The sequence below is a fragment of the Cryptomeria japonica genome, chromosome 6, assembly GCF_030272615.1.
Source record: "Cryptomeria japonica chromosome 6, Sugi_1.0, whole genome shotgun sequence".
NCBI classification, from domain to species: Eukaryota; Viridiplantae; Streptophyta; class Pinopsida; order Cupressales; family Cupressaceae; genus Cryptomeria; species Cryptomeria japonica.
Window position 1 is genome coordinate 275,402,508 of NC_081410.1, and position 72,089 is coordinate 275,474,596.

At 35.3% G+C, this 72,089-nt stretch overlaps 1 protein-coding gene across 1 annotated transcript; it reads right to left on the reverse strand.

The window, feature by feature from the left end:
- Positions 1 to 32,593: 32,593 nt before the first annotated feature.
- On the reverse strand, positions 32,594 to 40,482 carry LOC131062622 (serine/threonine-protein kinase AtPK2/AtPK19). The gene is made up of 6 exons (XM_057996328.1): positions 39,244 to 40,482; positions 34,458 to 34,540; positions 34,236 to 34,356; positions 33,576 to 33,749; positions 33,330 to 33,437; positions 32,594 to 33,236 (listed from the first exon to the last, which is right to left on the reverse strand). The coding sequence occupies exons 1-6, from the start codon at positions 39,916 to 39,918 to the stop codon at positions 32,937 to 32,939; spliced, it is 1,461 nt and encodes a 486-aa protein (XP_057852311.1). The 5' UTR covers positions 39,919 to 40,482; the 3' UTR covers positions 32,594 to 32,936.
- Positions 40,483 to 72,089: the final 31,607 nt, after the last annotated feature.

The window sequence follows — 72,089 nt, forward strand, 5'->3', positions numbered from 1 at the left end:
AGTCTTTCTTCTCCAATCCTCGCGGGAAATTCACAAACATTGAAGAACCATTAGAATTAGCTTTAAAAACTCTTCTTGCAAACAAACTGATTGTTTTACCAGAAGCAAGAAGTTATGAACCACCAGTCAAGCCAAATTGGTAGAATGACAATCATTTTTTTAATTACCATAGGAATAAAAGACATCAAACAAATGATTGTCAGAGATTGAAACACCTTATCCAGGATCTAATCGATAATGGAACTATCATAGTGGATAGCCATAAGACAAACGAATCACACCTAGCTTTCAAAACTCCACTCCTAAATTATGACAAAGGTGAACCATCCCAATTAAAAGATGACAAAGGAAAAGCCAAAGTGAACTACACTTATACATATGATGATGTGGTAAATGTCATCATTGTTAAAGATAATTCGCCTTCAGAGCCAATCAGTGTCATTACGAGAAGAAAAGCAAAGGTCACATTTTCGGGTATAATAAAAGACTCAACATCCACTTCACAACAATACAATCTAGTAGAGAAATTACAAAGAATACCTGCTTAAATATCAATTTTGGAACTTCTCAAAGTTTCACCTATGCATAAGGAAATTTTGGAAAAAGCTTTAGTGGAAACAACAGTTCCAAAAGACTTGGATGTAGATCAGTTCCAAAACATGGTGGGAAACCTTATAGCCCCTCATTGCTTATCATTTTTTGAAAATGATGACACGTCCTTGCAACATCCTCACAATTCTCCTTTACATGTTGAAGTCGCCATTATAAAACTCATGTCAAACGCATACTCATAGATGGTTGCGCGGGCTTAAACATTTGTGCATTAAGTTTAATAAAGGCTTTGGGATATTCAAAAAATGCAGTAGATCCAAAGAAGAAAATAACTATTAAAGCTTATGATGAAGCAGAGCGTTCTTCTAAAGGAACTGTGGTGTTGCCAATCAAAATAGGACATGTGGAAAGGAATACATTATGTCAAGTTCTAGATTTGAACCTCTCTTACAACATTCTTCTGGGAAGACCATGGATTCACACCATGAAAGTAGTTCCTTCTACATATCATCATTGTGTAAAATTTCCTCATGAAGGACAAGAGGTCACTATAATTCCAAACTAGCCAATATTGCAATAATCTGAAGCCAACACAAGATACAAGAGTTCCACATAACAGAGAGTCAGTATATCCTACCAAAGAAATTCAAGAAAAGTTATGGGAAACCTTTGAGAAAAAGCTCAAATTGAATGATGAAGGAATGGGAAAATATTCTTTTCATAATTTTCCACTTTCACCTGTCATATGGAAAGCCTACAAATATCCAATCAAAGACCTTAGAGAAATCAAAAGATATATTTAATGAAACATTTGTTAGAGCTGGAACCCTTGAAGAAGAAACCAAAGACAAGGACATTCTTGGTTGGTTGTACAAAGATGAAAATGAAACTATAGTAACAGCTATAGAAGTCAATATTCCCATAGAACAATATGGCAATGGTTATAAAATCATGCAAAAAATGGGATATGAAGGAAAAGGACCAATTGGTAAGCGACATCAAGGTATTTTAGAACCTATTTGTCCCCACTCACAATCTAAAGAATATAAATCAAGGCTTGGATATCTAAAATCCAATCAAAAACAAAAGTGGAGAAAGAAATCAGTCTCTAAAGAAGAACAATGGCAAGAAAAGCTACATCAAGCAGCAGAAATAGTAGCCAATAAGCATAAACAAGAAGAACCTGAGAAATAAGAAGAAGAGATTGCAATCAAAAGAAAAGAAGAATCTTGTCAACAAGTTCAAGGAATACGAGCAAGTGCAAAATCTGAACAAGATATTCCAGAAGCAGTGAAAATCGAGATGGCAGAAATCAAAGAACTTTTTGCACCTTACAACATTCTTGTGTGTTATAGTGGTATACCCCTAGACAATGGTTTAGAGATAGATTCAAAAGAATATGAATGGGGTCCAGATGTCTCATCTAGTATATCAAGTGAAGAAAAAAATGAAGAGTAAGCAGTTATCACAAAGGAAGACTTGTTTATTACAAAACAAAAGATAGAGTTAGAAAGAAGACAAGAAGAACTCAGAATCCAGAGAAAAGAGGCATATACAAGACAACAAAAGAAAGGGGATGACAAAGATAAAGAGATAATGCCACAAGAAGAAAAAACACATATAGATCAAGGATCTAGAAATATCATATTTTTATCAAATAATGAGCAAGATGTACCAAGGTATGGCAGAACCATATAAAAACTAAGAGATAGTCAAGTAGAATTGACTATTAGTCCAGAAGAAGGTGATTTTGAAAGAAGACATAAGCTGGCAAAATAATTCTCTATATCATGTGCACCAGTATGTCAACTTCAAAATACAAATGAATTTATTGAAAATAATCAAGAAGGAACTTGCAGCACTGAAGACGTGTGTGTTGATATAATCCATTCGTTTAAGGGACAAACGTCAGATGAAGATCCATTTGAGTGTGAACCACATGATGCTAATACTAATTTTTTTAGAACTAATTGGAGAATACATGAGAGAGATAATCCTCAAGATCATTCTATCTATGACATTACCTACTCTATGCCAAATTATGACAATTATGTCATGAACTTTGAAGCACTTAATGATGACAATGATTATGACTTACCTCTTCTTCATCCTGAATTAATTGATTGGGATAATCTAGAAAACCCTGAATTAGATGTCTTTTCCAATGATCATGACTTAGCTGTGTATCTTAATGTTGTCGAACCCATAACATCTAAGATATCTTCCATGGTGGAATCAAGTAACATTTCTTGCAGTCAAGAGAATGCCAAACTTTCCAGTCGCAAAATTGAAATAAAACAAGGAAAGAGACCTACTGTTGAAAACCATTTCATGGCAACACTAGATCGATCAAAAGAGAAAATAAAGGACATATCTGATGGTGAAAATCTCTTGGAGGCCCAGAAGATGGAAAGTTTGACATCCTCCCTGCATATTTTCAGGAGAGATCTTCTATTCTAATAGAACCAATAAATTCAATAAACATCAGAACATCAAAGGATCCCAACATACTTCATTCTATTGTCTCATTATCAGATAAAGAGAGGAAAGAATACATGGAATTCTTCAGAAAAAGACAAATAAATTTTGCTTGGTCCTATGCTGACATGTCGGGACTTAATCCGGATCTTATAATGCATCATCTCAATGTGGATTTAAAAGCAAAACCGTTAAGCAAAACCTAAGGAAGATGCATCCACACATTGCTCTTCTTGTAAAAAACAAGCTAAAGAAACTATTAGATGTGGGTTTCATAAGACCTGTTGCCTATCCAGAATGGGTTTCAAGCATTGTACCAGTGTCAAAGCCAAATAAAAGCATAAGACTTTGCACCGATTTCAGAGATTTGAACAAAGCATGTCCCAAAGATGATTTCCCACTACCCAACATTGATATAATTGTGGACTTATCAGTAGGGCATGAGATGTTTTCATTAATGGATGGCTTCTTTGGATACAATAAACTAAGAATCGCCCCTGAAGATCAAGAAAAGAAGCATTCATCTATGCATGGGGTACTTATTGCTGGAATGTTATGCCATTTGGGCTTAAGAATACAGGAGCAATTTATCACAGGGCTATGACGACAATTTTCCATGATATGATGCATACATTTATGGAAGATTATGTAGATTATATACTTCCAAAATCTCATACAAGACAAGAACATTTGAACATCTTAAGCAAGATCTTTGATAGGCTGGAAAGATATCAGTTGAGATTAAATCCAAAGAAATGTGCATTTGGAGTAACCTCTGGAAAACTTCTTGGGTACATTATATTAGCCTGTGGAATTGAAGTAGATCCTGAAAAGGTAAAAGCCATCATGGAGATGGAGCCACTAGGAACATAAGTCAATTGTGATCTTTAAAAGGAAAATTGCAATCAATCAGAAGATTTGTCTCTCAATTAGCAGATAGATGTCATCCATTCACCCATCTTTTACATAAGAATGTTCCATTCAAATGGGATCATAAATGTGAATAAGTTTTTATGCAAATCAAACAATATCTCATGAATCCTCTAGTACTGGTATCACCAATCAAAGAGAAACCATTGTTGCTCTATATCTCGGTGACAAATGTATCATTAGGCGCTCTACTAGCTCAACATGATGAAGAAGGAAAAGAAAGAGAAGTGTATTACATCAGTAGAACACTTGTCAGCTATGAACTAAATTATACATCAATAGAGAAGACATGTCTAGCAGTTGTATTTGCAACTCAGAAGTTGTGACATTATATGTTGACTCATTCTGTGAAGCTAATAGAAAAGATAGATCCACTAAAGTATTTGTTGAACAAGTCAACTTTGACAGGCAAATTAGCCAAATGGGTTATGATACTGAGTGAATTTGATATAGAGTATGTTGATCAAAAAGCTATCAAAGGATAGGTCATTGCTAATCAATTAGCTGAAGCTCCTTTACAAAATAACATACCATTGCACATTGAATTTCCTGATGCAGACATTTTGACAGTAAGTACAAAATTTTGGGAATTGTACTTTGATGGTTCTTATACACAATATGGATCAGGCACAGGAATTTTATTCATCACACCTCAGGGACATACAATTCCAAAATCATATAGACTGTGGTTTCCATGGACAAACAATACTGGAGAATATGAAGCATTGACTATTGAGCTCAAAATGGCTATTGAATGGAATATCAAGGAATTACATGTTTATGGTGATTCATAGCTTATCATCAACCAAATAAATGATAATTATCAAACTAAGCATGACAAGCTCATGCCCTACAAACAGCTGGTAGAAGAGTTTAAAGAACACTTTGCAAAAATATCATTTACTCAAATCCCAATAAATGAGAATAAAGCAATAGATGCAATGGCTACAATAGCATCTCTCTTACAAAATTAGGAAAATCAATAGCGTTACAAATTCCTCGTGGAAGATATCTTAACCCTACCATTCAATCCCAACATACCTACATAATTTGTCATATATCAGTAATCAATCAATCCTTATACGGCCAAACCTATCAGTACTTCAAAGAGAATATCCTTCCCCCCGACCTATCCCACAATAAAAGAGGAAATTTTATCCATCAGTCATCCCACTATACTATTATTGCTGATACCTTATATAGGCAAGGTCTAGATGGTACTTTATTGAGATGTCTTGAACAAGAAGAATTTGAAAAAAGTTCTTAACAAAGTTCACACAGGTATTTGTGGCACACACACTCAAGTGGATTAACACTAGCTAAGAAACTTCTTCGTATGGGTTATTATTGGCCTACTATGGAGAGAGATTCATTCACATATGCCAAAAAATGCAAATGATGTCAGATCCATGGGAATCTCATTCACGCACCAACACAAGAATTGTATCCTATGGTCGGATCATGGCCATTTTCTCAATGGGGCCTTGATTTAGTAGGAAAGATAAATCCTTCATCTTCTAATGGACATATGTTCATTCTGATTGCTACTGAATATTTCACTAAATGGATTGAAGCAGTACCTCTGACAAAAGTGACAGGAAAACAAATATCATCATTCATCTTGAATTATATAATCTGTCGCTATGGAGTTCCTATGACCATTATCACTGACAATGGATGATCATTTAAGAATCAAGATGTGAAGGAACTATGTGAGTAGTTTCATATCCAACATAGGTTTTCTACTTCGTATTATCCACAAGGAAATGGTCAAGTTGAGGCATCAAACAAAACTATCTTGAAAATCTTGAAGAAAACAGTCAATGAAGCTGGAAAAGACTGGCAGATTCAGCTAAATCCTTTTCTTTGGGCATACCGAACCAACATCCGCACACCAACGGGGGCAACTCCATATTGCTTAGTCTATGGATCAAAAGCCATATTACTAGTAGAAGTAGAGATACCTTCTCTACAAGTTTCCTTGAAAGGTATTGTACCAAAAGAAGAACAACGAGTCTCTAGACTCCAAGAACTTGAACTGATCCAGGAACGTCGCCAAAATGCAACAGATCATTTGAAAGTGTATCAATAGAGAATGGAAAGAAGTTATAATCACAGAGTCAAGCCACGCATTTTTCAGATTGGAGATATAGTTCTAAGGGAGAATCCAAGAAATCAGCAAGACCGAGAAAAGAAGGGTAAATTTGAACCAAATTGGCTAGGACCTTTTGTCATAGTAGTAGCATATGGCTCAGGAGCATACAAGTTATCTACCCCTAAAGGTGATTGGTTTGATGAACCTATCAATTCAATCCATCTCAATAAATTCTATGCTTGAGATATAAAGTCTTGGAAAAAATCAATAAAAAGCATATAAAGTCCTGAAGAAATCAGTAAAAATAAAAAAATTAGAAAATCCCTAAAAAGCATAAAACAAAAAGAAAGAAAGAAAGAAAAAAAGAAGAAAAGGGAAAAATGCAATAAATTTAGATGGTGAAAACCTGGTAAATAGGCGCTATCTAAAAAGTGAGTTCCTCCATCTATGAGATCGCTTTGCGCACCTATCCACTCCATCCTATCACCATTATCGCTTCCATCTATCTTAGCTTATCCATTCCATCTTTCACATCCATTGCTTTGAACCATTGAGCAGGAAATATGCAACTTACCAACATTTATCAATCTTTGGCATACTTGTTGTAGTCATTGTCTTAGATCTTATCAGAATCAATCAATCTACATTTGTATCCTGCCGTGGTTTGGATCTTGATCAATTCGTGCATCCATAATAAAGTTTTGTTTCTGCTGGGGGAAAAATCCTAATTCCTTTTGCTAAGGTGACCTTTTGAATCTTTGAAAATCCAAAAACATTCAGAAAACTTAGAAAAAACAAAAACACCTAGGGTTTTGAAACAGTTAATGAGCAACAAAGCAAGGAAGATCAAGGCATCTTATAAAAACTGAATCGTGAAACTCAGAAAATGAAGAATCAACCAGCAAGTAATAAAGGATTATCAAAGATCATTCATCAAGATGATTATATCAGTTAATGACCATGAGAACATGTGAATGACATACAAGATTCAGTGTTTATATCTTGATTTTATTGCTAATCATGTACTCTATGCAACTCAAGGATGTCCATAACTAGAGAAGCTATGATGGGGCATGATTATTTTTTTTTATTGTTGTTTGTGGTTTATCTCTTATTAAGGTATGTACTTGTCTAAGGATATGATCGGAAAAAGATCAAGGAGGAAGTTCTGAGTCATGCATGAAAGGGGATAATCCTTGTTTGTTCTGCAAGCAATACTCGGGTCAACTTGATTCATTATATCAAGTTGCTTGTATTAACTTGCTATATCAAAATCCATGTAAGAAATACTTAGGTCATCTTGGATCATTATGTCAAGTTGCTTGTATTTTCTTACAACATTTTCAAGCTCAATGATGAAATCAAGCACTGTTACAAGATAACATATGAAGAATAGCGGTATCATTTTTAGTTAGATCATTTCATTAGCTCATTATTCATTTGCATTATAAGCATTCAATGTCAGTTGCATTATAAGCATTTCATTTCATTCAAAGATCAACGGTCATGAATAAAGATTGAGTATACTTGGACAAACAAAAACAGTTTGCATTTGATAATTATAGGTGCATTCATTTTTAGAATCATTTTAATCATCATCCATTTCATTTAGTTGCATTTTAATCATTGCATTTGTTTGCATTAAATTAAGTGCATTTCATTAATCATGTAGTGTATCATCATTATTATTTGCATTATCATTTCATTAAAGATCATTTAGTTACATCTTTGCACTTAGATTCATAATCATTATAAGCATTACATATAATTAAAAAAATCAAAAACATTTGGATAATATATTGCATAATCATTCATTTGCATTCCCATATAGATCATTGCATTTGCATCATTTAAGTTAGTAATCATTTTCAGTTGCATCCAAGGTCATCAAAATCAAAAATCAACAACAGTTATCATTGCATCATCATATAAAACATCATCATAATAAAGAGAAAAAAAAGATCATAACATCATCCATCTAATCACTACATCCATATAATCAATGCATATAGATCATCATAAAATAGAGTAACATGCATAATAAAGATCACCATCATATAGAGTCCATGTCTGCATATAGATCATCATAAAACAATAAAAGTCCAAGTATACAATGATATCAGATCAAAAGTACAAATGCATCATCAATACAAAGTCAAGTCAAGGTTGTCCTGTACCACTACCACCTGACTTTGTCTATCTTTGTGGCTGTGGCCGAGAAGATCCTTTAGGTGCCTGTCTCCCATGATCACCACTCCTCTGAGGAGGTCCCATGACTCCACCGCTGCTAGTATCCATCCTCACAGTGGTATGATAACTACTTGCTCTCTGGCTCTCTGCAACTAAATCCTCATATAGTCGTCGTCAACAAGAAGTCTTCTTCCCGGCCCGAACTAGTGCTCTAATAGTATCAGCTAAGAGAGTGCTCAATCTAACCTGCTTAAAGTGATCAAGAGGGCCCCGAGTATCATGTTGTCTCCTAAATAATTGTGTCTCTCTTTGTCATGAGTGTCTGTATTTGTGCTCTAAGCTGATCTATATGTGCTCTGAGACTATCAATAGTCTCCTGCTCTGGCACATCTTGCTGTGGCACATGAACCCCAATACCCTCATCTCCACCTCCTTGTCCCCTGCTGGAATCTCAGTCCAAGTAGCTCTCAGAACCGATCATCTAATAAGTGGAACATGATCCTCTGGATCCTCATCCTCTCCACCATGCGCTGCAATAACCCTAGGGTCTGGCTGAATCTGACCAAAATCAATGCCTCTCCCGCAACCCCCATCCATTCCAATCATCTTGCCTCCTCCTGTCAATGGAAACCCTCTCGGTGATCTCATCCATGTCCAGATAGTATCCCTCCTACTTTGTCCAACCTCTCTCCCACCCATAGGAAATGGTCTCCCAATCCTGCCAACTAGTCCAAATGGTCCTCCAAGGACTCTCAATCGCCCTCCTCTTCGTCTGGGTCTCCTACCACCACCACCTCCATCTCCTCCCTCATCTCCATCCCCTCTGGCCTCCTGAGCAGCTCTAAGCTCTCGTCTCCGTCTGTGTCTCTGGATAGCTAGATCATCTAAATCGTCATCCTCATCTCTTGAGCTAGGAGGAGGATCTGCTGGATTGATAATACGAGGAAACAGGTGTGCCAGTATGTACTAGAGCATAATCTGTAGTAACCCTAGGATCTATAATGTGAAATCTCATATCATAAGCTACCCTAGGAGTAGCCAGAAACTTTGCACATGCTAACTCAAACGACAAAGAAGGTCCCCAATCTCGCTTATCTCTGTACCCTCGTGCATATATCGTGACACTAGTAGGCATAGGTTGAATGATACCAAACTGTCTCAAAATGCGACTAATCAACTGTCTCTCAACAATGAATAGAGTCCGACCAATGAGATATCCACTCTACATAATATATGGTAATGTTTGTGCATCATCCATCCATGGCTCACAATCGATATAAGGTCTCCAAATAACATTGTCCAGTGAATCAAGAACCCAAATCCAATACTCCATCTTACCCATCTTATGTTGAGTAAGGATACCTGCATAAAGATAAACATATGGTTGTCTCTCTCCACGAACTCTATGATGAATAGACCAAGTAATAGCAATGTGCTCCCAGCACTAGATCTGCAAAAGTGTGCATCCTGTCGACAGACTAGCACCCTCATAAAAAAAAACCTGATGAAGATCATGATACAAATGAGCAAGCATACAAACACCCCACGCATATCGAGTCTAACGTTGCATCATGCTCTGAAGAATCTCACCCCAACCAACAGCAAAACCTCAAGATCTCCTATCTGGACAAATGAATCCCCCAATCAAACCTGCAAAAATCACAGGGAGAGTCTCGTAATACATAATCATATCCTTCCATCGGATCTCTCCTCTCGCAATACTCTCATCACCAAATATGGCTTTGCACGCCTTTGTCCCTCCATGATCTTGAAAATCATACTGAACTAACTCATCGGTCACTGGGATATGGAGAATCCTGTAGACATCCTCAAGCGTCACACTAATCTCACCCGTGGGTAGGTGGAAAGTGTTATGCTCACTATGTCATCTCTCGGCTAACGATGTCAACAATCCCCTATTATGGGTAATATCAGGCATGTATAACAAGTGACATAATTTGCAGGCATCTATATGTCTCACCTCTGCTTGTGCAAGCTCTAGCACTAAGTGTCGCATCGTCGGGAATTTCTCATGACACTGGAGAACATCAAGTTTCTCCTGTTTACCAAGAGAATTCGATAATCAATCATCTATCTATCAAATCAAAGAGATCGCTAATCTCTAACAACAACAATTGGTCAATCTTTTCACATGAAGCAAATCAGGCTATCAAATCAATTTAAGCCTATCAATCATGGTTTTCTATAAATCACCGAGTTCAATCAAACTCTGCTATGCTCTTCATCAGAAACTAAATTGGTTTCTTAGAGCTACTCTATCCAATCAAATCAAATCGATCAATCGTTTATCCTATCAAATCAACATTATCAAATCAAACAATCAAGTACCTATTCATCACAATTGCGCATCAAAATGCCTAAATCTAATCATCAAACTGATTTTTTTTACTATGAAATACATCAAACACATTCATCAAAAGCCAAAGTGCTAATCCTTTTAACAAAATCGCTATTCTATTGAACGCAGGTGCTAAATCATACATATGCGTGAACCTTTTTAATAAAAGCGCTAAACTTTCTAGCATATGCGTGAAACGAACAAAAGCGTCGTTTTTAGCATCAAAAGCGCAAACACTCAAAGAAAAAGTCTTGACCAAGAAAATGCGCTAACATACATCACACATGCGCTACCAAAATGAGCATATGCACTAAACTTATCATATGCGCTAACTTTAAATGCAAAAGTGCTAAAACAGAAAGCAAAAACGCTAAACATAATTCCGAAAATTAAAAAAAATAAAAAATAGCCAAAAACGCACTAAACAAATATGAAAAATCAAATGACAAGTTGCGAGAAATTTGGGATAAGATACATACCAAATACCCATACTCAGGAGATCCCTGATATCATCGAACGCGCTCAAATCGATGGATCTCCAACGAGATCACCATTTTGCCACCTCGCCAAGACAATTTCTTCACAAAGCTGACAAGGATGCAAATGAAAATAAAATTAACTTTGATTAATTTTATATTTCCTATTTGGAAGGCTAATTAATGTTTTTCAATAGGGCAATTATATTTTTTTTTCATAAATAAATTTAATTGACGGACCTTTTCAATTATCGTGAGATCAATTGCTTATCCAAATTATTCAACAAATTCACGATCAATCTCCCGAGGGGGCACACGATCAGGATTTTTATCTCTATCAGGCACATTATTGAGACTTGATTTAATCTTTGAAATAGTCTTGACATCATTTCAAAGAGGGGCAAAATGTATACACATAAAAATTGGCTATGAGCAATTAAATAAATATTTTATATTTATTTAATGTTTATTCTTCTATTAAATAGTTAATTTGAAAAGATTAATTTATTTAATTCATTTCGTGTCTTTCTATTAATTAGTTTGGTTGAAATATTTTATTGATTAATTCATCTATCTTATTCCTCTAATTAATTAAATATTTATTTAATTATCCTTCTGATCAATTAATTGAATATCTAAATATTTAATTATTTCCTTCAAGCATTTAAATATCTAATATTTAATGATTATTCTTCTATCCTATAGTCTCAAATATTAAATAATTTCTAAATTATTTAAATCCCTTATCCAACTCATCCTTTCATCTCCACTTCATCTATCCTTTGCCAACTCATCCATCATGTGGCTAAATTAATTCAACAAATTAAAATAAATAAATCATTTATTAGCCACTTATCTTCAACCTCCAAATTTAATGAAATATTGTGTACGTACACATATTTCATAACCTTCTTCTATATTCTCTCCAACATCCCTACATCTTAGGAAGGACTATAAGATCAAGAGTTTGAGTTGAGAGAGAGTTGGTCTTCAAGTGAGTTTTCAAGCTAATCATTTGTGAAAACTTATGCATCTGTGAGTTTTAATCTTGAAGCAAATACCATAATCATTTAGCATAATCATTTAGCATAGTCATTTAGCATTGCATATCATAGTATCAGTTAACTATTGGTTATCACTCCATTCTTCATATGTCATCTTGGAAGCTATCAGTGCTTGTCTAAGAGCACACCATCTACAACCAAGAACAGTGGAGTTAGGACACAATGAGACATAAATCATGAAGGTAAAAATATTGTTTTTATTTTAATATCAATTTCATGTAGTTTCATTGGTTGAGTTTGGATTTCTTGAAGTATTTCCTTTGTATTTTGTGAAACTAACATGTTGCGGGTAGTATTATGATGATGAAATTCAAGTCGACGTATTTTGGCACCCATTTTGTCAATGGAATCACCATTTTGCCACCTCACCAAAACAATTTCTTCACAAAGTTGACAAGGGTGCAAATGAAAATAAAATTAACTTTGGTTAATTTTATATTTCCTATTTGGAAGGATAATTAATGTTTTTCAATGGGGCAATTATATTTTTTTTCATAAATAAATTTAATTGACGGACATTTTTCAATTATCGTGAGATCAATCGCTTATCCAAATTATTCAACAAATTCATGATCAATCTCCCGAGGGGGCACACAATCGGGATTTTTATCTCTATCAGGCACATTATCGAAACTTGATTTAATCTTTGAAACAATGTTATATTGACATCATTTCAAAGAGGAGCAAAATGTATACACATAAAAATTAGCTAAGAGAAATTAAATAAATATTTTATATTTATTTAATGTTTATTCTTCTATTAAATAGTTAATTTGAAAAGATTAATTAATTTAATTCATTTCGTGTCTTTCTATTAATTAATTTAATTCAAATATTTTATTAACTAATTCATTTATCCTATTCTTCTAATTAATCAAATATATAATATTTAATTATCCTTCTGATCAATTAATTGAATATCTAAATATTTAATTATTTCCTTCAATCATTTAAATATCTAATATTTAATGATTATTCTTCTATCCTATAGTCTCAAATATTAAATAATTTCTAAATTATTTAAATCCCTTATCCAACTCATCCTTCCATCTCCATTTCATCTTTCCTTTGCCAACTCATCCATCATGTGGCTAAATTAATTCAACAAATTAAAATAAATAAATCATTTATTAGCCACTTATCTTCAACCTCCAAATTTGATGAAATATTGTGTACGTACACATATTTCATAACCTTCTTCTATATTCTCTCCAACATCCCTACATCTTAGGAAGGAATTGATTCCACTTGTCCTCTCATGCCTAAATCTTCTCTAACCATCCCTAGATTCCCTCAGTTAGCAACCCAGTCAAGGTGAGATGAGTGACACTTGTCTTCTCCTTCCCCCTTTCTCTCAACCTTCACCTTTGGTCTCAACCATCCAAATCTGCAGATCTGATCATGACCGTTGATCTGGCCCACATCATCTTTTCCTCTCAAGCTCTATAAGATCAAGAGTTTGAGTTGAGAGAGAGTTAGTCTTCAAGTGAGTTTTCAAGCTAATCATTTGTGAAAACTTATCCATCCGTGAGTTTTAATCTTGAAGCAAATAGCATAATCATTTAGCATAGTCATTTAGCATTGCATATCATAGTATCAGTTAACTATCAATTATCACTCCATTCTTCATATGTCATCTTGAAAGCTATCAGTGCTTGTCTGAGAGCACACCATTTGCAACCAAGAACAATGGAGCTAGGACACAATGAGATATAAATCATGAAGGTAAAAATAGTGTTTTTATTTTAATATCAATTTCATGTAGTTTCATTGGTTGAGTTTGGATTTCCTGTAGCATTTCCTTTGTATTTTGTGAAACTAACATGTTGCGGATAGTATTATGATGATGAAATTCAAGTCGACATATTTTGGCGCTCATTTTGTCAATGGGATCACCATTTTGCCACCTCACCAAGACAATTTCTTCACAAAGTTGACAAGTGTGCAAATGAAAATAAAATTAACTTTGGCTAATTTTATATTTCCTATTTGGAAGGATAATTAATGTTTTTCAATGGGGCAATTATATTTAATTTTCATAAATAAATTTAATTGATAGACTTTTTCAATTATCGTGAGATCAATCGCTTATCCAAATTATTCAACAAATTCACGATCAATCTCCCAAGGGGGCACACAATCATGATTTTTATCTCTATCAGGCACATTATCGAGACTTGATTTAATCTTTGAAACAAAGTTGTCTTGACATCATTTCAAAGAGGGACAAAATGTATGCACATAAAAATTGGCTATGAGTAATTAAATAATTTTTTATATTTATTTAATGTTTATTCTTCTATTAAATAGTTAATTTGAAAAGATTAATTAATTTAATTCATTTCGTGTCTTTCTATTAATTAATTTAATTCAAATATTTTATTAATTAATTCATCTATCTTATTCCTCTAATTAATTAAATATCTAATATTTAATTATCCTTTTGATCAATTAATTGAATATCTAAATATTTAATTATTTCCTTCAATCATTTAAATATCTAATATTTAATGATTATTCTTCTATCCTATAGTCTCAAATATTAAATTATTTCTAAATTATTTAAATCCCTTATCCAACTCATCCTTCCATCTCCACTTCATCTTTCCTTTGCCAACTCATCCATCATGTGGCTAAATTAATTCAACAAATTAAAATAAATAAATCATTTATTAGCCACTTATCTTCAACCTCCAAATTTAATGAAATATTGTGTACGTACACATATTTCATAACCTTCTTCTATATTCTCTCCAAAATCCCTACATCTTAGGAAGGACTTGAGTCCACTTGTCTTTTTATGCCTAAACCTTCTCTAATCATCCCTAGATTCCTTCAGTCAGCAATCCAGTAAAGGTGAGATGAGTGACACGTGTCTTCTCCTTCCCCCTTTCTCTCAACCTTCACCTTTGCTCACAGCCATCCAAATCTGCAGATTTGATCATGACCGTTGATCTGAGCCACATCATCTTATCCTCTCAAGGTCTATAAGATCAAGAGTTTGAGTTGAGAGAGAGTTAGTATTCAAGTGATTTTTCAAACCTAATCATTTGTGAAAACTTATGCATCCATGAGTTTTTAATCTTGAAGCAAATAGCATAATCATTTAGCATAATCATTTTAGCGTAGTCATTTAGCATTGCATATCATAGTATTAGTTAACTATCAGTTATCAGTCCATTCTTCATATGCCATCTTGGAAGTTATCAGTGCTTGTCTAAGAGCACACCATCTGCAACCAGGAACAATGGAGTTAGGACACAATGAGACATAAATCATGAAGGTAAAAATAGTGTTTTTATTTTGATATTCATTTCATGTAGTTTCATTTGTTGAGTTTGGATTTCCTGTAGCATTTCCTTTGTATTTTGTGAAACTAACATGTTGCAGGTAGTATTTTGATAATGAAATTCAAGTCGACACATATGTTATGGTATATGTTGTTGTACGTGTGTTGGTGGTGACAGGTTTGCACGTACTAGACATCGACTCTACCTAGCTTCACAAATTTGAGTGTGTCTTCATCCCAATGGCAACTTGATCGAAGGTGACATGAAATCCCATTCTAGACTCTACGTTTAAGTTGGTACCATGTCAGACTTAGTTTTGTGGTTAGAGTCATCTTGTGGTATTTTGTGTTACCCTATGTTGGGTTGTTTTGAGAAATTGTGATTATTGGTTGAATAAATTATTAATTAATTAATTAGCTCATATAGTTTATAATAAATAATTAAATTAATATTTTTTATTAGAGGAAAAGCAGGTTTTAAAGGGACTCGAAACCCTTTACAATTAGATTTTGAAAGTATTTGGAACCCACGACCAAAAAGTTGTCCAAACAAAAGGAACATGAAAGTACAGACAACCAAGGAAAAAAAGACTCCAAAAAAGACCAGCTTCTAGCCAACCACCCTAAAACAAGGCTGCAAAAAGAACAACTTGCAGCCAGCCCTGAATAAAGAACCATCAAGATTTACCTTTAGATCTACTCTTGTGGGGGCAGAGAGTCATGTTGAAAGAAGGCTTGTCGTGTCGAAAGAAGGCTTAGAAAAATTATCTTTCTTGCCCTTGATAGAAACCCATCCCTCTTCCACATGCATTGCCTTGTCATGCCAAATCATCTCACCATAATCCAGTGAATGAGAGCCAGTAGCCACAGTCTCAGAATAATCATATGTGTTCCTCCCAGTAGGCATGGCCTTATCAGAGGAGGCACCAGAAATGATAGCCAAATCACTATCACCAGAAGAAGCCTGTTGAGGCCCATTCACTCTCACATTAGGGGAACCAGCAAGAGACACTTGCACAGTTTTAGCAACCCCACCAATAGAGACATTTGGAGGGGATGCCCCAAGATCCTATTGTTCCATAGCAACTACCTCAGAAAAACTCCTAGGTTGATTGGATTTCTTCGTAATCGTATAATGTTGTTCAGAAGCGTCTTTCCACCATGTGGCCTTAGTTGCATTTATCTCAAAACTACAATGCTCAGTTGCATGCCTAGTTTTGAAACATCTTCTGCATCGAAAGGGAATCCCTTCATAATCCAAAGATTGGACCCAAGAACCCTTTGAAGATCTAAGTAACATCTTAGCAGGCAGCCCATTTGAAATATCCAGATCAACAAGTATGTGGGCAAAGGTGGAGTGGAAAATGTTATAGGATTCATCATCCACTATCAGAAAATTACCAAGGGCATTACCCACTTCCTCTAAAAGAGAATCATTTCATAAATGAAGGGGAAGATTAGGAAGTCGAACCTAGGTTGGAAATTTATTAAACATTTCAGTAGAAGAGTTGAAATCAGAGTGCCAAGGCTTAATCATCAACAAAAATTTATCCTCCCAGCTAAAAAAATGATCACATATGATTTTGTTTCTATCCTGAGCATTATCAAACTTTGCAACAAAAAACCCCTTAGCCATGGGGAAAATATGAACTTTACCCATAATAAGAGGCTCCCAATGTTCAGATATCGAAGTGTGCAGCTGAGGGAGAGAAGGCCAAAAACCCCTAAACCGGCAAATCACACCATGTAAAGAGAGAATAGAAGCATTATAAACATTTTCCTATGTCATAGCATCTTTCAGATTGAAGGATATGGCATTCGTTACCATAATGAACCCACCAAACGACTATCTAAGTTGTGACTTCCTGGTCACACCATGCCCAACAAGTCGCACATCAACAGCACTAGGACGGGAGGAATCACCCACCGGGGAGGAACCCTTGGCAACCAAATCTCCCGCAGGGGCTGCGAAGTCTGAGGGCCGAGAAGCTCCACCCCCAGATTTAGAAGACGGTCCTCTGGGCATGAAGATCCACATCAACAATGACGTTCTCCTTCTGAGCATCGCACAATGCAGCAATGGCATGCACAGCCAGTGTTGAAGGGGCGTTGTTGCGAGCAGGGGAGAAGAATTTGAAATCGCCTAAGCGGGAGACATCATGGGGGAAGTCTCACCAAGTTAATTAAACTAATAGTTGATATTAATATGAGATTATTATTTGGATTATTATTTATTAATGATTTTATATTATTGTTATTTATTAAGGATTAAATTTATTACTTGTTTATTTAGTTGTGGCTTTAACATTTATTTGGGTTCTTTGGTTTAATTATTTATCTAGGCCTTTTATATTTTATTGTGCCTTGGTTTATTTAATTAATTAGTTGATTATATTATTATTATTTCTTTTTTACCCATGGGGTTATTAATCAGTTATTTGTGTTACCTACCCTATTTTACTATTGACTGTGAGTTTGGGGTAAGTTAATTTATATTATTTTATAATCTTACCTTGATTTTTGGAGAGGGTTGGTATGAAATATTATATTTTCTAATTATTTTCCTTTGGCCAACATATTCTATAATTTTGAATGAAATTTATTTATTGAGCTTCCTGAGATTTCATAGGGGTGGGGCTTGATGAGAATTTTCTATGCTAGAGGATTTGGTTTTGCTTAGGGCTTGTTGGTTTTTACAAGATTTGGTATTGGACTTCTCTTCATCGGATTTCATAGACCTTCTCTTCATTTCCCAAGTTGGAGGCCCCTTCTCTTGTGCATTTGATTTTGAGGAAATCTTGTCTACACTGTGTCAATATAAAGATTGTTTGCAGGGGTTGGGAAAATTGATTATGTCATAATATTACTTACATAGCTAAAGAAGAAATAAATATATTGGGGAATTATTGTTTATAATTCTAATGTTGTCGTGAATGTTCTCGATATTTGCTCTTGTGCGATGTCGTGTTTGTATTCTGTATTCCATGTGCATTAATGAGTATGGCAGTCTTGCTCTGGTAATCGGGTGTCTATCATTGGGTGTTTGCGTTTGTGTGTTTGTCGTTTGGTATTTGTCATTGGGTGTTTATTTCGGGTATTTTCCATCGGGTGCTTGTCGTCGGGTGTTTGCCATCGGGTGTTTATTGTATTTGGATTATCTGGGTTTTTTAATTTGACTTTTTTAGGTCTGTAACTTTCCAAAGGTTGTTTTATGTTGGTTTATGTGTTCCTGAAGCTGTCCCAAGATTAGCTTAGTGACTATAATGGATTATACGTGTGTTTTGGTTTCAAGCAAGATGTTGATAGCTTGTTGTTACTTCGCGAGATCATGTTGTATGTTGTCAATGAGATTTTTGAATGTTTTGTGATTCTTGGCTGCCTATGTGAGGCTATGATCATGACATATGTTATTCATGTCAATCAATTATCATTGCTAATTTACCTTGGTTATCCAGTTATGATGTATTGAGAGCCCTTGCATTTGTGTTGTGCATGTTGTTGCCCTAAGGTCTAGGTGCATGCTAAGGGGAGTGGGATTCCATATGAGTGACTAGGGTCGTGAGGATTAGATTGCTAGGTTACCCGGGGTCTAGACCGCCAAGATAGTTCATTGGTAGTTTTTCTTGTAATCAAGTGATAACATAAATAATTAATCATAGGTGGGTTGGGTAGTAGTTATTCATCTTAATAAAATAAGAAATGGATTTGTGGCCTCAACTCATGTCCCTGGGGTGTTTATAGTAATCCGAGAATGGTTGAGTAGACCTGGGCGATCCAGGTAAGCCGAACTCCCTTGATATCCTCAAAGGTTGAGATAGCTCCGCATGAGTATCATGGATGTTGAGACAGGTTCCTAGGTTCCCATTGGTTGCTTATTGGTGATAGCATGGAATGACACTCCTTCCCTACATGTAGTTCTAACACCTTGAGCCTTGATTTGTTGAGTAGCTTCTGGAGATCTTATGTTGTATCTTGTGCTTTGAGCTAGCCTTGTGTTGTGATTGTGGTATTGTTATGTGATTTAATTTGAGGAGGTTTAGTTGTGTCCTTTGGTTGCTAGGTGCCAGCCTAGATCTAGAGTATCTGTGGGATCTTGTGTCATCTCCTAGCACAGAGGGATGGTTCCTTATGGTTCCACATGGTTGGGTGGTTTAATGTCTTCTTACATTGGGATGTTCTTCATTAGATGCTCTTGTGTGTGGATGTGGATCCTTATCTCTTCATCTTATGGATGGATACTTGTAGCAGATTATTGTACATGATTCTTATGGCATATGTATTTGTAGATTTCATGAGATCCTTGTATTTATAGATTGAGAGCTATGCTCCTTGATGTAAAATGGATAATGTATTCATATGTAATGATAGTTGATGTATTTTGTTGTATCTTGGATACTGATTCAATGATGGAAATAATGTAATTGAATCTATTGATGTGCATTTAGTGTTATGTGGATGTCTATTGTGTTAAAGAAATGGATTAGGAATGTGATGGATGGTAGTAGAAATGGATTAATGATGTTTAGATAATGAATAAGTAATTGGGATTAGGAATATCTGAAAGTGGTGCTCTTAAAATGAATCTTAAGGGGGTTAGTGGCATTGCATTATCAATCATTGTACTCATGTTAGATAGAGTGGTGAATGGTCATATATATATATATATATATGAAAGGAGTAAATGTTAGTCGTGTTCGATTGTTTTAAATCATGGTAGTAAGCATGATGATATGTTCTTGTTGATGTTATAAGTAATGGCATTGAGATACCCTAGGGAAGTTAAATGTTGAGTTGTGTATGTTTCCACTTGTGTAATGAGTTCATATGGTTATGATTTTATGCTTATGTTCATATATATATATATGGATGTTAGATGAATATGAGTATTTGGTTATATGAGTTGTATTAGATGATGTTTTTTAAAAAAATATCTATATTTGCATAATTGGTGGTTAGTTTCTTTGGGGTATTTTGGCGGGCATGACATGAAGATAATTTAGAGAACATTGGATATGAATAAGAGAAGATGATAAGACAAGTTGAAGATGTACTATGGGTTGATGGGGTGACCTACAAAGTGACTATTGATAATAGCCCATTTGAGCTAGTATATGTGTTAGATGTCAAGTAGCTTATTAGTTTAGGGTTACCTATATCTCAACTATTGTAGGATAATTTTGAATAAGGGAAAACATGTTTTAAGGGGACCAGAAACCCCATACAATGGGTTTTGAAGGGACTTGAAACCCAATAGATTTTACCAAGATGTAGAACCCAACAAAGTAGGCTATGCAAAAATATTAACAATGAAAACCACAGCGAAAAAATCAACACAGCTGATTCTACAGCTTCCAACAAAAGCAAAACAAAGTTGTGAAAAAGAATAGACAGAGAAAACCAACAAGCCTACTAGATAAAGAAAGGGTAGAAACCCCAAAGAGACAAGCTGCCTGAGAAACTGCAAGCGACCCAAAACAAACATAGCACAACTGCCCACAAGGGTTAAGACAACCCCCTCACTTAGGATTTCCCTTTGGGACTCTTCATGTGGGATCGAAGGGTCATGTCAAAAGAAAGCGAGGACCTCTTAGACCGTTTACCTTTAACCGTTATCCAACCATCTTCAACTTTAGCAGCCTCATCTTGCCACTCCAACGAATTTAAAGCAGGAAAATCAACAGCTGAGGGATAGCCAACAAGCAACAAAGCTCCACCAGGCATAGCAAGACTTGGGTTAGAAACACCCCTGGAAACAATAGTAAGCATAGGGACTGCTCCAGCAACCTCCCTAGACACATGAACAACACTCTTAGACCTGTCAAAACCAGCAACGGGGGCAGATCCAACAGCATTTGGCAACTCTGAACCGTCGATTGGCTCCGAACAAACCATCTCACCATTCGCATTAGTGGCAGGAGGAGCATCCTCAACAACATTTTCAGGAGAAATATTAGGCCCCGAACCCATCTGAGAAGAGCCCTTTAACACCGTGTAATGGTGGGAGGAAGCCCCAATCCACCAAGACGGAGGCTTCTTAGCTTTAACTTTGTGTAAATCACATTTAGCCGCTACATGACTTGTCTTGAAGCACCTTCTGCATCTGAAGGGAATGCCTTCATAATCCAGAGGTTGGATCCAGAAACCCTTTGGAGTCGATAGTTTAATCTCCTCAGGCAACCCCTTAGAAGCATCAATGTCCACCAAGATATGAGCATAGGTAGAATGAAGGATATCAGAAGACTCGGCATCTACCATCAAAAACTCTCCCAAAGCATCCCCCACAACCTCAAGAAGTGGATCCACCCAAAAGTGAAGATTGGCATCTTACAGAAGGATTCAAATAGAGGAACAAAGTCCTCATGCCATGGTTTAATCATCAAAGGGTAACGATTCTCCCAAATAAAAAAAATGATCGCAAAGAATAATCTTTCTATCAGCTGGTTTTTCAAACTTAGCAACAAAGAAACCCTTGGCCAAAGGGAAAATTTGCACCGAGTCTGAAATAAGGGGCTCCCAATGCTTAGAGACCCAATCATGAAGCCCTGGAAGACTAGGCCAAAAGCCTTTATATAAACTATTGTAGGATGTTGATGAGAAAGAAAATGTTGTATTATGTTATAGAATGATGGAGCTTATTGTATTGGATGAGAGTAAGAGGTTTGCACATGAAAATATTGTTTCACTTAAACAAGAAATGAAAAAACTATTTGAAAAAAAAAGTGTTTTTTCTCATGTCATATGATTGTAACGTCATAATATTATATTCACTTATCATCTCACCTTGCCTATATATACAAGACCTTATATACACAATATGTATCATTGATTCATTCAATCATTGTATCACTATTGCATATGTGATCAAGCAATCAATTATCTTGTTACTATCTTGTAAAAGGATATCTTTTGTTTTATAGGTGATCTTAGAAGCTTGAATCCTTGTGTGACACTTACATGGTATCAAAGCTTCAAATTTGTAGGCCCCTTATTAAACTTAAGGGTGATTTGGATAGAATTTTTTTGTGCATTTCTAGGCAACAAAAGACGTCCTCATTGAGTAAAGGTGGTCAAAAAAACCCTTATTCTCATACATTCTACATATTTATGGTTTTGTTCCTCCACTAGGTACTTTTCATAAAAAGTTTTCTTGGATTGCTAGAAATGAACGTATTATGGGATTTATTGGTCTACATGTTGATGATGACATTTGGAGTGCATTGTACACATTGAGCGTCCTCATACTCTTCGTAACAAATTTTGGGAGATATATGGTAATCATGATACTCAACCATTTCCAAATGATCCTATTTCAGATTGTCTAGTACCTTTTGATGATTCAAACAATATACCATATGGCTATGATGCTATTCACAGGAGTTGGCTTCTTCAAAGAGCTTTGCATGTTTAGATGATCTTGATTTTGATGAGTTTTCCTTAAATTCTCCTTCCAATCTTGTAGAGATAGTTATTAATTGTTCACCTTCATTGATTCCTTATTTAAAATCATTAATTGAAACTCCCCTCATTCTAGCTTCTTTAGAGAACATTTGTTTATTTCAATAGGCATATCATAGTCTTCCAAAATTAGCTTTATGGAATGAGTACTTGATAGGAATTTCGCTTTTTTTTCATGAATCTCATAATTCAAATTTGGAGTATACATTTGAGGATATCTACTTGCTCTTTGATGATATAGCATAAATTCTATCACATCATCATTGTCTTCAGATAGTTTTGTTCATGAGTTTCCATATGATCTTGATTTGTCATCTTTTTTGACTATGGTAGTGCCTAATTTTGTTGTGGAATACTCTAGCATGGAGACATTTGAGCATTTTTTAGACACTTATTGTGACACTTCTTTCTCCCTTATTTCTAGTCCTAGAGATGGAGTTTCTTCTACATGCACCATTGGACTTGTTTCTTCTCAAGGGGAGGAATGTTGTTTGCCAATCTTGGACACTCTTCGTCATTGTTCATGGATTCGCCATTGTCATAGGAATTATTTCATTATAGAGGGATATCTATTGAATATTTGTTATTGATGTAGTCCTCAAAGGGTCATGTTGAGTCCTCCTTCCATCACTTGTACATGTTTGTTTTCTTGCATTTTTCTCCTTTAATTCATCTATGAGCAATCTTTTGTACATAATTGCTTAACATGTCTTAGTAGCTGGGATCCATTATCTATGTATCTTTGTGTTCATGCATTTGTATGTTCCTCCTTAGGTTGCACTTAAGAGGGGGTTCGGTGTGAATAGGGATATTACTTTATTAGTTCACCTCTCAGGTCCTATTCTTGTTTACTTGGGGTACACTTATGAACCTTATCTCTTCTTGTCTCATGTCGTATGATCGTGACACATCATAGTATTGTATTCATGTATCCTCTCACACTACATATATAAGCAAGGCCACATATGTACTTATGTAATATTGGTCCATTTGATCATTGTATCGCTACTATATAATTGTATTGTATGATTGTGACACATCATAATATTATATTCATGTATCCTCTAACACTACATATATAAGCAAGGTCACATATGTACTCATGTAATATTGGTCCATTTGATCATTGTATCACTACTACATCCATATTCAACAAATATATTCTCTTTCTACACTTGTGGAATGCTATCTTTGATTTTGCAGCTGATCCAAAGAGCTTGAGTCCTTAAATGACTTACAAAATAAACATATGCAAAAATTTAGCAAGTTTGTCTTGCTTTTATGTTGTGAACTCATTTACCCATTGATGATAACTAATTAAAGAAATCGTGGGTCTCTCCTTTCAAAGGTTTCCTATGGATGTTTACTATGAATGTTTTATCTATAATACCTTGGTGAAATTGGTTGTCATGTACATGAAATATCATTACCAACCAATTTGATTTTTTTTATGGTGTTTTTTGGTCATTTCAATTCTTTAAGACTATCAAGGACTTTGGAACATGTCCTAAACCCAAATTTTCATCCTAGCTCATAAGACAACATTAGTGTGAAAAATGGTTTTGTCTAACTAGTCTGCTTTAGCAAATATATTTGAGTCATATTTACACTACAATTAAGCTCACTTAGAAGTTAGCTAGACTTTTGTCTTACTTCATGTAGACTCGCCAAGTGTCCCAACATTTGTCCATAGAGTTCTACACTTGTTGCATACTTGGAGGGGTAGTTAAAGTTTGACTCCTACCTTCTCACCTCTTCTTAGTTGCCTTTATAAACAAGGCTCTTTTGTACATTTCCAAATTTGCTTTATAATATTTCTCTTTTTGCATGTTGTTTGTTTGTAGAGAGTTTTCAGTTTTGCAAGTGATCTTGGTTGTTCCAACAAATCACACTTGTGTATATATTGAAATTTGTATATTGCGACTATAGAGTAAGTCATTAGTTGTGTTGGGGTTGCATGCATAAGTGTTAAATTCATTTGGATGAAAAAATTTAATTAATATTGTGATTTTATGTGCCTTTTGGTGGGTTGTTAGGACTCCAAACATTCTATGCACCTTGGAAACTTAGGTTCTAGGTCCTCAACCCTCATGGAACCTTGGCCTCCATTTTTAATGATTGACAATTCCCATTTGTCTCCATGTTATGTTATAGAATACCATTTAAACATGGTACCTTGTAACTAAGTTCCAAGGTGTTAGGTTTGCCTAAGGTCTCAAGACCCTTCCATATCCATTTGCTTTGTGGTTTCGCTTTGGACCCTGATCCCCACAATCTTCTTTTTCCTAATCTACATGCTTCCTTTCACATCTCAATCCATGTTTCCTTCTTTAACTTAATATCTAGTTTTACCTTGCCTTCACTATTCCTTACCTACATCCTAATTTCCTCAACTCTTCCTTGGGACTCAAACCCAAGGATAAGCCATACACCTTCATGCGTATTCCCATTTCCATAGTTTCTTTGATCTATAACTCCCTACCCATGTGCAAGTTCCCTTCACACTCCATCGGTCCCAAGTTCCATTCACACTCCCAAGGCCCCAAATGCCTCGGTCCCAAGTTCCCTTCACACTCCCAAGGTCCCAAATTTGTAATTTGTTCAAACTTCTGGCCCCTATGTTTTCTAGTTCCTTGGTCCTCATTTCTCACAACCACACAAATTCCTTCATCCCTTTCTGCCAGATCTATGGGCCTTTATTGCACTTTAGATCTAGTAATATTTTATTGCACTTAAGATCTAGTTCTAAGATTTTGTTCACTCAAAAAAAGACATGTTAGAAATGTATCACAACCCTGAAACCTTAACCTTTCAATCAAACCCCTTTATAATTGTTCACAATGATCAATTACTAGATAATGGATGTTAAAAAGGAAGACATTGAATAAAGGATGTTCCTTGTCTGAAAGTACCCGTCAACTACTCTAAATGTTATTGCATGATTGTTATGAGATGCAATGCTCTTATATGGTAAGGTGCATTAGAGTGCCCGATGCATTCTATTTAAATGTTCAATTTGAAAGTTTTGCACTCAAACCAATTGGCAATGGTTGCCTTTTGAGACAGATAAAGGGATGTATTAAGGTGGATGGAATCACAGTTCACACTAGCGACTGCATACTCGGTAGGAAAAGATGTAGGATAAGAATTGGACCCAACTAGAAATACATTGGCTTAAGGAAAAAATTAAACTTAAAGCTTCGCTTTTTAAAATTACACATTCTAACTCTCCAATTAGACTATTGTAACATTGTATTTATCACTGAGCTAAAGTGAATACACGATAAGAACATTAGAAGTGCCAAGGTATACACTTTGCTGCTCTACAACTGTATATAATAATATAGTCGTAATAAATGGTGTTTACATGTCAATTTGATGTTATTATGAGAGCTCCTCCACCATAGAATAGTAGGGACCCACCCCGATACTCCAACACATGGCATGAAAATTCCATACCCTCTCAGGGCGGATCAAAGAACCAATACCATTCATAAGTTGGGTTGCCCGGGGGATGAATGCTTCCAGCAGCTCCTATCACTCCGAATTCAGAAAGACTCTAACCCGCTATCTAGAATATGGATTCACTTCCGATCGCTTGGACAAAAGAAAAAATCAGTTGGAAAACTAGTTATTATATGCTCATAATAGTGGGTGCTTCAAATCTCATGGCATATGTTTCTTCCATTAACTTTTTTTTCCCTTTAACATGTAGAATTAAAACCAATTTCATTGCTTACTGTGAAATATTTATTGGTAAATCCATTTTCTACCACCTATATTCCCATGGCAATTTCCACTAAAACTAATTAATGGAAATGCCTTCAAACCTAGTTAATAGCAGAGCAATTACTCTCAACAGACCATAATTGGTACAAACACCAGTGATGGGAGGAGCATTGAGAAAATCCATGCAGCAGACATAAAGTGGCCTACCTATCCCAAATACATCAGAAGAAATATTCTTAAACGGTGTAGTGAATTCATGGAGGAAACTTTCTATTTTGTTACTTATGTCTTGTACCTGATATGCCTTACATCTTTGCTTTTCCAAGCTCGCATGTCTCAAAACAACCAAGGCCACAGTTATGTACATATACAGCATACTGAAATATCTACGTTAACCTAATATGGATATCTTAAATAAACATATCTTAAAAGACATTGAGATATATCAATCAGGAGGCACACCTGTGGCACTTATCTAACCTATGTCACAGATCTAGCATAGGCGTCTCAGGATTATAATCTCTTAATTATCTTTTAGATAGACATATTTAAGCTGTCTAGACTAGTTTATTACATTGCTATATAAGTGAATATATGATTGACCACAATGAATGTTTGACTTGTAAATAACCACCAAATTTAAGTTTCAGAAATTTCGTTATCCACTCACTCTATTACAAGCTCCCTTGTTGCCATTGTAGTAGCATCTATCAGTGTAGCTATCAACATAATGAAAATATATATAGAGAGAGAGAGAGACCCTGGAAAAAGGGGATGGCGAAAGAATGTTTAAAACAATATAATGAATGTATAATATGCCTTTTTCCCTTCAAATTATCGGTTGATGACAAAAGGCCTCAAAACAATCTGTTGAACACTATATTTGAAAATAAAAAATATATAAAAAATGTATATTCCCATAGGCGTGAAGACTGAAAGATGTTTTCGGCCAGCAAATTGTATCGAACACTGCAAAAGAAGTTTCATCGAAAGAGTATTTTCATCGAAATGAGGTATGTAAAGCACCGAACAAAAGTATTTCGGCAAAAGGTCACTTTCGATGAATGTAGAAAATCACTCATCGATACTCTAAGTTTCATCGAAAGGCAAAAAGGCAAAAGTAATTTCGAAGGAATATCATTACCGAAGAAACTCATAAAGCATTCATCGAAACGCAAGTTTTCATCGATGACATAATGTCGAACAAAAGCAAAGGTGTTTCATCGATAAAGGAGGATATCGATGAAAAAGGAATGTCGATGAACATACATGGGCCCTCACCGAAGAAAGAAACTCATCGAAAGAATGATTTCGATGAAACTTGCGAGTGACTTATCGAAAAGGAGGACTATCGATGAAAGAATGATTTCGATGAGTCTTGAAAGTGGCTTCTCGACATGGGCTATTCACCGAAACAATAGTATCGAAGAAAATGGGCTTCCGATGAAGGATTTAAACACTCGGCCGAAGACAAGGGTTTCATCGATAACTTGAAATATGATCACTTTGAGCGAACTGTACTTCCCGCGAAAGAGTTAAAGGCCCAAGTGAAGAATGTCACATCTGCAATTAAGTTTAAACACTTGAGTAGCCGTTGTAGACACAGAACATTAACTATGCACAAGTTGCCCATACGATTACAGTTGAACTGATTGAATTTTCATAAGAACCAGATCAATGCTAAAAGACTGAAAATTGCGGAGAGCTTGTGGAAACTTGCGAACGATAACCAGAAGAGCTGAGCATTTCTCCAAGTAAGTGTTGTTTCTCATATTTGCTGTAATCATGGAACCTTCGTCTTCTTCTTCTAAAAAAAGTAGGAAAGGAAAAGAGTTAAACCCTGAAGAGAAGCCCAAGAGACAAAAGAAGGAAGGAAGAGCTCTGACTCAGGATTTATTAGACCAATGTCCCTCATCTAGTGTAAGGTCCAAAAAGATCAAAAGTGAAGAAGAAGGATTGGAGGATAGGTTTGAAAATCTAGGAGATCTTTGGACTGAAATCAGAGGACATGAGTTATTCTTATTTAGTTACAAAAGAAGGGACGCTCCTGAACCCATAAGTAATCTATGGAAGAAGAACTTAGGCAAATTGGTAGTCCCAAATGTGTTTGTAGATGTAGAATTAATGAAAGCTCTGGTAGATTGTTACAACCCAAGAACCAAAACCATATGTGATTACAGAGGGAATACATTAGTAGTAATTAACAAACAGACTATTGATATGGTGTTTGATTTGGACTGGGAGGTGGAGGAGAGTATCGATATGAAGAAACTTTCACAAGAATTCTTTAGTTTGGAAAACATCTACAGGACTTGGAGGCTACCTATTCACAGGCCAAAAGTGGGTGGGTCATTTGTTCCATTCAGCAAAGATGACAAGGTGCCGTTTGATGTCAACCATTTCCATCCTTATTTTAAATATACCTACTATGCTGCAGCTCAAGTATTAGGCCTAGAGGCTCATCTGCTCATGGATATTGGGGTTATGGTTCTGTGTGCTGATTTACAGTCAAAAGACCCTAGGTCATTTGATTTTGCCACTTATATTGCAGATGCTTTAAATCATGGATTGGAAAAGTTGAAAGGGGACCTTGTGAATGTTCATTTTTCATTGTATTCCTTGTTAATGCATATCATTCTTTATTGTGGACAAGAGATTAATTTCTGGTCAGATGATTTCTGCATTCGATCCTATGATAAAAATGGTTTGAAGAAGCCAGTTCAGTTATGGGTATCTGCATGGGACCAGAGGTTCATGAACAACCAGTACTGGCACTTTCAAGAATATTTTGTGAAACCTCTTAGTGCAGCTTTTGGGCAACATAGGGATTACACTTTATCTCCTGAAATCAAGAGATTCCTCAGACCAAAGGACTTCTCTCCAAAGTCACAGATTGATCATAATTGGGGTGATTGGTATTGCCATAACAATCACACAGAAATCAGGGTATTTGGATATGAAGGAAAGCCCCACATGCTCCCAATTACAGTGCCAAACAGGGTGGCTAGCCTGGAGATTATAAGACAATTGTCTATTGTCAGTGCTAAACACCTTACAGATTCCGGTAAACAATCCATTGTTCCAGGTTTATTGGTTTTTTCTGATTTCATTGTTAAAAGTTCAAAAAGTTATCATTTACTGCAGAACAAGTTAGACTACTATGGCATGACTCTGGGTGAACCTAGAGAGAACTTCGACCCTGAAGGATATATAAGAGCTGCCAGAGTATCACAAAAACTCAAAGCTGGAATACATGTGGCCAAAATGCCAGATGACCTGATTAAGAACCTTGAAAGAGAGGAGGCCAAAGCTTTGAGAGAAAAGAGTGAGTTAGTTTGGGAGGCCTACAAATGGAAAAGGGCAAGGGGAATGATAGATGGAGACCTAATTGGAAATCTCCAAGATCCTCTGGAAGTGGCTAAAAGGCTGCTTCAACATGAAGCAGAGATCATGCATAGAGTGCCTTCGCAATTCCTCCATTTCATTAATACTGAGAAGGACAGTCAGCCCCTAGCTCACATGTCACCAAAGTCGACCGCCAGTAGTATCCCACCTGATTCTCCTCGAGAAGATTATCCTCCTGGTTTCGAAGCAGAGATGAATATGGACACTGGTGAAATTAACATCAAGGATGTTGTTGATATAAGAACGACTGAGCATGAAGATTTCGTTGCTGATGATGGATTCGCTTCTTCTAGGGAGTTCCTCTCATTTTTGTACCAATACAAAGGAGCTCATGTAAAACGAAGCATGGCTGGAAGACCAGAGGAGGAACAGATGAAGAGATTGCAAGATGAGATTGATGTCCTCATGAAAGATATGACTCCTGAGAAAGGGAGGAAACTACTAAAAGAGGCCGGTGTAATCATCTTCTCTGGTTGGGATATAAACTCAGCACTTTTATTTGATGGCTTCCTGAAGAAGCAAGATTTGAATCAACAGGTGTTGCCTCAGGAGATAGACAAATTGTTCTTAGGCTCTGGATATGATCCAGACAAGAAAGCTCTCCTACAATGGGCATTATATCCAAAGGGGAAGAGGCCTATCATCGTGGACATTGAAGAAACCTTTGGGCACCTCATGGTTCATCAGGTTGGAAAAACTGACCCTAGGGTCACTGCAAAACTCAACTTGGATGTTGCCAGATTGAACCTGGACCAAACAGAGTTTTTGGTCAGAGAGAACGTCACATATAAGGGGTTATATGAAAAATCTAAAGAGGAGAATCAAAAGTTGCATGCAAAAGTATTGCAACTAGAGACAAGGACTCCTATCAGCGAATACACCTCATACCCCGCGGGACGTAGCTTGGACGATGTCTCTGATGCTCTGTACTGGAAGTATCAAGCAGAGAAAGCCAATAAACGCGCAGAAGGTATCCAACAAAGGATGGACAAACTGGTCAATGACATCATAGGACATCGGTTTAACACCATGCTCTTGCAGGTTGAGCCATATTGGAAAGTATATAATGGAACGATAAAAGCGTTAACAGAGCATGAGAGGTTAAAAGCACGATTGCATGAAGTACTAAATAATGTCGATGCCTTGACACCAGAGGAAAAAGTTGAGGGGACTGCGCATATGGAGAATCATGTTAAACTTGAAGATACGCTGAGGAGAGACCTGAAGGAATTGGATGATGAGAAACCTGTTGGAATGCCCTCCGTTTACAAAGAAGGAGAAGTGATATCCCTAGAGGATTTGCGAAAAGAGCTCACCAGCATCAAGGATTGGGCCTTGTCAGAGATAGATCGAAGTAAGGATATGGCCCCTACTGTCAACCAGATAATATTCAAGTATCTGTCGCTGGGAGATGAATTGAAGAAACAGACTCCTCGAATCAAAACCTTCAAAGACGATGATTACATTCATCATTTGGGACTCCTAAATCTCTTTTTGCTTAAGTTTAGAAATACTCAAATTAACGATTAATATTTTGAAAGGTCGTGTCTCTTCATGAAAAGCCTTCATCCTCATATATATATGAGAATGATTTTTGTAATGTAAGGGGATAGTGATAAGATAAGATAAAGATAGCGATAGATGACAACCTGTAAGTCTTTTGTATACAAACTATAATGGAATACAAATTTTGATCAACTATTTCTCTGCATATGTGTTGTGGATCATTTCATTTTCTTTTGGCAATCGTCTGTGATATTGTCTAATAAGATAAGGTTATTCATGTTCTTAAGATCAGATCTATGTTTTATATTATAATGTTGCAACAAAAGTTTTGCTTGCGGATTGTGATTGTTCCTTGCAAAGCTTAATTGACTGGTCCCTTAAGGGTAGGGTTAAATTCACTCAATCAGCATATGATATAAGCATTCATTTGGTTCCAAAAGAAATAATATTTGACAGGTTCATAAAGGGATGAATTAAAAAACTGTCTCACAGGTTCGCACCATAAGTCCTAAAGAAAAGTGTAATGACTCTGTAACCCAAACAGCGAAGAAGGCACTGGCTAAATTACAAGTTGCACTCATCATTTCATTCATAATTGATTATTTTAATAAGCAATAGAAGTGATTAAGAAACATAAGACAAACAGTTATTACAACAACAATCTTGAACTCATCTGCTATATCTCCATTTAAGGAACTCATGCCATTTCAAGATCTGAAGATATCAGATTAGGTTAATAAATCTGCTATAAAAGGCACTGGTTATTGGTGACATTCAGTGAATAGGTATACCCGCCTAGGTCCTGCAGAGCCTAAAGTGTGAGAGATAGTAACCAAACAGGTTCACTCTATATGTTGGCCAAGTCAATTGGAGGGTTTGATCATAGGAGTTGGCATTTCCTTAGAACCTATCCAATATGTTGATTTGAGACCCAACACAACCAAGGCCACAACAATATAAGATGAACTGAAAGCTGTATCATTAATCTATTTTCATATTCTGAAAGATTTACATCCACATTATATGAAAAGATATACATACATTGAGAGCCACGGAAAATTTGGGTGGTGCAAAAATGTTAATAAAAAAATATAATAAAGGTGAAACCCAATGTCATGTAATGCCTGTCACCTGTCAAGTACAGAGATGTACATTGAAACTGTATCTAAAAACCAATTATAATCTTCAAACAAGACCATTTCTTCCTGGCCAGGATACTCATTGACAAATCAATCAACAATTATTTTTTTCTACAGTTGTATGCAATATATTCATATATGCAGGTCTTTTAACATAATCATACTAGCAATCCAATTCCTGTCGACTAATTAATGCATGTCATGTAACAATAGAGTGCAATTCACATCTACCATGTCACATGCCAAACAAATAAACTACATGGCACACCTCAGTGAGATTCTTTCTCAGGCCCTGAAAGCCAAGCGCTAGGAGCCACATAAGTGTACCCTTTAAAATATTCATCAGATTTTGGGGTGGAAGCTGGGGAATCTTGGGGGGGCATATTTGTCCAACGTTCATCAAAATTTGCTATGCAGTCTTTTCCACTCACATTAGGCCTGAAGGTGGGCTGTATCTCACGAGCATCAAGTTTCTTCCAGTTAATGATTTTAAACCACTTGTGCCGCTTAATTTCATCACTGCCATTCACTCCACTCCCTAGGCGCTTACTAGGATCCTTCTGCAGCAGCTGAAATATGGCCAAACTTTGTTAGGATCAATGGCATCCATTTCAGATCCCAATATGCTTAACATACAAATTCATAACAGTAATAAAACTTACTCCTTTGAGCAATGAATGAGCTTCAGATGTCAGGTATGATGGTAATTTGATTTTATCCTTTATAATTTTATCTTGAAGCTTCTGCCGATTGTTGTGGGTGAAGGGAGGCTGCCACCAATAACTGTTATCAGATATATAGATTCAGGAAAGGAGGCATTGCCTCTAATATAACAAGTTTATATGATGAAGAGCACAGCTTCTGTGATCAAGAATAAAGTATTCAGAAGCTGGAGAAAGAAATCATACCTGACCAGTAACCATTTCATATAAAAGTACTCCAACACTCCACCAATCAGCAGCTTTATCATGACCTTTAGAAAGTATGATCTCAGGTGCCATATACTCTGTTGTCCCACACATAGAATTGGACCGCATTGATTCATCAACTTCCTTGGCCAGGCCAAAATCAGTCAACATCACCTGAAACATTCAAGTTAGCATATAATCTAAAAGGTGTGTTTATATCAATACCATTGAGGAAAGTCTCCAAAAGAATTTGAAAGAAATCCTTAGATTATGTATTGCTATAGGCGTTAGTTCCACAGGTTTCCCTATAAGTCATCTGTGAATCCTAGGCATGTCTAACTACACATGCTCAGAGGAAGTAGCTGACAAACATTATCAGCCAAGGCCATGTATCTTGGACAATCATTACGATTCACTCCAAAAATGTTACAGTAGCCATCTTCAAAGAAATATGTATTTCTTGAAAATCCCTAACCCAAACACAAACAGGGCGTTGCCATCTTTTTTCTGTAACGCATGTTATGTTTTTTCATTCATCAGCAAAGGGCAACTTTTCAAAATTTAATAATACTAATAATACTAAAACTGCAATCACCATAGTGCAAACATAAGCAAAGCAATGAGAAAACTACCAATTTATTTCATTGCAAGTGCACTTACATGTCCTTCAGCATCCATGAGAATATTCTCAGGTTTTAGATCTCGATGTATAATGCCATTTTTGTGAAGATGTGTCACAGCAGAAACTATTTCTGCTGTATAAATCCGAGCCAATTCCTCACTACATCATAAAATCTAAAATCAGTAACCTGAAATTCAAGTAGTTTTCTTAGAAACAAAATCATACAATTCAACAACAATGATTTATAGCCAGACAGGTACCTGAAAATTCCCTGTCGATAAAGTTGAAAGAATAGATGCCCTCCATTTATAAAATCCAGAATTAAATACAATTTTGATTTTGTCTGTAGGCATGAAAAGCAAGTTAGCTAATCAAACATCCAAAGATGTAAAAGGCAAAGGGGCAAATAAACCTTATGAAAAGTAACTATATATCTAGGAATGGATAAAACCTGCATATTAGAGTGAGTCTCTCCATGACTAACAAAAGTGTCATAATCAACTACTAGACAACCTTTTAAAGAAACCTCCTCTCGCTCTCAGAAAATGACAGCATTATAAAATGCATGTTTTTTATGATAAAAGAGTGTTTTGGGAGTATATGTGCTGATCTTTAATAAATGTATTTTGATCATCACCTAAAAAATCCATGTAAGAAGACATGACAACAAAATGAATTACAGGAAGATTAAACCATTTTCCAAAAACACTATATAGGCTACAGCCAAAATGTAAAATTTTCAGATATCTCATTCAACAATGGTCAAGTTGCAAGATAAAAAATTATTTTAGACACACCATACAATTTAAAAAGAAAGGGTAACAAATCTACCGTCCAAAAGACAAACGAAAATGAGTAAATGTATTAACATGTGAAATCCCAGCAACGAAAAAATCAAAGCAGTACAGGCATATTGTTTTACAAGTAAAACTGAAACATTGAAAGAGAATTAACTACTTAAACATTATTCAATTATTGTATCAGCTCTCAAAAGCAAGAACTGAAAAGTCTTCCACAAATTTGCATATCAGTTCAATGTACATAGTTTTTAGATTCTCTCATTATAACTGCTTTTTCGTTCATAGTTGCCACCACAACTTTACTCCAGGAAATTTACAAAAAACCAAATGAGAGACTCAATTTGATTGACTCTTCTAGGTGCTCGTCAGTACAACAAAACAAGGCAGTTCTAAGTAATGCAATATCCAAACTTCACACTAATTTTATGGGTATGGCAACAAACCAATTTATAATCCAAATGCCATCTCTCCATCTATTAATGCAATCAAGCATAGGTAGCTTGTTTGATTGCAAACATTCTACTGGTAAGCATTCTATATGTGATCAAGGAATGATCATACATGGTGTCATACCCCATGTTTTATTTTCTTTATGCTTTGGTTAGATGCCAGAAGCAAAATTAAAAAAAGAGGCAAGACCTGGTGACTTAAAAAACCATAGTTAACAACTTTCGAAATCCACATCCATTTGGGAACTCAAAAAATTTCAGAAGCCAGAATTATCCAAAAAAGCTCTGAACATCTGAATCTATGTATCACTGATAAGGGGCTATTCCAAAGAGGAATCAAGTAAAGGAAGTTAGATGGTATCACAGTCCTCGACAGATTAAATTTAATTTTAATGGAACAGAAAACAACAATCCCAAGCAAGCAGGGAGGGAAGTCATCTTTAGTGATCATACCGGTTCAGCTGTTCCACATTTTTATGACAATTGCAGGACGGATACTAATTATCTTGACAAATGCAAGGAATTTATTCTGGAGCTTAGATATGCATCTGAAAAGGGTTGCTAAAATATGGAGTGTAGTTTAAAATTAAGTTATTAACAAATGAGAGGCTGTAAAATTTAAGCTATGTTCAAAACAGAGAATGGCTAGATCTTGATGGCAAATGAATCTGCTAACAACCATTCAAGATGTATTCCAGCTCACATAAGAAGAAATGATAACAAAGTTGCAGACATGTTAGCCAATCTAGGAGTTCAACTATGGCCTAAGAAGTGTAGCTATAGGCAATTCACGGAAGCAGCTATGGCCTAGGCCTATAGTGCAATGTGCCCTACCTGATTAACATAATTAATCTATTTCAATATGCTAAAATTGATTGAGACTAATCATGAAGCCAGTCGTTGATATTATTCAATTTATTAGTTATTACCAAGTGCTTATTTATTTTCCTCATTAGATGATTAATTTCATTATTCATAGTTCTTAATATAGATATCAGACCCTGCTACTACTCCAGTTTTGAGGGAGAAGGGTCTATGTATGTTACCAAAGCACTTAGAGACCAAATACAATAGGTTCCCTCAAAGTTTACAAATCCAACCCCTTACCTATCTTGGGTCTATACCCTCAAGACTTATAGGTCGCTGATCCCCAAACTATCTTGGGACTTAACCTATTGTTTGTATTTAGACTGCCCCTCTTTGGAACATCTCAATCCCATCTTCTTAAATACTGACAGTAATAACATGATGTTTAGGCTATAAGTATACTAACTTCTATGTATTGTGAACGCATATGAAATTACGTATGACGGTCATAAATATTGCAATCTATATTAATATTATTAATATTACTACTAAATTCTGCATAGGAACATTATCAGACTTCATATATTAAGCATACATATTAAGCACATCCCATGCATACCACCAAGAACAAGGATGTTACCGCCTGTAACTTATTAACAGCTCTGATCTGATCTGATCAATCTTGCTGAGTATTAATATCTTATATCTTATCAGTCTCCATCCCTTCGAGGCCTTTTACTTTTCCCATCCTAACCTATTTTATAGTCCTCACATCGATAGAAAAGTCGTGTCTCTTCTACCCACACAACCCCCAAAAAGTTAACGTCTCTTGATAAATACAATTTTTATTTGTGAATCACTGCCACAGGATACTTTCATAACCGTTGCTAGTATGTGATTAACATAACAATAGTTGTCCCTTCATGTAATTGTCTTTGTTAGATATACACATCGTAGCAATTGGTCTTCATTATTAACACTATCTTGATTGCTGCAGTGGTAATAAGACCGCTGCTCTCTTTTAACGTATGTATTAATAATTATTTGTTGCAAAGGCAGACAGATCTGACATGCACCAGATCTGGTCTGCCACTAACTGTGTGTTTTCTAATGCCTTAATTGATAGGATGTAGCCAATAGGAATTACCTTCAGGTATGATAAGTCTTCATTGTTATTTGTTATGCCAATAAGGTTTTGCCTATGAGTACTTGTGTGACATCAGTATTATAGTCACCGATTCAGTATGTTCTCAAGTCTTCATTCCTTGATCATGGGAATGGGTGGATATCAATTCGTTGTCTTCACCACTTCATCTTATTCTTTATATTTCACTTGGAGGCTTGATATGAAGATCATGCAGTCTTATGGAATAAGACGATTTCCACAATGTCTCTATGCTACGATTGTTATTAATATACAGCTAACTATTAGTACAATGTACAATTGTTAATCTGATTATTGGGTTAAGGATGGGGACATGACATATAGCTATGACCAATTTAGGAATACAATTATTGCAGATAGTATCTTTGAACTAATCAAGGATGACCAATATTAATAAAGAGAATCCAGCTTAATATTTTTTTTTGTTTTTTGGTACACATATAGCAACATTATGTAATTATGATAACGGCTTATCCACAATGAATGTCTTGTCTGTTGTGGATATGAGTTGCCTTTACCATCATGGATTTGGCTGTAATTTTGGCAGCATGCATGAATGCTTTCCACTTACAGCAGACACTAGTCCTCAGCGCTAGTGTTGGTCTAGTTTTACCACAAGAATGTAATGGTGGAACTTTATAACTTCCTCGGCACTTATTCAAATACCCTTTCATAGCTGAACGAAGTAAGACTATTAGTGTTGAGGTAATTAAGGGTCTTTGTTATAGTTTTTAATGGAAATCTGGAACCAATATAATAGTTTATAATCATGGCCTTGATGGGGCCCATCTGGTTGTCCTTGATTACGCAAATTATTTTGGTTGCTACTGGAAGACTTCGAGATTGAATCACATTTCAATGATGCTGTAGTGCTTTACTAACATACATAATTTTGCCTGATTAATACAAACAACTAAAATGTCAATAAAATTATACGTACTTGAAGTATCAAACTCTCAGACGTTGCGGATTTTACTTTTTAAGGATTTGTACATAATCATCACTAAACACTTTTAGAGAAAGTTTCTTACATCACCGTTGCCGTAAGATACCAAGGTTTTGTTTCGCAAAGGAAAATTTTACTGTGCCACCCAGGAAAAATTCTCAATTTTGAGAGAGGAGCACCCACATCCCCGGTTACTAGGACAAACAAAGGAGAGGACACCAGGGTATGCTTCTAGGCAGGACCCTCAGAAAATCTGGTTGGGAGATCCCTATGATGCTTGATGGATGCCCCATCTTTTAATAACCCCTTCCATGCCTTAAACTACTCTCAGTGAAAAATAAATTTTCAAAAAATAGCACAGTTATAAGTTAAGAAACCTTGTCAAGTCATTTTTACTACTCTATTCTCAATTTCTTACTTTCCTGAGCTTTTTGTGTGTTTTACAGAAAGGTGGAACTTAAGATATGACTTCATTGTTGCGTTTCTTTTGCATTGTTTACCTGATAGATATCGATAGCTCAATGAAGAAGTTCAAAGAGCTTAGGTAGCCCAAACATCTTGTTTAATATGGATTGCTTATGTTTATGTTGTTCTGCTTATTTAAAGAATCCTAATTGTTGCTAATCACATTTTAGCCTTTTTTACAAATCTCCAAAATATTCATTACATCCCTTCATTTGCAAGTATTTCTCAATGGCATTCGCGAAATGACATTTGACCATAAAGGAATATAAAATAAAACATAAGAATGCGTAAGTGAGAGGTTCCTGGGAGTAAGTCGATGAATTTAGTTTGCAAAAACTTTTCCCATCGCACCATGTAACTCATCATCAGGAAAAAGAAAAAAACACAAGAAGTTGAAAGGACATGAGAAGGTACCTGGAATGAATAACGAAGTTGAACAATAAAAGGGTGGTCCACCTTTGTTAAAATATCCCTCTCTGCTTTCATGTAGTCTACATGATTCCCTTTAATAATCTTATCCTTCCGCATAACTTTCATAGCGTATATATCATCTGTTGTTCCTTTTCGTCTCACCTGGAACACCTTACCAAATGCACCCTGCCCAACAACCCTCAGAAGCTCAAAATCTTGTGTTCCAAGCTTTTCAGCAGGATTTTTCTTAACATCATCTTGTTCAAGAAGTACCCCATCAGAGTCTTCAGAAAGGGCTCCCGATTCTACTTCGTTCAGCGAGCTAGATGGAGATCCAACCACTGTTTCTGAGGGTTTGCTGAATTTGCTGGGTTGCCTCTCCAAGCCAGGCCGCGGCGAGGGGCCAACCAATGAATGAGATCGACTGCAAATGACTTCTGGATCCTTAACCCGGAGAAACCCTAACCCTGAAGCCGATTGATTGCTCAAACCCTTGCTCTCTGCTCCGGCAGGCTGAGGCTGAGGCTGAGGCTGCTCTGCCGGACCAAATACATCATTAAAATCAAATTCTTCATTATCGGATAACTTCATTGCTTCCAAGGGCAGTTTCAGATGCTCCAAAAGAACCGATCTCGACTTACGTGATAAGACGAAGCCAGAGGCCCCTTGGAAAACCATGGTTACACAAACTAGTAATTAGTGGCTGCGGTGAAGGATTCGGCCAAATTGAGAAATTTTAACCCTCCAACGACGAAAACAGTAAATCGCGATAAACTCTAGAAAAACAGAAAAATTGGTCAGATCTATGAAAGTTAGGGTTTCAAAAATAGCCAAATTGTGGCTTCAAGGCTTTCAAAAATTATCAGATAAACAGACAGTCACCCGAGGGCGTCCGTAGGCCCCCTATGGTTACATTGTGCTAACTATTTTAAGGTTTGGACTGTAATTGAAGGCACAGCAGCAGCATTAAACCCCTGCTACTGCTTCAGAGCATTAAATTGCAGACGCAGAAAGCTAAATTGGGAGCGTTGGAAGCGATGGGAGCGTCGGAATATTGATGTAGTAGAAGAATTCGATCCCCCGACCTCACACCCAGATCTCTTCTCCCCTTACGCGTACGCCTCGACCTTATTCTATTCTCTTATTCTATTCTTTCTTAGATACCAAGAACGTTGCGGGACGGAAGTGTAAGCTTCCGCCACGCAACCCACAATTGTAAGTGGAGAATAAGTTACCTATTGTGCAACGAAGTGGACAATAGACTGATGCATGTCTATCTTTTCTTTTTTAAATTTGTGTCTGCGTATTAATCAATCCATTGTTATATTTTTTTTAATTTTTGTGAACGGGTCAAAGTTCCTATAATAGTGTGGGAGACTAACCTTATGTTCTCATGTCAACTCTATCTTTAAGTAGTTAAGTGTTCTCATGCAATTTTAAAAATGTACAGAAAATGATAATATAGAAATTTTTTCTATTTTGGTAAAGCAACTATTGTTTAAGAATTAGAAATCACGTGCTCCACAATTTGCTTTCCATTTTTTTTTTACTTTTTTATTTCTATTTTTTTCAAATTTAAAGTACACAAAATAGTATTAATACTATTCATACAAAGTTTAAAATGTTTTGTTTATAAATAATTCTTAAAAATATTGAGCACATGTTGCTAACTAAAATAAGTCAAGCAATCACATGGTAACATGCTCTAAGAGGGATATGAGTCCGCAAAGGAGTTGATTTGGACCGTGGGTTTGCTCCCCATTGATCTTGGTTCGATTCTGAGACTCGGGCTCACTAGATGCACATGGCTTGTGAGGGTGCATCTTTAGAGGACTAATCTCACCTCAGCCAAGTAGTTGAGCATCCTAACTTTGCGCTTCTCAAAATCTTACATGGAATTTTCAAATCTCCCATTTTTTTATAGCAACTGACTTGGCAAGTCCCTTGCTTATAATTGAGGTTTCAAAATCACATCATCAAATATGATGCCACATTAGCATGTTTTTTGTCAAGGTGTCCAAATCAACCCAAAAAAAGGTGAGACCAATAGTCGTGCATAAGGGGGCCCCATACTTGTGCAACTAATGTGGCATCACATGATTGGTTTCTTTTTACAACTAAGGATACATTTTATTCAATTATGGGTATTAAAGTCACAACTATTGGTGCAATGTTGTCAAAAAAATAGACATTAAATCAACAAGTATGGGTATTAAATCAATAATTGTTATCACAAAAATTGGAATGCACTTAACTACTTGGTCCTCTCATATATATATACACACACACACACACACACACACACACACACACACACACACACACACACACACACACACACACAGAGAGAGAGAGAGAGTTATTAGTTAAAAATAATTCGAAATATATTTGTTAGTTGTAGATGACATTCTAGATATTTGCATAAAAGAGCTAAAGAGGAACAAATAAATATTCAACAAGAGTTAAAAGATATATTTAATAAATATGTTTGTTAGTTGTAGATGGCATTCTAGATATTTGCATAAAAAGAGCTAAGAGGAACAAATAAATATTTAAAAAGAGTTAAAGAGATATCTATTTAATTAAAGAATATGAAAAAATAATATAAATAGTATATTTAATATTTTAATTAATATAATATATAAAAATTATTTTATATATAGCAATTATATATTATATTATATATTTTTTGATAGGTAAACAGTTGCAGAGAGGCAGCACCCATTATATTCATATGAAAGATTTTTACATGTATAAGTTTGGAAATATGTCCTGCTTCCTACTGCCTACTACCCTAAAGGCTTGATGCCCATGAGTTACATTCGAGAATTCCCAAAACACTACCATATAGAGGCTAACTACAACCAGCATACACACCTACCACCCTACATATTTAAAACATGTTTGTTGTGCTAGAATTCAAAAAGCATAAACAAAATGAGAGACAACACACAAAGGCTCAGACAGAGCCATCATCTGTCTCCTCAAGCGCCATTGCTTTAGGTTCGTTGTCCTCCTCCTGCTGCAAATTCTGCTCACTTTCTTTAGCTTTCCGAAAAAGTACCGCTTTCAACACCATAGGGCAATCCATCCCACAATCAGCATGGGCCTCTGAATCAACAATTTCTTTTGGGAGACGATCGTTGTTCTGTATCCATTCTTCGTCGCGGCCAAAGCCCCATGCATTGTCAAGTTCAAACTCGTCGTTTTCCAGAACTCCAATGTCCTGCTTTTCACTCAATCCCTCCACCATAACAAACTGCCTCATCCAAGCCTTATTAGGGCCCGACAAAACACCAATTGCCTTAAGTAGGAATAAAATATTCCTATCCTTCTCGTCCCATTCCGCAACTAGGCTTCCCTAATCAAGGGCTTGCACCACCACAAATTTCTTAACCTCTACTCCCACTCCCAACGACATGTAGTAATTTTGTGGCAGTGGGGTGCGCAAGTTGGCATCAATATTATCTAGGGCAGCGTCAACCTCACCAAGAAAACATGTCATGAAAATCATTTGAGTCATTTTCTTGACTCTTTTCTTACTCGCCCCCATATAAACTAGGATGGCAACGAACATGGTCGGGATATCTGAGTTTACCTGGTACCGGTGATAAGCTCTAATGAAATCCCCACCCAAAATTATTTTGACAGCATGCAGAAAAAGAGGGTGCTTCGTGGCCATGACTGCTAGCAGGCATTTGTCAGAAATTTCCCCCAAGAAGGCCATCTATCGTTTGGTGGACTCCAGCATAACAGGCGTATCCATCCCTAGCAACCCTAGCACCCTAAGCCCAACCGCATCGCGATAGCTCAAATTCACCAGGAAATATGCAAAAATTTGAGAAAAAGTTATATAAATAGACCAAGCATACACTCTCATGATCGCTATAGGGAACGTGGTATGTCCTAGCACTTATGACATTAATGAACTCTCATGTTAACCACCTCATATGTCATCCCACTTGAAGTGAAATATCAAATCCAATCTTTCATAGAGGGTAAGGAAATCAATGATCTCACTATCCGAGAAAGGTGAGGGTGATGTGTTTGTTAGCTCAGTTTGTCATTGCGTCAAAAGACTGATCTATCAATGCTCGATACAAATATTAGAGATATGGATCGCACGGGAGGCGGTTAGTCCCTTGTCATGAATCCTGAGGGGAGCGCTAAATATTTTGCCAACAATCTCCCCCTCAGCGTTACCCGAGGGGATTCGAACCCATGACCCAACACTCTGATACCATTTGTTAGTTTGAGTAATATGAAAACCTAAGAAAAATTTCATCTCTCCAATCATAGACATCTCAAATTCTTTCTCCATATTCTTAGAAAATTCTATACATAACTTATCTTCACCTCCAAAAATAATGTCATCAACAAATACTTCAATAATCAGTATATCATCATCAGTGATTTTATAATATAAATTACTGTCAACACTACCGTTAGTAAAACCAAGCTTCAAAAGATATTTATCCAACCTTGCATACCAAGCTCTAGGTGCTTGTTTCAATCTATATAAAGTTTTCCTTAACCTACAAACCATGTTTGTATCATCTGATAGTGAAAAAATATTAGGTTGCTCAATATAAACTTCCTCGTCAAGATCCCCATTCAAAAATGCACACTTAGCATCCATTTGATAAACCTTGTAGTTCTTATAAGCAGCATAGGCAAGAAATAATCTTACAACTTCAATCCTAGCTACTGGTGCAAAAGTCTCTCTATAATCAATTCCTTCCTTCTGAGAATATCCTTTACAAACCAATCTAGCCTTATTCCTTATAACTTGAACATCCTTATTCAATTTATTCTTAAGAACCCATTTAGTTCCAATAACATTCTTATTTTTAGGTCAGGGAACCAAAGTCCATGTGTTATTTTTCTCAATCTGATATAATTCTTCTTCCATGGCTTTCAACCAATATTCATCTTTATATGCCTCAATTATTGATACCGGTTCAACTTGTGAAATTAAGCATACCTCATTAGTTTCCAGTCTTCTTCTTGTCATTGCTCCATAGGTCTTATTCCCAATGATCTGATCTTTTGAATGATTCAATCTCACATACCTAGGAGTCCTCTGACTCTTTGTTCCTCTTCCCTGATCTTCAGTTACTATAGATTTCTCTGATACTACCAGAGTAACTAGTTCAACACGTTGTTCCGATAAAGGTGCTATCAGTTCAGATATAATCATTTCCACTTCCGGTTCCTTCTCATAAACTTTGATTTGACTTATGTTCAACTCATCTACTTTGGCATTAGCACTCTCCACAATTCTCTGCAATCTCTTGTTATAACATCTATTTGCCTTGCTTTCATTAGAATAACCAACCAAGAAATATGCCTTCATCACATCTAGGATCAAATTTGACAATGATATCATCTCTCTTGATATAACATTTACTACCAAAGATTCTGAAATGCTTAACTGTAGATGTATTGCCAAACCATAATTCATAAGGTGTCTTACCAGTTTCTCCTTTGATATGTACTATGTTGAATGTATAAACCGTTGTGCTTACTTCTTCTCTCCAGTAGATATGAGGTAGACTAGCTTCCATCATCATTATTCTAGCAGCATCCAAGATAGTTTTGTTCTTCCTTTCCATAACTCCATTATGTTGAGGTGTTTGGGGAGTAGAAAATTGTCTTCTTATACCATGCTTCTCACAAAAGTTATTAAACTCACCAGATGTGAATTCTCCACCATGATCTGACCTCAAACATTTAATCTTCAATCTTGTCTTAGTTTCCACTTTAGCCTTAAAGATTTTAAACTTTTCAAATGCTTCATATTTTTCCTTTAGAAAAGTAACCCACATTATTCTAGAATAATCATCAATGATTAACATGAAATATCTATCACCTTGAAAACTTTTAACTCTAGCAGGGCCACACAAATCAATATGAATAAGATCAAGAACATCATTTGATTTATCTTGTATACTCCTAAAAGAGGTTCTGACTTGTTTACCAATTTGACATTCTTTACATACCAGATTATAGGGCTTCATAATCTTAGGTATATCCCTAACTACCTTAGTTGAACTGATCTTTACAATGCAATCAAAATTCACATGACACAACCTTTTATGCCATAGCCAACTCTCATCAATCTGTGTAATCAAACATGTCTTCTCAGCGAAGTTCAAATGAAATATGTTACCTTTTGTCTGTGTACCGGTTGCAATCTCCAAACTAGTTCTGTTAATAATTTTGCATTTTCCATCCTTGAACTGTAACTAAAATCCCTTATCCACCAATTTTCCCACACTCAAAAGATTATGCCTCAAACCTTCAACATAATAAACATTGTCAGTATTGTTCTTACCATCCAATGATATGGTTCCTTTTCCTTTAATCATATATTGTTATCTCCAAATCTAACTAGACCATCATCAAATTTTTGCAAAGATGGAAACTTCCCTTTATCTCTAGTCATATGATTTGAACAACCACTGTCAATTACCCATTCATACTTGTCTTCAATTTTAGCAGCAAGTGCCTTCTCTTCAAGTACATTCTCTTCCAGTGCCGGAACATCTTCCTTGATAGCTAGGAACACCCATTCCTTCCCATTGTCGGCACCACTAGCAAAGTCTTCTACCGATTCATCATTAGAATCAGTAATGCCTTACTCATCCACTATGTAGCATGATTTGTCTATGTTTTTCTTGTACTTATACTTGTTCTGATATTCAGGGTTAGGCTTACAAGATCTTTTAACTCTTTCTTCAAATCTTGAATTCTTTTTAGGATCATCTAGATGCAAAATGACCAATCTTATTACATGCAAAACATTTAAAAGGTTATTTTCCTTCATACTTACTTCCTACCGGTCCTTTAGGTACTCTTCTAGCAAATAGTGCTTCAAGTTGCTCAAACTCATCATCTTCTCTCTTCATATCTTCCAATTCCTTTGCATATAAAGCGAATGATGTCTTCCTTCCCTTATGGGATTATCATGCGACTCTTCAAAAAAAATTCCAAGGTATCTTTTTATCATTGATCCGCATTCGAATTGTTTAGGGCCCTCCATTGCCACTCCATTACACCATCTTGCAACACTACTCCAAAATCACAAACCTTGTTTCCCCACAACTGTGTTGACTCCTCCTTAATATCATTCATATCTAGGAGTGAGCTTAGAATATCTCCACCTCCCCATGAGTCATTCCAGAAGGATGCTTTCTATTCATTTCCAGTTCCCCAGGAAACATGATCCCCAATGATGTCCCTGCATTCTAGTATATAGTTCCAAATTGCCGAGCCTTTCAGAGGGTTGAGAGTTGTTAGAATTCTTTTTGGCTCAACCGAGTCTAGGTATTTGCTCCTGAGGATTTTGACCCACTTTTTCTCACCCCCACTACATATGGTCCATACTATCTTGGCACCCATGGCTAGGTTCATTAAAGATAGTTGGTGAATTCCTACACCCCCTGATTCCTTAGGTCGACTGATTTTCTGCCAGGCTATCAAAGGAAACTTGTCCTGATCACCAACCCCATTCCACATAAACTTCCTCATAATCCAGATGAGGTCATCTTCCACAGCCATAGGGATTTTTAAACATGCCATTGAAAAAATAGGGATCATGACCATTACTGATTTGATCATTGTGAGTCTTCCAGCCGAGGAAAGCCACTTGCCCTTCCAATTATCCAGTTTAGCCTTACACTTCGCAATCAGTGATTCCCAGTAGCTAATATTTTTTAGCCCTGTGATCAGAGGGGTACCCAAAAATCTTCCAGGGAAATTTACAATCCTTAAATTTAGAATTCTAGATAGGGATCTTTGTAGCCTTGGTTGTGTATTAACAAAAAATGCTTCTATAATTTGTTCTAGTTGATGCTTTGTCCAGATGTTTTGCAATACTCATCTAGGCAAAATTTAATGACTCTAGCCTCACACCTTCTTGAAGCACCAAAGATGATTGTGTCATCTCCAAATTGGAGGTGAGTAGTACGCTCAACTCCATTTGCAACATTAACCCCCACCCAATGCCCATCTTGATACAAGTCGCGGATAGATCTTCCCAAAGCCTCTACCATAATGATGAAAAGGAAAGGGGAAAGAGGGTCTCCCTACCTAATCCCTCGGGTAAAGGAAAAAAAACCATGTGCAAACCCATTGATTAACACAAATAACTTTGGAGTAGTTAAGCAACTTTTAACCCATTTGATCCATCTGTCCCCAAAACCAAACTTGTCCAAGATGTCGAAGAGGAATTCCATATCCACTAAGTCATAAGCTTTCAAAATGTCCAATTTCAAAATCATGCAAGCATCCTTGGATTTCCTAGCAGAGTGTAATGTTTCATGAGTCATGATGATACCTTCCACAATCGATCTACCCGGGGCAAAGCCACTCTTCTCATCAGATATAATGAGATTGAGAATTCGTTTCAACCTATTTTCAATGATCTTTGTTACAACCTTGTATATGGTATTGCATAGTGCAATAGGCCTAAAGTCCCCCATCTCCCGAGGGCTGCTCTTTTTAGGGATGAGAGCAAGGAAGGTGTGATTGATGGCTCCCAGCATGGTCATCCTCTTTCTTGACTATTCCACTGTCCAATGAAGATCTTTCTCTAAGATGTCCCAGAAAGATTGGAAAAAAACTGTTGGGAAACCATCAGGGCTAGGGGCCTTATCTGAGTTAAGCTGAAAGGTTGCTTTCTTAATTTCCTCCTCATCAATGCATCTGTAAAATTCTTTGTTTTGGTCTTAAGATACTATCGTTGGGATGGAGGCTAAAATCTTGTCCCTAGATACTATATCCACTTGATTATCCTTATTTAGAATGGATTCAAAAAAAATTGCTGCTTCAAAATTGACTTCCTCCAGGTTCTGAGCCATGCTACCATCTGCTTTTTTGATTCACAAAATCATGCTCCTATTTCTATTAGCTATTGTTGTTCTATGGAAGTATTTTGTATTTTTGTCACCTTCTCTGAGCCATATCTCTCTTGATTTGTGCCTCCAATGAATTTCTTCCCTTTTCAAGATCTTATTGAGCTCGTCTTTAAGCAAGTTTTCCTTAATAGCATCATCATTGCTCATGTCGTTGCTAATGATAATTTCATTGATTATTTCGAGTTCATCCATCACCCTCCTTTTTTCTGCAAATATATTCTTAAAGTGTTTCTAGTTCCATTCTTTGATCTTCATTTTAATGTACTTCAACCTCTTACTTATTTTATACAAGTGTGAGTTATGCCCAACATCAATCTCATTCCACCATATTGATATCGGATCATGTAGATTGGAGTCCCTACACCACATCTTGTTGAATTTGAAGGGGGTGCCTCTTCTAGGGTAGCATGAAGAGATATCCAATTGAACAGGGTAATGGTCAGAGCTTGAGATAGGATGGATAAGGGCTTCAATCAGATGATTCTGATGTCCAATCCCTGCAAAGCAAAAATCTATTCAATATTTTTGCAATATTGGAGAAAACAACCCTTCTATTTGTCCAGGTGAAAACACCATTCTTGGGGACAATATCCATAATAAAATTGTAGTTAATAAAATTTTGGAAATCTCTTTGGACAACATTGGGTCTCTAAATACCACCCGCCTTCTCTTGATCATTTAAGGTCGCATTGAAATCCCTAGCAGTGATTTTTCCCTATTACATCCATCAAGTTTGCTTGATATGAGATTCCACAACTCCCTTTTTTTCAGAGCGCCAGTGGGCCCATAGATATTGAAGATAAAAAAGGATTCATTGCTACTTAGCAGAGTTATTTTGCATTGTTGCCAATGCTACCCCTCATCCACTACTTCTCCTTTGAGCAACAACAGATTCCAAATGATGCCAATACCTCCCGAGGCCTCTTCAACTTCCAAAAATTTCCCAGTCCATTGTCTCCACACTCGCATCTGCATATCAATATCTTATTTGCTCCACTTTGTTTCTTGAAGCACCCAAATGTCTCCTTTTGCCTCATCAATTTGACGCTTGATCAAGCACCATTTTCCAGGGGCATTTAAGCCCCTGACATTCTAGGTCATAATCCTCATTACTCCTAGGGAAGGGGAGAACCCTTCCCTGTTAAAATTTTGGTTTGTCCGATAGTCATTGCTGCTAGCTTCAACATTGCTTTGTTTGATTTGCGACCTCTCCTACCCATAGGCTTGATGTTGGGCTTGTTGATTTTGGATATAGAAGCTTCAAAACCTTTCTTGTTGCAATCACCCAATTCTTCAATTTCTCTGCCAACTTCCTCCTCCCACTGCGAACCAGAATCCTCATCCCCAATCTCATTTTGTTGTAACTCCTTAGCTTGAGTGTCTGAGCCTTCCTCCCTATCAGCTATGATGTGCTCATTGTGCATGCTTCTTACCTACAATAGACTCTGACTACCAGATCCAGATCTAGCCACGATGTTATCCTCTTCCTTATCCCCATTGGAGGGTATGGGCAGTTCCTCACCATGTGGAGTTGGAAGGGTCTTCATCTACGATTCTATTTCTACTTGAAGGGATTTTGCCTCCAGAAGTAGTGAATGCAATTCTTCCGCATTGCCTTCCACTAGTATGTCAGCATGAACCTGGCCTAGGTCGCTCTGATGCATAAATCTCTTATGAGTTCTCTGTGAAGGAATGACAAGGATCTCAGAAACTCCCAAATTTCCCTCAACCAATAGTTTTCTGTGGGGCACAACGGTGTCCATAACATCATTCATCCTCTCAGATGATTTAGAAATAGGGGAGGGAACCTTACTCTGTTATTTGACCCTATTATCCACCTGTGGTAGCTCAAGCATTTGTGTGCATGTGTATGGTCTGGAGATTCTTGCTGACACAACACAATCCACTCCAATATGCTCCCTCGAAAAACATTTGGGACAGATGAACATTTGGTCTTCTTTGTCGATTCTTTATGCCCACGATGATAAGATTGGTCTTCTTTGTTGATTTTATATCTTTATATCCACTCCAATATGCTACTATTTTAATTTGGATGATAAGACTATAGTTTTCATTTTAATTTTTTAGTTATTTAATTTATTAATTTAATTGACTCCATTAAGTTTATGTTATTTAATTTAATTTTAGTTATTTGTTTTATTTATTCAATTTAATTACATAAGACTCATATGCACGTCTGTAGATGAGGGAAATGGTTCAAATCAAAGATTCAAAACTTCCAACATCCAATAATGATGTTTTTCCTGCAAAACACACACATGCAAATTGAAATCTAAACTAGAAACACACATGCATGCTATCAAACTCTACTCCATTGCACTTATATTCCTCAAGATTTTACATTTAATATATTTGCTCTTAGAAGCACTAATATATTTGCTCTCAGAAACACTTATGAAAAAAGCTATGAGGAAATGGAGATTTGAGAATGCAAAGATAGCGGATAAGATGTCAAGATAATGGGACGCAAACTGACATAAGTTTGGCGCATAAAGATGAGATACCCAAATAAAAGAGGGAGCCTTGTTTAAATAGATTTTCTTCGGGCGAGTTATGTTGTGGGATGAATATGAGATAATGCAAGATGAGTGATATAGGGAAGATGAGTGGTAAATGGGAAATGGTAAGTGGTAGGAGGGGATATTAAAGGGTTTTATTAAATAAATAGAGAAATTATATAAGGCGAATGCATGAAGGTGTATAAATGAATATGATATAATGTTTTATTTAATAAATTTAATAGATAAATGATGAGATATTAATAATAATATAATGAAAAATGGAAATTATGTATAATGAATTATGGAGAAATAATAGTGTAATAATAAGGATTCGCCCAATGTTCAGAGAAATTTGAAATTAAATGAGGACAAATTAATGGAAATTTTTATGTGTCTACATTTTTGCCCCTCTTTGAGACAATGCAACCTGTTGCGTTGTTTCAAAGAAAATGATCAACTGATATATGCCCTAGAGACGACCTGGTAAGGATGATGATTGATTGGTTATGCCTCCTCGAGAGATTGATCGAACAGATTGATGGAGATTGGTCTCTCGATAGATCACGAGAAATAATATTGGATGATTGATATTGCGCAAGTGATTAGGTTGAGATGTACATTTGATGGAAATGCATAGTTGATGAGGCGTAACTGAACAATTGATTGAAATGAACAATATAGCCAAGTTGATAAGTTGATTAAGCTGATTAAACTGATAGGGATTGATGCAAGTGCAAGATAACCAATGATTGATTGATTGATTGACTCTGAGGGCATTGAGATTGCAAAAAGCAAGCTGGTTGATAAAGAGAGTAAAGATTCAAAGATATTGCATCAGTTGGATAAAGTGCTTGATCGATCTCACTACGATAAGAAGAATGAAGAAGATGATGAAAGAAATGATGAATAAGATAGATGAAAAGGAGGATGAGAAGAGAAAAGTGATGGGAAAAAAGAATGAGTGATGAGAAAGAAGATATGAAAGTGATGAGAATGCTTGTGCCTTTTTAAGTGCTTGTATCAGCATCGAGCTTATTATAGAAAAAAGGCAAAAAAATCATCTGGATATGAATTAGACCCAAATGAATCAGTCACTCCAATTGCGAGAAGGAAAACATATCAAACAATAAAGGAATGCCTCAGTGTGTATCAGATCAATATGTCCTCGATGATCTTAAGTGATCATGTCCTAGGACATGTCATCATATTCCTAAGGAACATCCCGCAAGAAGCAAACAAGTGAACATGCCCCATCCTCACCTTTCTAGTCAAAGACATCCTGGAGATAAAATCTCTAGTCAGAGACATCTTGGAAAAGCTAAAAGACATGTCACCAAAAAGGAAAATCAGAAACAATCAAGAGAAAATAAGTAAACAAGCAAACAATATGTTTCATGTTGAATGATTTTTTTGTTCACAGTTAATGTGTTTGGTTTTAATAAGTCGATCAGATGTTGTTATGTTTGCTCAATCATAATCTCGTCACGTCATGAATTTGTTGAAGTGCAAAGTTGCATGCTTGTCTTAAGTGTCCGTGTCTTCGCAATGTTTATTACGTGTTTTTGGATGTTTATGATTTTTAGGGTTTTTATGAATGTTTTAATTTTTAGGGTTTTTTAAAGACATTTTATGATTTTTTCAGGACATTTTATGATTTTTTCAGGACATTTTATGATTTTAAAGTTTTTTTTTAGGATATTTTATGATTTTTAATATTTTTTTCAGGATATTTTATGATTTTTTAGAAAAAAATTTCAGGACTTTTTATGATTTTTATGATTTTTTAAGGACATGTTATGATTTTTATGATTTTTTTAGGACATTTTACGATTTTTATGATTTTTTTAGTGTTTGCCCCTAGTGTCTAGCAAGGTAAAAGAGATTCTGAGTAGATGGATGAATAAATGGGACATGAATGGATAAGTGAATGATGGTAGCAGTTTATGTGATGTTCAAGGACTATTTGACAATAGGATAACATGTTTAATCCAAACACAGGAACTAGATATAGCAATGTAAAGCAAGGATATAGTGTAACAATTGTCATGTGATCCAAAGGAATGGACATGTCAAGAGTTTTTTTTTTGAAAATTAATTTCGCATGTTGTCCTTAGTTTTGATCAATATCAAGGGATACATTTGGATAGGAGGCAAATAGGATAAGAAAGATCAAAGGTGGTAATGAAGGATGTAAGCAAGCGATGGACAAAATAATGGATAGGAGCTGAACAATGTGGATCGAGTGCAATAGATAGGACATAAAAATCCTATAAAGATCCTTAACCTTATCAAGATCAAAGGTGGAAAAGGTGTATGTACGGATATAGGGTGAATGAGGGATAGTGGAGGATGAAGGATAATGGAGGCTGAGGGATAATAGATGGATATGACAGATAGGATAACATGGATGGAAATTGCCCCCAATGAATAGTGCAAGAAGATAATGGATTACGCATGATGCCTGTTTGCTAGGTTTTCATCATGGTACTTGCCCAAGGCGCCTGTTTACCAGGTTTTCACTAGTGGATGATATATTTTTCTTTACTTTTTTTTCTTTGCCTTTTTTTGTTTTTTCTTTTCTCATTTTGACCAGTGGATGATATATTTTGGCAGCAAATGTTTAATGTTTATGCAAAAACTAGGTACGTGTTTGAAGGATGCAGTGAACTATTAAAAAAATAAACGCCTCACACAGATGTATGCATTGGAAAGAATCTGGCAAATAAACATGCAAATTTATGAAGCATAAGCAAGGTGTGAGGAATTTTGGACAGAATACGTTATGTCCTAGCCAGTAATGGAAAACACAGAGCCTAACCAAGGCATGTGAAATGTTCACAACATAGACTAAATAATGTGAAGGAATAAACAAGGCATATGAACTGTTTCAAATTTGCAAATATGTGTGAACTGATTTTAAAATGCCTCAAAGGAATGCTCTTTCAGGGAATGCCATGATTGCAGAATGGGGTATGCTTCATGTATATAACCTGCAAAACAAGGATGCAAAGACAAGGCATATAAAATAAATTGAAACCATATCACAATCTGTCCAAAATGCAAACATAATCAAGCATTGGAGTTGTTTTAATCTGCAAACACATGAGCAAGACAAAACACACAAACCATATCAGACTGAGCATGAATAATACACGTATTCAAAAGAAAGTCTCAACTAGGACAAATAAACAACAACTATCAAGCGAAAATTAGAACAACAAAAGGGACAAACTATTTCGGTCCCATTGGGCGTGCAAATTGTAGATGAGGGAAACGGTTCGAATCAAAGATTAAAATTTTCCAACATCCAACAATGAAGTTTTCCTACAAAACACACACATGCAAATTGAAATCTAAACTAGAAACACACATGCATGCTATCAAACATTTAATATATTTTCTCTCATAAGCACTTATGCAAAAAGCTATGAGTAAATGGAGATTTGAGAATGCAAAGATAGCAAATGAGATGTCAAGATAATGGGATGCAAACTGACACAAGTTTGGTGCATAAAGATGAGATACCCAAATAAGAGAGGGGGTCTTGTTTAAATAGATTTTCTTTGGGCGAGTTCATGTTGTGGGATGAATATGAGATAATGCAAGATGAGTGGTATAGGGAAGATGAGTGGTAAATGGGAAATGGTAAGTGGTAGGAGGGGATCTTAAAGGGTTTTATTAAATAAATAGAGAAATAATTTAAGGTGAATGCATGAAGGCGTATGATATAATATTTTAATTTAATAAATTTAATAGATAAATGTTGAGATATTAATAATAATATAATAAAAAATGAAAAATTATGTATAATGAATTATGGAGAAATAATAGTGTAATAATAAGGATTCGCCCAATGTTCAGAGAAATTTGAAATTAAATGAGGACAAATTAATGGAATTTTTTATGTGTCTACACTCATATGCACATCAAATTAAAAGGTTTTAGTTTTTATTAACACATTTTTGTGCATCCATTATGTGAGTGTAATACGCCTCTCGGCGTTATTAAAGATATACCATATCTAGCATGAATAAAATATAATATTAAATAAAAAATAATTATATCAAAATAGTATTAAAAAATAAATTAAATTTATTTAAATTATTATATAATAATAATAAAATAGTTTTAAAATTATTTATATAATTAATTAATATAAATAAATAATACATATAGATTATTTAATATTTTAATTTATATTATTTGTGAAAATATATTATGTTTATTAATTATATATTATATTATCTTTATTTAATAATTTAGTAAAAATAATAATATATTAATCATTATTGTAGGATAAAAGAAAAGATAGGTCACTTTATATGCGAACTTTTGTTATATGTGCACTTTATATGTGTATGTCTGTGTTTGTAACTAAATATGTTACAAAAGTTAAACCACTACACTTTTTTTATATAATATTTTTTATTAGTTAAATTGTTTAATCCACACTCAAGAGTTAAATTGATGTGTAACTAATATAATAAAAAATCAATTTATAATTGATCATGATGCTTGATAAAATTGCATAAAAAAAATAAATTAAATATTCTAGATCATTTTTAAAAAATAACAAAAATTTATAAAACTTATTATTGAATAATTCTGATTTATTAATGAAAATAGAATACCATAAAATTTTTCCCTAGGATCGTATCTTTCTAAATACAAAAACATTTTTTAAAAATCTATCCTACAAAAAGGGATAAACAATTACACGTCTACCAATATTCAAACATAAAAAATAGACCTAAATTGCTCATGTTAGCATTATATTTTTTGCACAACATTAATTTCCTTTTTCGTACAGTTACATAGCAATCAACGCCTTTTGGGAACTACGTGCCTTCTCATGACAAAGATGCTCTAGTACAAATGATGATGCAATAATTTATTTTTTTTTGAAAAAATGAATTTTACTCTTGTATGGATCAATAAGAAGAAAGAAAAAAAATTGTAATTATTTTAAATGAAAATAAATATAGACTAGAGAAATTTTAATCAACAATTTTAATTTGATTGGTAAACTTTTTAATGTGACCATCGGTGATGCTAGAACGACACACTCTCCAGCTGCACATGAAACACTTTTGACTTGGAGCTATGAACCGATGAGGCCACATATAGGGTACCTCATCCCCACACTTCACTTGATCAAACCCATGAGCACAACAACCTGGAGAAAGCACAAGTCATGCGAGCTCAATGACCCACAAAATCTTTTAACCGTAACACTACACGTCCGAAGACATTTAATTTATACTTCTTATTTAAGCTATATTTTTTTTATTTTTTCATTATAATTAGAATTTTGATTCATCTTATTTATTTTATTTAAATTTTAGTTTTTTTGTTTTTTTTTATAACCCAATTTTTAAATTAGTAATCACACTTAAGTGTGTAATGGGTGTGTCAAAGAGAGTCTAAAGGTGAATTACATGACATGTTGTCTAGAGCATAGCTTCTCATGGATAATGACATTCTTTAGATTATTATATGAAATAATTGATCAAAACACACACACACACACTTAAATCATTAGATCACTTGATCATTGTACAATAGAAAAGTTACAAGGTGATAGCATATAGTTTTTCTTGTGCTAATCATTCTCCTTTTTAAAGGTTTTGTATGTTCAAAATGGTTACTAAACATGTTTCATTTTCTTGAGAAAAGCTTGGTAGAAGCCATTAATGGAATCTACTCGTTTTTTAAGGAAACTTTATATAAATAGAAAATAAAATATGTGATTTTATGTTTGACTTCATAACAATTTCCATATTTGATTTAATTTTAGTAATAAAAATATTTATTTATTTTTTAACCAAATTTCTAAAAGGAAGGGACTTCACCATCTTCGATTTCAATGGAGATCTCCTCTTTACAAAGGACATTTACACTCACTTTCAACCACCTTATTCTCATGGATGCCTATGGAAAATTGCTTCTCACACTATGTCATAATGTATACAGATCATTTCTACATTTTGTTATGTATATTCTATTATTTAATTGATCATATGGTTGCATAACCCCTTTTGCAACTTCATTGTACTAATGTTATTTGCAACATTGATATTCTTTAAAAAATTTAAATTAAATTATCTTAATTTGTATAATCAATTGAAAGCCTCATGATTAAAATACCATTTTTTGGGATATATCTTTTATCTAGTCATTTCATGTTACTATACCAATCATGGTACAAACATAGTAGACTAATTAAAGAGGTTTTCTACATCGAGTGTTCCATCTTTTTACACTCTACTCAGACAACATACTCTTCAATGGATAAATAACAATTTTTCACTTCGTGTTGATGTGATGTACCCTACCAAAAAGTGGTGATCATTGAAGTCCATTTCTTTCTTAAATATTGAATGAATCATTATTCACCAAGGGAGCTCAGATGACCAAATGATGTAAAGGTGTAGATGCATCACAAAAACGTGGAGTATAAGTACACAATCACATACAAGAGTTATTTGTGTCATTTTAATCATTTTTACATGTTTGCAATAAGCATTGTATTTATTTCTACAAGAAATTATATGTGTATTAATGAGAATATTGGATAGGTTGGCATTCAAACATAGAACCCACTTGTAACTAGTGAGATTTTCAACTATTGAGTCACTTGTCATTTCATGATGGAAAATTTCAAATTCCATCAAAAAGTCTATTTGAATTTCAAAATGCCCTCTAAGATACTTTCATGATGAAATCAACTATCATATCAAAGTAAAAATGTCAATCATATAATTTAATTATCTGATAGGCTACATAGCGTGAGGTTTCACTCCAAAACCTGTCTCACACCACAAAACTAGACTCTACCTCGGTAAAATTCCCAAAAATACAGGCTAGTAAATTTCTCAACATATAAGTTGGAAATTGAATTTATTTTCAGATCAGAAAAGTGATTTACTAATTGTAGACACCTAAAATTGTCCTGTCTAATTAAATAAATATTTTTATTTATTTAATTATTTTATCCTAATTCTTCTATTAGTTAAATGAATCTTTATTTATTTAATTAATTCATTAATCCTCTTCTAAGCCTTTCTTCATTTAAATAAATACATTTATTTATATAAATTATCCTTTTCCTAAATTAAATAATTTTTTTATTTATTTAATTGATCCCACTTCCTCTATTAATTAAATAAATCTTTATTTATTTAATTAATTCATTAGCCTTTTCTACCTATGACACATGTCATTCATCTCTTAATTCCTACACTACCTACCCTCTCATCATTTTATTAATTTTTCTACCTACCCTTTAATCCTAGCCGACCATCTATCTTTTACACCTCTTAATCTTATCTCTCCATTTCTTACAGTGTCTTCTATATAAGAGGATGCTTCTTTCATTATCAATACTCCTAAGCATTCTAGCATTCGAACTTTCATATGCGATCAAGCTATCAACCATATTTTCGTTCTTTGTTGAGCTCTTGTGCACACATAAAATCTGAGAGCAAATATATCAAGCACGATCAATGGAGATAGGAAGAATGGAGATTCAAACCCTATTAGACATGTGATGGTATCATCTTTGTGATTCTGTTGATTTGCATTGTCTTAGGTAATCTTCATATGTTATGGTGGATCTTTGTTATTGTTAGGTTAGGGTTTCGTAATTGAATTCATTTAGTCTTTCAATATTGTTGTTTCCATTTTTACCGTAAACACTAATTACTAATCAATGTGAAATCTTCCAAAAAAATCTTGCAGCTGTAAAATATATCAATTTCAACAAAACTTACAGTTGTAAAACATATCAACTCCAACAAAACTTGCAGCTGTAAAACAATATCAAAATTGATCATAAATGCATTAGTGAATAACTTCCCCTTTTCGCTTACTGTTTTGTTTAATTTAGTGAACAAGTTGTAGTCGCAAATAGAGAAATAAGTGCATATTAGGTAAAAAATTTGATTTGCAATATCTTATTGAATTAAAATTTAATCTTGTTTGATCTCTTCTAAGATACTATACTACATACCACCTCAGAATGTGTCGATGGCTTGCAGACTCTATAAATATATCAGTCTGTATATACAATGTATTTCCAGACAAATATTCATCCACCGCTTGCAACACACTGGTTTGACGGATTAAAGACCACACAAATATCAACAGTGAGTACTCTTCGAACAATATATGAAATTAAACTAACAGGAAATTGACTTTCAGAATTGCTTTGTACTCAAATATTTAAATTTCATTGATAAACAATAAAATAATACCTGTTTTATACTCTGCCTCACTCAGCCATTCATGTCTCCCCTCCCTTTTGTAATAATTTTAGGAGACATTGCATTAAATCTATATTTGGTACTTATGATGCAACAACCTCCTACAATTCTGGGTTTTCCTCTACGATTAAAAAAAAACCGTTCAACATGCCAACGCACCTACCCACCAAAATAGCAAAAAAAAACAAGTGGTTCAGAATCCTTATTTTGAGGCGGCCTAGTTATTTAGGCTCATGCAGTTGATCATCTCAAAGACAAATCATACGCTCCCCATTTTAATTATACTATGCCTCTATTCCATTTGGAATCTATTATTTTCACTTATTTATAGAGATAATTCAAATCCAAATAAACTATTATAGCACAAAACATTAATACAACAACTTAACTCTAAGCCACCCCAATCTTTTGTTTTGTAATCTTTTCTTTTAAACTAATTTCACTTCTTCTTGCATACTCATACGCATGCCCTGTAGTCTTTTCTTTGTTCTTGTGCTAACTTTTATGTGTTGGTTTAGCTTCTAATCGTGTCTTTTTCTGACTTATGGACAAAGCTATTTGCCCCTAAATCCTTCTCTTTCTCTTTCATTAGTTGCACCCATAATCTCTATTTCTTCTTGGTGTCTTACTCACCATTTTTCTATTGGTGCGGTACTTTCCCTATATGCTTGCCTTTCAATTTTTAAATCTCTTCTTTCATATATGCTTGGTGTCTTACCACTCTGCTATTGGTGCGGTACTTTCCCTACTTGTCCCTTAGATTTTTCATTGTTTCTAAATTCTTCTTGCCTAGCACCCTTCCATATTCACTCACGTTGCCTTGATAATTACAATATGTAAATAAAACCCTTTTGTCTTATGTGGTTGTGTGTCTTTTCTGATGCTCGTTTTGCATTTGATTTCCTGGTCACTGAGCACATTATTTTAAGAAATTTTTCAATTCCTAAATAGTGAACAAAACCTAATGGGTTAGATGAGAGTTTAAAGTGGAGAATTTTATGTAGCATATTACACCAAAATTTTGTCAGGGCTTTGGGCTTCCTTCACCCCTCCATCCACTTTCTCTTAGTATCCTTTTAACACAGACTTCTGTATTTTTCCTTCTTCATGTGAATTATGAACGACCAACACAATTTCTATTTTATTTCTCCTTTGGAAAGTGTGGAGTACCTGATATTCTCCTTGCCCCCATCACTAACAAGGGTTGTAGGGTAGCGTAGTTTCTACCCAGTGCTACAAAATTGGTTGTGGATTGCTTTTGTTCAATTGGAATGTCTATGGACAAGACTTGCACCTTGTAGAAATGTGGAAGTTTATGGCTTTGCACATAATTTTTCCTCCAACATGTATATTGTTTTCTCTGTCTTGTGTTGGCCACACAGGTTGCAAAACTACGAAGGCGCATAACACGCAATGTTAGTTGCATTTGCTGTATCGCGTGGCTAAAGAAGGTGTTGGCCATGTAGGCCACGAAATTGCGAAGGCACATAGCACACAATGTTAGTCGCATTCGTCATATCACATGGCTAAAGAAGGTGTTGGCCACGCAAGCCACAAAACTACAAAGGTGCATACACACAATGTTAGTCACATTCGTCGTATCGCGTGGCTAAAGAAGGTTTTTGCCACACAGGCTGCGGAACTGCGAAGGCGCATAACACACAATGCTAGTCGTATTTTCTTTCATGGACATCCTTACCCTATTTAAGTAAAGTTATTCCTTTACACTATAGCATAACTAATATCTGACAGATCCAAGGTGTAAAATAAATCTAACACTATTAAAAAAAAACCCATGGATTCAATCAGGGCTTGTCAATGGGTCTCTTGGAGAGGTACTACATATTGTGTACACAAATGGCTCAAAACCCCCAGATCTACCTTTGTATGTAGTTGTTCGATTTGATAATTACCATGGTCCGCCTTGGAACTAAGATGACCCGAAAAGTATACCTATAACACCAATCTCCCTAGGTAATCATAGACAAATACCACTATCCATGGCATGGGAAATCACCATACATAAATCCCAAGGACTAACACTCCCTAAAGCAACAATTAATATAGGTAAAATAGAAAGACAAGGGCTAACTTTTACAACTATATCTAGAGTTAAATCATTAAAGGGTCTTCGAATAGAACTACCATTCTCCTTCGATCGATATTCAAGAATGAAAAACAATCCATACACAATTATCAGGAAAAAGGAAGAGTCTCGCCTACATCAACTCTCATTATAATGAGTGAAGGTACGTACTTTCAAATTTTTCCTTGTATATAGAAAATATATATTTTGTTGTATTTACTATATTGTCTTCCTAACAAATGTTGTGCAAGAAAAAAATACAAAGTTAACAATTTCATGGTGCACGGGTTGCTCTACACGTTGTTGCTTGATATATATATATATATATTGCTACCATAACATAGATTCATCAACTTCCAAGTCTTGAAAATTGGAACCTTCGTAAAAAAATAATTCAATTCAATATGACCAAATATATAATATGAACATTTTTTTTAATGTTACCAAAAAGATTGTATGTGTCTAAGAGTTGCATTGACAAAATATATATAACATTTTTACTTGAATATTACACTTTCTTTTTAAATTTAAATATTTTTTAAATGCTTCAAATATTTATTTTCAAAAATAAGTTATTTTGTCAATATATTTAAAAAAAATTGACATACTTAACAATATACATCTCTCATATATTTGACATACAAGTGATTTTCGATCAGCGAAATCCTTGCACCTCCTTTGGATGCAAGTGCTAGTTGTAATAAATTGTAGATAAATGTTTTTTAATTCTAATTATTTTTTAATTTCTCTTAATTTTTATCATATAAATAATTTTTTTAGTAAATTAGATAAATTTCATATCAATTTATTTATAATAAAAAATTAATAATAGAAAATTATCTATCTAACAAAAACTTAAACAAAATAAAAATTCACCCTCTTCATCCATCAAAGAAATCTCAAACAAGTTTAAGTTCACAATAGTAATGATTGAGTAAGGCTTCATATATTTGCAAAAATCCAACCTAATAATGTTGGATTGATCTTCCTTGAAGACCCTTGAACCCTCTATTTTTTCCAAGTATACACACACCTTGTCCCTACCATGGAACTTAAGGTTCACCCTAAAATGCTAGTCATTTGGGCATTTATTATTGATTTAACACATTAAGTTCTTTTGAACTTGGAGATGTATTTCACTAACATCATCAATGAATTTATTATGCTTTTCCACCTCAAAAACTCCTTTTTTGAGCTCTTCTATAAAGAAATTACTTAGCACAAGAGAAGAATATAAGAGAAAATAGATATAAACACTTGACTATACTAAGCCACTTCAAGGGGCCAACCATTAGAAGTCATACAATAAGAGCATAACTTACAATACCATACTCAACAACTACTCACTTCCTCTTATTTATATGCATCATTAGGTAATAGTAATTTTATGTTGCAATTTATGGATTTGATTGTGTTTCTATTTTTTCCATCGACATTTTGAATCACACTATGTGATTCATCACTAGAATGATAGAGAGCTCAAGGAGTAGAAACACAATCAAATTGAGAAATTGCAACAAGAAACATAATGGATTGTGGAAAACTCATATCATCAATTAATAGTAATTTGTTAAATTAAGGTTGATATAGCATACATACTAAATATAACTAGAAAATAATAATTGACTAAAATAGGGATTATGTAAGCTATATTTTCTCACCACATATGCAAACTTTCCTAAATACATTAACTTTTACCTTGTCTTAGTCTAGTAGCACAAATTTTGTTAAAGTATGGTATATTGTGTGTCTTACTATGTGTTATGGGGTGCATATGTTGTCAATTTATATGTTTAGACTATTTTAGTGTTTTAGTTTCATTATATCTATGAAATGTGATTTAATTGTGTAATCTAGCTCAGCATTATGCTTATTGTGATAAGTGATTCAATCATTTTCAATTAATTTGAGTTACAATTGATTTTATTTATTAATTAATTGATTTAAGTTACAATGAATTTTCAATTGATTTTATTTATCAATATTATTTTATTTGATATTTTATCATGTTACATGTTCACATTGTGCTTAATATATCTTTGTGCTACAATGAATTTTTAATTGAATTTATTTATCAATATTATTTTATTTGATATTTTATCATGTTACATGTTCATGTTGTGCTTAATCTATCTTTTTGTGTAGTAGATATGGTTGATGTTTTATTGAGTGTATAGGAAAATGTTTTCCTCAATGGTTGTTAGTTGGAGATAATTAGTTTGGATAAATATTTTGTGTTAATCTCTCTATCTTGCTAAATTTGAGTTACAAGACATATCTTGTATATCCTTGTGAAAGCATGATCCAAATTGATGTTGATTCTAGATCTATTTATTGTGGATAAACCCATGAAGTGTGCGCTCTTCTTTATATGTAATTATTTCTTTATTTTTACTTACATTTTATTAATTTATGTAATGCTTGTTTGAAGTTTGGAAATAATCTCCATGCTTAAGTTAAAAAGTGAGTTAGTTAATTGCCTTCATGAAATGGTCTTATAGTTTTTTAATATTGTGAATACTTGGAAAATGTAATAGTTTAAAACAAATTATTTCAATTAATTGCATTAATAAATTTTGGTGAAATTACTATATTAGCCATTTGAAGGTATTTTTGTAAATGAATTCTATTAGAATGATAGTGAGATATCTAAAGATAAATATATTGTATAAAATACCTATCTGCAATAACCATTTTAAAAATAGTTTGTTAAGTTGTAAAGCACTTCATAATCATCAAACAAACGGTAGTAGTAGTATACCTTATGGCGGCCATTGAGAGTAAAGTACTTCATAATCATCAGACAAATAGGGTCCCATGGGTATTAGAGCTCTTCTCTTGCAAACCCACCTTGCAATCTAACTAGCTCCTCCTTACTCCTGAAAAATCTATTAAGGCCCTCATTGTTGGAAACATCGCTTTCTCTTTTCCACCTTCTTTTGTCCAAAGAAAGGCTAGCTGCCTAGGCAGTGGTTTCCTTAGTGACTTCAAAGGAAATCCCTTCAACACTAACTCTTCTATTATTCCAAGAAACCACAAACTGGATGGATAACTGCTCGTCATGGCCACATGAATTTTCCATGAATTTTTCCACCCCTCCTTCCACATAGTAGTTCTAGACCACAACATCCTACTTGAAGTCATCCAGTTTATCAGGTTCATAACAGACTCTATCACCTCCCATGGACGAATCATAAACATTGATAGCCAGAGATTTTTCATGAGCATGAGACATAGCCTTAGAAGTAGTGCACTTAGCCAAAAGACAATGCCTTAACAAAATAAAATTATACTTAACAGAAAAGTTAGAGATTTTGTTGGAGATTTGGCGATCGTGTAAATCTTCAGCAAAATAATTGCCATAATTATCCTCTGGACAAGGAAAATCATGTGAAAGGTAACTCCCATCTTTCAAAGTAACCTTGGAAATAATAAATGTTGTCTTGGAGTTGGGGCATGAAAAATAATCATTAATGCAGTACCCACGTGTTGCATTAAGCCTAATTTGTTTAGAGAACATATATTTTCCCATAGGTTTCACATGAGTAATAACACGAGCTAACTACACCATAAGGATATATAAAAAGAAACTATGTCAATAAATGACGATGAGATGGATGACACAATTCATGGCCCGGTTGGTAGTCCACCTCATTTGATTGTTAGTGCCAGTCAGCAAGAGGCTAGAATTTTTCAAATTTGAAAATTCCCTCCTCCAGTGATTCCTACAAGCCCAAAGGAAAGGGTAGGTAGAACCAAAGGGGTGTGTATCCATGGGGGGTAATATTAGTATACTCTCCTTGCAAGAGTGATCTAACATTAGGATGCAAGGAATTTAAATTCCTCCAACCTTTTAGACACTAATCCTAGAGCCAATGGGTCGCTAAAGCATCGACAACCTTGTTTCCTTCTTTGTAGACATGGATAATGAGGAAAGAGTCAAACCCAGAGATGAGTTTGAGAATATCTCTGATAGTAACCATTCAAGTTACCAGTATAGGCCCATCAACTAACTCCCCAGTGTGAGATCTTATAATTCCTCCCCCTACTACTAACCCAAGTCTAGTGACGCCATCAAAGTTGAGCTTTAGGTAGCCTGGGTTTGGAGGGGTCCACTTGGTATTCATTTTGACCACACACTTGGAGTTATCATAGACAAAAAAAGAATGTGGGAGGTTAGAATGGAGAGAAACCTCTCGATCATTGATGGAGGGAGGATTAGGTAATTTTTTAGCCGAGGTAACAAAGTGTAAAGGGTGGAAAATTAGGGTTTCCACCATGAGAGGAATGAAGACCACTAATTTACCTTTGCATTCAAAAGAGGGGTGAATCCAATAGATTTAGTCACAAATCAATAGTGATGAGAATTGAAATATTGATTGGATTCAAATCGTTAATGTTGATTGCCCTCTTGTGTGAGTTGAAATGCTGAAATTAGGGAAATGTGTTGAAAATGAAGGTAAAAGTGTAGAAATAATGAGCTATAGTCGTCAAATTTTTGCATGCACCTGGATCTAAGTAGTATATGCAGATTCAGATCCAATCCCCATGTAAAGTGGACAATTGGATGCTTAGCCAATTTGCCACTTGAAGAAAGAGGGAATTTACTAAGCTCAATTTTCACTTGAAGAACTTTACATTCAAAAGAGGGGTTGAATCTACTAGATCCAATCCTAAATGATACAAGGACTAAATACTAAGTAGATTGATTGTGTTTGGAATATGTTTGATTCTCTTTTGTAAGTTGAATAAGTAAAGTGCTGGAAATGAAGACAAAGTATGCAAAAATAACAAGCTATAGATTCGAGATTCAGTCATGCACTTGGATTTGAGAAGTTTGAGATGATTTGGAGCTGCTCTACGAAATCTGGCAAAAGTTACAGAGACCGTGTGTTTGGATAGGGGTGCCCCCAACTTGGTCCTCTGAACTTTCCACGTGTCGAAAAGGGTTTTTCCGTCTTTGCAAATAAAGCCTAATTACAAAAGTACAACTTCACAACTGCTTCCTACACACATAAATAAGAAGAAAGGGGTTGGGAATAGGGGCTTGCCTAAGTCAAACCTCGGTTTGGAATCAACCTTGAATGAAATACTAAAAATGCTTGAAATAAATGATCGAAAGGTATACCTTCAGATCTACAATAGATGATAATGATGATTTGCTTCTTAGATGTAATCACATATGTTGTATGAAATGGCATGAACATGACAAAACCCTAACATACACACATGCTTGCAAATGAATGATGTAATGTTGCTCCAATGGATAAATCAAGAGTATGCAACCTTAAGGAATGAAGAATGCTTGAATGCTTGAATGCTTGATATAGTTTCCTTGCCTTATGATTGTTATCATGTTCTCACCTTATGATCATGGATTATGACACTATCTCCAAATGAAAGGGGAAGACCTCCTTATATACTTGCCTATTGTCAAATATTATTTAATTTTCCAATATAGGGGATTACTTCCCACTCATATTTGAGATCTAGTTTTGGGGGAGAGGGGCCAAGATAGGTCCTCTTTAGGGGATCCCAGGGCGCCATGCCCCAGTCTTGCTCTATTTTGGGGCAGGATCAAGGTGGCCATGCAAGATGCAATGTAAAAAATAAAGTTTGGTTGCATAACAGAGGCATAAACAGGTCTTGATCAAGCATGGGGATGGGACTGATAAGGTAAGGACCCAAAATGCGGTCAAAATTGCAAGGGGTGCACTTTTAGGATGCTACACCCCGAAAAAGCTCCAAAAATGTCAGGACCAGTGTGCCCATCACCCTGGTCCTCCTATTTTTTTGCACACCAAAGAGGGTTGATTTGTCTCTGCAAATAATGCCTATTCTAAAGAGTACAACTCTATACCTATTTCCTGCACACAGAAAGAAAGATAAATAGGTTAGGGATAGGGGTTTGCCTAAGTTAAACCTTGGTTTGGAATCAACCTTGAATGAAATATTGCAAATACTGAAAGAAAATGATGGAAATGTATACATCATATCTGCAATGAATGATAATGATGCTTTGCTTCTTGAATGTAATCACATATGTTGTATGAAATGACATGAACATGACAAAACTCTAATCACACACACATGCTTGCAAATGATTGATGTAATCTTTCTTCACAATTGATGAATGAAGAATGCAACCTTGAAGACCTAGAGAGATGATTAATGAATGATACAATGCTTGATGATAATAATTTTTCCCTTCTCTTATGATGTCTTGATATGCAAATGAGAGGGGAAAAGCTCCTTATATACTCCTTATATACTTGCCTATCGAAAAATGCATTAATTTTCTGACATAAGATGACAAAGGGAGAGATTTCCCACTCATTTTTTAAGATGAAAGAGGGGACCAAGAAAGGGTCCAATTAAGGGGGACCAAAGCATGGCTCCCTGGTCCTAATGAGGACCAAAGCACCATGCCCTAGTCCTATCCCTTTTTTGGGTCCAAACTAAGGGGTTATGTGGTGGATGAAGTGGAAATGGGGCTAAATTTGCATGGTGAAGGCATAATCAGATCTTAATTAAACATAGGGATGTGAACAATAAGGTGAGGGCCGCAAATGCGGTCAAAATTGCAAAGGTGTGCAATTTTAGGATGCTACACGAAGATGTTTTCCAAAATAAGTTTGAGTTGTTAGAAATTATGATCTTATGTTATTAATAATCACAAATAAAATATAATATAAATGAAATAAGAATTGCAAGATGCTTAGATTCAATGGATTATACAATATATACATGGGGAAAACCCTTTTGTTAAGAAACCTCATAAAGCATTATTCTATTATAAAACACTAATAAAATTATATATAAAATTATAGATATAACCTCGGGATATAAATTCTCCTCACATCCAATGTCCAATAATACCACATGCATAGTGATACAATTTATTATAAATCTTCAAATTCCACTACCCAACAATGATAAATTTTCTTAAATATAGGAGAAGGGGTGGTAAAATACATGTAGGTTTATTAGTCACACCTATTAAAAATTATAATTTATAAATAATTAATAAACTAATTATTTATAATATTATGATTATTTAAATGGGATATGATTTATAAATCATGTAATAAGTAAGGTTATATAATCTTCTATTACAACAACATACAAATATTATAAGAGTATGAACCCTAACAATAGTATAATCTAACACCTCCCATTAATGTTAATAGAGGGCATAATCTACCAATTTCAATAATTTTTTTTGAAATGACCCAATAATGTAGTGCTTCTTGAATAGAGATAAACATAGATACATACATATGCCAAAATGAGGATCATGCATTTTGGACTACATGAAAGTAATTATGTTATAATTTATAATCCAATTGTTTAAAGAATAATGATTTTAATAAGGTATTGCAAAATATTGGACCCTAGGACTCCTCAAACCAACCTCCCCTAAACTAACTACATAGTGCCCATAGGTATTATATAATGCAATGCTTTTATAAGTAAAATAATCACATTATGTCGATAAAATTATGCAATGAAAATGCATGTAGGTCTTACATATAATGCTTAGATGTATCATTTTCTAATTTTTTAGGACTTACATCTAGATTTCAGCCACTAGGAGGTATCATTGTCATTCACAACTCCCTTCAATGATATAGTTATAATGACATGATAGGTCTTCAAATGAGGATGACCTTGGCAGTAATCATCAATAAGAAGATTAGGGATATTCATAATCATAAGTATATGTTTTTTCATGTTTTTATAGTAGTGAGTTAGCTATCCTTTCCAAGTTTCCTCCCTATATAGTTTCTTAAGGAAACAATCACCCATTACAAGTAGGTGCTATATGCAAAAAATTTAGAGGATTACGTTAATGCATGACATTTCAATGTTTTTTTTTTGGTAAGTGCTATCAAGTATGGGGATAGCACCCTATATTACTTATAAAAGGAGTACATATCGAAAATATGTAATGCCGATACAAAAATGGCATTACAAGATGCCAAAAGCCAAGCTTCCTACTAATAATTGTCATGCATGGCTTGTAAAATAGCAGATGTAAATTCACCAACGTTGATGACATTGTTGGTTGATTGGTCAGACAACCACCAGTCATCGGAGCGGGTAACCTTGCGGAAGGGTTCCATGTTGCCATTCCTTACTGCACATCGGAAAACCTCCCAAGCATTCTCACTGAAGATTTTCATTCTTTCATGCTCTACCTCCTTCTCCAGATATCTCTCCATAGCATGGTTGTGTCTATCATTATCCGAATCCTCCCCATCCTCCTCTGTCAACCCATCTTTCAAGTTGTCCGAGGGCAGGTAGAGTTCCAACTGGAAATAGACCCTAAGGATGCTCAGCCTATGGTCGATAGGTAAGCTTATAATGCAATTAGCTACTTCATCCACCACCAAAGGGTTAACACAACTTTCAAGTAGCCCAACCATCATTTCGCATGACTCCAAAACATCCACCACTAGGAGTAACATAGCCTCAAAGATCTTCGAATCATACCAGTGCCTCTAGTGGTTGAGGACCACACCAACCAGTCCCACCATGGCATCATAAACAACATCCACTGTATAGAACAAATTCTGTAGTTGTCCACGCAGATCCTCCTCACAGTTAACACACGAGATGTTACCAAAATAGGCCATTTTATGCATGGATCACTCTCAGAAGGAGGTAGTTCGAGTATGGTAGCAGACAAAGAGCGACCCCATAAATAGAAACAACCTAGCCAAATCTAGAAACTTCATCAAGTCCGCACCATCCTCAATGAGGATTAGAGAATCTGTCATGAATCCAAAAAATCTGAAAGTGTCGGAAGTGTCTTCAGTTCTACTGTACTTCTGGTCCACATGTCTTTAGCTCCATCGGTCCTTATGGATGCAAAGTTCGAAATAGGAACCCGTATTCCATCAGTATCCCATCAGTTGCCCAAGGCATGCCAGCGAATCTGAGTCTGTCGGAGATACCTTAATAAATGTGATCGACTTTGATTAGATCCTAGACTGCATCCATGACAGAACATTCATCAAATGTGACAGAACAATGAGGGATGCCAGTTCCCATATTGGCTACAAAGTCCGCCACCTAGTTTCCCTCTCTATATGTGTGAACAATTTCATAAGAGCCTATATCATTGAGGAGTTGAGATACGTATGGGATCCATTTGTTTAATTTCCTACTCTGAAAGCCACCTTTGATTATCCCTTGTATTACAATTGAGGAATCCCCTTCTATGATTAAATTGGACATTTTATTAGTCACACATAGTTTAAGGCCTTCCACGAGGGCACAAATTTCAGCATCATTATTTGTAGCCTCCCCGATGGTCCCATAAATTCCCAAGATTAACTTACCTTCACTATTACGTACCACCACACCAAATCCAGAAACCCCCGGATTGCCTCTACATGGCCCATCGAAATTCAACTTCAACCAACCAACTGGTGGTGTCTTCCATCTTATGTGTTTTCTATTGCCTTTCTTATTGAAGAGCTTGGGCAACTGAGAAGGGGTGACCGAGAGCCAATTCTTCTCCATACTTCTATCCCATTCACTATAGTGTTGGATTTTCTTTTTCTACTTCCCATTGATCATTTCTTCTTGATGAGTCTGTCCACTGGTAGACATTTTTCTTTACAAATTCTTCTATTCCTTTCCTTCCAGATATGCCAAACAATCATTGAATGGCCTGTAGTCCAAATGTCACTCCACATTGATGATCTTTTTGAAGGCCATGAGGCAAGGAAATCTTTTAGCTTCAAGTTCCTAACAGTAGTGTAGTTTATTTTGTCAAAAAAATAGTTCCAGCATGCCTCTGTCATTGGGCATGTAAATAGTAGATGGTCAATAGTTTCTTCCGCACTTTTACATAAGACACATATGCTCGGGCCAGAGATGCCAATCAGTTTGAGCCTATCCCCTATGAGGATTTTGTTATGTAGAGCAATCCAGAGAAAGGCGTCGGCTTTGGGGAGAAGTCTATTGTGCCAGCACAACCTATATAGCCAATCAGTGTACGGACCTTTTGCCCTTTGTGCCTCATATCCCAATTTCACATTGTACTCACCTAACTTTGATCCGCACGAGAAGATACTGTCTTCTACATTGGAAACTAGAATATGTCTTTTGCTTAGAATGTTTCTCAATTGGTCGCAGATCTCCTGATAGCCAATATCCACCTGTTTCCAAGTTTTGATATTTCCATTAGAGGAATCTGTGTCAAAGTTGGCACAAACATAGGATCTGTACTGAGCTTCAATTGTATTAATCCATTCCTGGTCAATTATTAATTCATTTAATGTTGGTTCTCCCTCCCATGAGCCCACCCAAAATTTTTCTTTGGACCCACTACCGATATGCCAAGAGATGTGGTCCGTAATAACTGATCTACAATCCCATAAAAAATTCCACGTTGCGGATCCTCTGTCTGCATTCACCACTGTGAGGATTCTATCTGATTGGTCTATGTCAAGATACTTTTTTGGAAAGATTTTGCACCAGAGTTTTTGAGGTTCCCGATACATTTTCCAAGAAAGTTTTGCACCCAGGGCAATGTTTTGGAGATCCATTTTCCTCAGTCCTGCCCCACCCGATTCTTTGTGAAAACACATCGTTTCCTAGTTGATGAGGGGAACTCTGCAAGCATCTTTCGCCCCTTCCCATACAAATTTTCTCAACATGTTATCTAAATTCCCCCCAATCGCCTGTGGCAATCTAAAGCAAGACATGTTATAGATTGGAATAGTGGAAAGAACATATCAAATCATTGTTAGACGCCTAGCCTGTGATAACCATCTGTTCTTCCATTATGATGACTTAGCCTCGTAGGATTGTTTCACATCATCCCAAGTATGAGTTTGGCAGCAACCCTTGTCGATTTTAATGCCCAAGTACTTCATATGAAGTTCCTCTATTTTGATCCTCATGAGACCCGAGATTCTTAACTGCATTTGTCTACAGGTGTTAAAAAGGTATAGTTGTGACTTATCTCTGTTCATTACTTGGCTCAAGATTTCCAAATACTGATCCAAAGTTTCCAATATACACTTAGCTTCTACCAAGG

Coding starts and splice junctions, on each gene's coding strand:
- LOC131062622 (XM_057996328.1), bottom strand. CDS start 39,918: ATGGTTTTCCAAGGGGCCTCTGGCTTCGTCTTATCACGTAAGTCGAGA. Junction 34,541..39,243: donor AACTTCGTTATTCATTCCAG/GTACCTTCTCAT, acceptor TCATGCCTACAG/ACAAAATCAAAATTGTATTT. Junction 33,750..34,235: donor TCATGGATGCTGAAGGACAT/GTAAGTGCACTT, acceptor TGAATGTTTCAG/GTGATGTTGACTGATTTTGG.